At 38.2% G+C, this 72,089-nt stretch overlaps 5 protein-coding genes and 1 pseudogene across 6 annotated transcripts; 3 read left to right on the top strand and 3 right to left on the bottom strand.

Annotated features, from left to right (window-relative positions):
• Positions 1–1,893: 1,893 nt before the first annotated feature.
• LOC134656777 (uncharacterized) lies at positions 1,894–3,175 on the bottom strand (annotated as a pseudogene).
• Positions 3,176–14,453: 11,278 nt separating this feature from the next.
• Positions 14,454–26,417, top strand: LOC134657046 (phenoloxidase subunit 1-like). The gene is made up of 15 exons (XM_063512598.1): positions 14,454–14,521; positions 15,404–15,521; positions 17,412–17,604; positions 18,320–18,422; positions 18,876–18,996; positions 19,277–19,482; positions 20,214–20,342; positions 20,443–20,566; positions 21,174–21,338; positions 21,699–21,827; positions 23,911–24,089; positions 24,331–24,476; positions 24,870–24,952; positions 25,587–25,739; positions 26,190–26,417. The coding sequence occupies exons 2-15, from the start codon at positions 15,411–15,413 to the stop codon at positions 26,397–26,399; spliced, it is 2,052 nt and encodes a 683-aa protein (XP_063368668.1). The 5' UTR covers positions 14,454–14,521; positions 15,404–15,410; the 3' UTR covers positions 26,400–26,417.
• Positions 26,418–34,027: 7,610 nt separating this feature from the next.
• Positions 34,028–35,209, top strand: LOC134657036 (uncharacterized). The gene is made up of 3 exons (XM_063512589.1): positions 34,028–34,218; positions 34,376–34,633; positions 35,075–35,209. Exons 1-3 carry the CDS (start codon positions 34,201–34,203, stop codon positions 35,198–35,200), a joined length of 402 nt encoding a protein of 133 aa, XP_063368659.1. The 5' UTR covers positions 34,028–34,200; the 3' UTR covers positions 35,201–35,209.
• Positions 35,210–45,534: 10,325 nt separating this feature from the next.
• Positions 45,535–56,272, bottom strand: LOC134657222 (phenoloxidase subunit 1-like). Its single transcript, XM_063512789.1, has 14 exons — positions 56,129–56,272; positions 55,404–55,596; positions 55,102–55,204; positions 54,282–54,402; positions 53,775–53,980; positions 53,189–53,317; positions 52,582–52,705; positions 52,002–52,166; positions 51,408–51,536; positions 49,247–49,425; positions 47,277–47,422; positions 47,034–47,116; positions 46,577–46,729; positions 45,535–45,817 (listed from the first exon to the last, which is right to left on the bottom strand). The coding sequence occupies exons 1-14, from the start codon at positions 56,237–56,239 to the stop codon at positions 45,608–45,610; spliced, it is 2,052 nt and encodes a 683-aa protein (XP_063368859.1). The 5' UTR covers positions 56,240–56,272; the 3' UTR covers positions 45,535–45,607.
• Positions 56,273–60,302: 4,030 nt separating this feature from the next.
• On the bottom strand, positions 60,303–62,945 carry LOC134657270 (dynein light chain 2, cytoplasmic). Of its 2 annotated transcripts, none has more exons than XM_063512848.1 (3): positions 62,795–62,945; positions 61,605–61,728; positions 60,303–60,903 (listed from the first exon to the last, which is right to left on the bottom strand). In XM_063512848.1, exons 2-3 carry the CDS (start codon positions 61,710–61,712, stop codon positions 60,742–60,744), a joined length of 270 nt encoding a protein of 89 aa, XP_063368918.1. In that variant the 5' UTR covers positions 61,713–61,728; positions 62,795–62,945; the 3' UTR covers positions 60,303–60,741. The 2 variants fall into 2 exon arrangements, with proteins under 2 accessions (XP_063368918.1, XP_063368917.1); XM_063512847.1 differs by lacking the exon at positions 62,795–62,945 and adding an exon at positions 62,412–62,550.
• A 267-nt stretch (positions 62,946–63,212) lies between these two features.
• LOC134657087 (serine/arginine-rich splicing factor 1B) lies at positions 63,213–68,659 on the top strand. Its single transcript, XM_063512640.1, has 5 exons — positions 63,213–63,520; positions 66,195–66,408; positions 67,445–67,591; positions 68,118–68,194; positions 68,497–68,659. The coding sequence occupies exons 1-5, from the start codon at positions 63,342–63,344 to the stop codon at positions 68,657–68,659; spliced, it is 780 nt and encodes a 259-aa protein (XP_063368710.1). The 5' UTR covers positions 63,213–63,341.
• Positions 68,660–72,089: the final 3,430 nt, after the last annotated feature.

Here is a 72,089-nt window from a genome sequence, read left to right as displayed (position 1 = left end):
CGGGGGTGTGGGGGGACGAGGTGAGCGAATCCCGTGCCGTGATTGGTCCGTTCAAAGACACGGACCAATCACGGCACGGGATTGACTCGAAGATGGAGTAAAACTACCGTATAAGTGGCAGAGGGGGTAGCGTTACTATGCTCAGTCTAGAGGATTCCTAGTCTATGGACGGACACGACCTGATCGAAAAACTGTTACATGTAATGTCATTGAGTTTTTCTTTATTGATTTAAATGCCATCTAGTGAGTTTCGCTCTAACTAGTATTAATATAACTCGAGTACTAACAGTGATGTGCTTAGGGGTTTCAAGTAATTAACGCTAACGCTAGATGGCGTTAACCTTAATTATACATAGTGCATTTTGCACTATACTTCGTTTTTTTAGCATTAGAAATAAGGTAAACAATCTTGATGTGTCTTTTAATTGAAAAACACATTTTAAAAATAAGTTACGGCAAATATGTAAATATTATGAATCTAATACGATCATTTATATTCTTCTGCTTTCATAAGTAATAGTTTTTGATTTTTAAAAAGCGTTTTTCAATTAAAACACATGTCAAGATCGCTTACCTTCTTGCAAGTTCTTTCTAATGCTAAAAAAAACGAACTATAGTCATTGAGTTTTCACTTCTGCCGCCCTCCCTGAGTGCAACCCGTTGTTTTTTTTTTTGTACCTATCGATGTTGTTTTATTTTGCCGAAGGATATCTTGAAAAACGTTTCATTTTACCCTTTTTTTGACGCTGTAACTAAAACCATTGAGAAATATAAGTAAAGAAAGAGTGGGAACTCCATACATCAGTTTCCCTACAAAACTAAAAGCAACTGCTATTTTGTCGATAAAAAAACATAGACCCTGCCCCTGACTTTGCTTGCACACGACCCATTAGTCCGATCCGAGCTTAGATTAGATCAGTTTTAAGCTAGCGTCTGCCAAAAATATTTTATGATTGAAATAGATATAACAAATTATTATTTTACTTGTGAACTATCATTAAGTTATTATCATTGAGACTTCGAAATTTACCACTGAACTGACAAATGCGGTCCGCCCGAAACACCGTTACGAAGATAATGAAATAAGGACGGCGAACTTATCTCTCTAAGGTATCTCTTCCAGTGTATAGGTTGTTTACATGGTAAATAATCCTTCGTAATATCTCAGAGGACAGGAAAGTAAGCAATGCCGTAACTACGTGGGTATCATGTAACCCACGTAGTTCTCAAACGCATTACTTGCCTAATATATTTATATTATATCACTTGTTATACGTCGGCCTGTTTGTCATGGCACTAATATACAAATACAAATACAAATACAAATAATTTATTGAGAAAAGTATAGTACAGTGGTTGCTCTTAAAGACTAATAATTTATAAAGACAAGTGATTTTAAATACCTGAACTAGGATTCCCTGTGTTTCAGGCAGCAAAGGACAATATTAATTATTTATTACTTATTCACTTAATTATAAACTATAGGTATGGTACACAATATAAGTCTTATTACCTAAACAAAAAGTGGATTCTTAAGTTCCATTAAATATCAGAGTACAGTAGGTAATCATTTTACGACTATTAGTAAGTTCTCTGTATCATCGTACGTCATCTTATTGGTGTTAAGTAAAATTGCTTGCTGGACATTTTTGGTCAGGTACAGCATACTATTTTCTGCATCAGCAGAATTATAAACGGGGCCAAAGTCAATATTGCGTAAATCATCTCCAAGTTTGTTTATATTTAAACAGCGGCGAACATGATGTTTGCAGGTTTCCACGTCGCATGCTTTAGACTCTGATACAGAGAAACTAACTAGGTCAGAAAATATGCTATTGTTCATAGGTAGTTAAACTAATGAAAGTGAATGAAGTGCTATAGAAGTATGTGAAAAGTTAGCGCTCCTAGGCGCCTTCATAATCTATAGAGTTTAAATACCTTTTTTCGGCCATTTTTCTAGCTGGGCAGTCGGCTTCGCCTGTTTGGTGGTTGCATGGTTTCTTGTAGTACGAGCATGTTGCACATTTTGGTGCTTCGTCCTTTTTTGTGCATTCCTTAAATGAGTGACCCGCTTCGCCGCAGTGGCCGCAGATGTGAGTCTCCATTTTGCAGGTCTTCGCTGCATGATTGTAAAGCTGACATTTGAAACAGCGCGTAACCAAGGTGAAATCCCTAACAGGGCACGATGACCAATTCACAAAAACTCTGTCGTTTGTAATTAAGGCCTTGCGTATCGCTCCAGAAACTTCAATTATATAATTACAGGTCTCGGCGTCCTTTTTTCCGGATTTGTGACTGAGCTTAGTGGAAGCCATAAATTTTTCGAGCGACCAATCTTGTAATTTATCGGCTAAGTTTTGATGGAATATGCACTTGAGGACTTCAGGTTCCTGCATGTCCGTGGGAACTCCAATGACTACAATTCTGGGCTTGCGTTTTTGTGGCTCGTCAACGGTGAGGTCATAAGCTGCGCCGATTGCTTGAGTTTTATTACGTCTTCTTTTGAGTCAGTGCTTATCACTACACCGCCGTTTTTGATCTTGCGCAACCCTCTCACGTGCAACTTCATTTCTTCGGGCCGGATAATCTTTTGAACGAGAGATTTTGTCTCCTCACTCGATTTCAACTTGTCAACCGGATAGATTGCGACTGAGCTAATGTTAGACGGTTGAACGTACCTCGTTCCATTTTTCTTCAGGGCGTCGGCAAACGATACAGGTCCCGAAACTTGTCGGCTGGATTCCTCAATTGACTCCTTTAGTTCTTGGATGCGTTGTACGAGGTCCATTTTTTCCTGATGCGCTTGGCGAGACTGATATGCTTGGACTGCGTGGCTTTTTAGGGATTGGTATTCAATAGCCATTTGTGAGGCTAAGTGGCTCACGTTGCGACACAAGTTGTTAATTCTGATCTTCTGGTCAGTGTTAAGTTTACCTTCTGCAGATGTAGAGCATACGTCGTGGAGGTTCAGTTCGATCTTTTTCAGCCAGGTCTGGATGTCACTCGTAGGAAATACCTTCGGGGGCTCTTCTTCCTGCGGCATGTTTGCTGGTGCGGGCCCGGGCGGGCCGGGCTGCGGCGTGGGCGTTGAGGGCGGGCTGCGGCGTGTTAGTCCACTCCGATTAAATGGACTATTCTCCGACATTTTTCGCTTACACTTGTTTACTACACTTATACATTATACTGTAGCCGTAGGTCGGGGTAGATGACTAATGACCCAGATAATGCACGATTGGAAATGCAGACAATCACGAAATTATGCACGTGAATAATTAATTATTTTAATAAACACGTCCGATCTCATTGACGGCTCTTGAGAGAAATATATAATAGGGTGACTGCTATAGTTATGCATAGTTAATTGGCTACTCTTAATAATAAGACTTCTTTTTGCTTGATTCATTCTGATTTGTTAGGAAAGGCCACTTGTAGTGGCCAATGTACAATGTAGTGGATAATAAATAACTATAGCAGAGACCTATTTTTTTTTCACATGCAAAATTAAAGAAAATAAATTCACCGCTCAAGGTTTGATAGAAACGTTCATTGCAATTGGAAACACTTTGATACCTAGCTTAGTTGTTAGATTAGTGTCCCGCGTTTGGGCAAAACTGCATTCGTATGTCTGTCCGGTTGTTCTCCTCTGCCGCATTTCCTAACAGATTCTCATGATATTTTGTGACCAGATTCGATTTTTAGATAGGATTTTATGGCAAATCCGATTTTTGAAGTGAAAACTTCTTTAGCGGCGCTGGGCAGTTTTTGAGGTGGGGAAAAAATTATAACTCGAGACAACGTAAGGCGATCACGTGACCGTAAGGGGCGTAAGGCGATCACGTGACCGTAAGGGGCGTAAGGTTTAGATGGCCACTCATAATTTAGATGGCATTTAAATCAATAAAGAAAAACTCAATGTTATTTGACATTTATGTTGCGGACTCCTTATCAAGACTCTTTACCTATGATGTGAGACTGTGACAAGGACAAACAATAATAGCGCTTTCTCTGCTACTCCTACTGAAAGATACATAAGACTATCCCGTTCTGTCAGTTATCCCCACCACTCATGCCCAATCCAGTTATACTAGATTCATGTCAAATAATTTGACGTTGTCATGGCAGTATGTAAATAAACATGTCAATTAAAAAGTGTGATCTTATTTGAGAATGATAATAATATATAATAAATAAATAGAATACCTCCTCTAAACGTATGTATCGTGTTACCGGGCGTCGGTAACATAGTGAGGTGAGTTTTCACTTCTATCGGCACTCCCGGAGTGCAACCGTTGTTGCTTGTTTTTTTTTTTTCAAAATGGCGGAGTTATAATATTTACCTATTCCGTTTTAAGCGACAGACTCGAGACGCAGATATACAAAGCCCCTAGTTTTTTTAAAGATAAGTAATATGATGGAATTGTTAATGCTTACGTAGTCTTTGTTGAAGCCCACATGGTCAAAAATACATTATATAAAGTTACGCATTACTTAGGTTCATGAATGCGAACGTCTCTAAATAGCCTTCTGTCTTCTATTTGCCAGAAGCCAGACTAAGCGAATTACCTTCCGGTATTTAGCCCTCGAAATGTTTACAGAACAACATTGCTTACATTCGACCCTTCAGTTACAAACAAACAGGCGGTATCCCTATTCCCAACGGGCCCATAAATAGTACCTATCAAAGAAAAGAAAATACATACTTCGTTACGAAGCGCCTTGAGACAATTTTTTATAGAAAATACCAACGGAAGTTTAATTAAAATAATGTTAATAATGTAGGTATCAAAATGATAACGTGACGTGACTTTTCTTCGCATTTGTCAAACCGATAGAAATACCAAATAGAAAAGCAGAAAAGCTACTTTTCAAATCGGGTTTGTCGATAAACGACTGATAAATCAACTTGTAATACATACTTGTAATACAAAAATAAGTCCTTTTCTAACAAAAGCTGTCAAAAAGTGACATCCGATGTATTACAAGTTACAATCTTTTGAGAAACGCGCCCCTACGCGCGCTTGCGCGTTAGAGAGTGAACCTTCTGTACCTAAGCCCGTACCATGAGTCACTGACAGTGCCAAAACTGACATTTACGCTATCGAGAACGTAATTTACTTTCTATACATCTCGTTTGCACTAATATGCGAGTACGAGCGAGATGTATAGAAAGTAAATTACGTTCTCGACGGCGTTTATGTCAATGCGAAACTGATGGTAGCCGTACTAGTACTAGTAGTACTATAATTTATTCTGTGCCTATGATAAACGAGGCAGAATACCGAAACATTCACGTATACTGGTTAGCCTGTAGTCCGTGTCTTGTTATTTTCGGAATGACATTCCAGTTCGTCCGCTCCCACATCAAAGGGACGAATTATATAGTTGCTCGCTGCGGTGCCGAACTTGTAACTACGTCGTACCCTCGCCCACTCAGTTAACTGTACATCTGTGGACCTTATGCCTGTTGTAATAAGGTCCACCGATGTACAGTTAGTGTTGCTGTTTGTACGTGTTACAGGGATGGGGTAGTTCTTTATATATTCACCAAGGCTTGTGTCAAAACGAGGGCATACGGGAAAGTTGTACACTCAGAAAAACTATTAGCTTAGCACCCCTGCATACAAATAGTTTTGCTGACGTAAGTTACCTAATTTTCATTTCTTGTTGTCTTGCTAACTTGTCAAAACCTTTCTATGTATTTAACGCAAACACATACATGAAATTTTACAGCGGTTTTACAAAAAAGTTGCTGTAGCAACCGATTTACGGGTCGAATGGTTGGCAGTTTATTATTTACGTAGGTACTTATTTCTTATCAAAATGAATATAAATGTACATACATACACTCAAAAGATTGAGCCAAAGGCCATCCAAATACCATTTTACATCCACTTGATTTATAAATAGGTATCATACCTACTCGTATTTAACACGCTTTTATTAGGTCGACCTGTATGTAACTAACATGTAATCGAATCTTGCAAGTTAAATTCCCGGTTTCCGATTGAGCTGAAATTTTGCATACACATGTAAGTCGGGTGACAATGCAATATTATGGTACCATCGAGCTGATCTGATGATGGAGACAGGAGGTGGCCATAGGAACTCTGTGATAAAACAACGCAACCTAATTGTGTTAAGCGTGTACCAAAAATTAAATTTTTGCCAAAAACTTATTTATACAGTGACTCAGAATTTGTACTACTTGTACTACAATATGAGAAGATACGGTCAATGTTTTCTTGCTGACATGAACACGAAATGCAAAACAAAAATTGGAAATATACAATATAGAGATGATATAACCAATACAAAAGCAAAACTACAATATACTTCAACGAATACTAACCACTCTCTACAGATTTCGATTTGTCAATATTCCGAACCAAATGTCTCTATAGACACAAAAATGTAACTGAGAAAAGACAAATACCAACATGTGTAATAAAATACTATGTATTTTATACCTACGTAATCTAGAAAACAGTATTCGAATGGTGTTATTCTACCAATAAAAAGCGGTACCTATGTACATAAAGAAGCTACCTAATATTGTACGAGGGCATACAACTAACCTTTCCACAATGTATTTGTAGGTACACTACACAGGGTACACTTAGGAGAACAAACCATTGATGCACTATACTAAGTGCTAGCAAACATCTTACAGTAGCAGAATTAAGTAAGCGGGCGATATGTTCAAAATTATCTGGACAAATTACTAAATTAAGAGCGTTTGAGATTGTTTTGGATGGCCCGCTTTTGCTAGTACTTACCTAACATGTGCGCAAGGAGAAGGCACTACTACACACTTTTAAAGTAAATCTTCGGTTTTTTTTAAGCATTAGAAAGAATTTCGCAGAAATGAGCATGTGGTTCCAAATCGGGCCCTTTTTGCGGTAAAATTTAGAAGTAAATTATAAGTATTGACCATGCTACATTAGATAATTCCATTATAATGAACAATTAAAGAGCCGAATTAAGATAAAAACTGTACGCTTGCTTTTGCATAGTTCTTTCTAATGCTGCAAAAAACTAAAAAAAAAATACTCAAAATTACCTACTTATTCTAATAATTAAGCCCCGAGCTGTTGTTCCCTGCCTCGCTCAAAACATTCCGAAATTTTGAAGTACAATCCCAACTGTACATCGGTGGACCTTATTATAAAAGGCATAAGGTCTACCGATGTACACTTTAGCAGTGTGGGCGATGGTACTTTACTAACGGAACTTTAAAATTACGTTCTTGATGCACGTCTATCTTATTAATTTATGACTTTCTGTACACTAGATCAGTAAAAACAGACTAAAACTTGATAAGTTCTGTTATATTTTATTAGTTAATTTTATATTAAAACCTAGCATAATTATGGTTTTTCATGTATAAATTCTCTTGTTTTCTAATTTCTTAACATTTTTGGCAGACGCAGCTTAGTTATATTTCCTTGCAAGCGAATGGTCCAAATATTTTAAAATTGCCTTTCCACGTTGTGATAGAAAATTAGTCGTGTCGCTTTTAATATTGACATTATATTAATTATATATTAATTATAAATAATTATTAATTATTACTTGTACATAGTCGTATAAGGTTTTCGAAATTGACTTTGTAACTTAGCTTCATTATTAAGTTGCGTATTTAATAGATCTGAAAACTCTAATAGACAGTGGGAAGTTAAAAAGGTTACCATTAACATATAGGTATTCGTAGTTTATAGGCTGAAGTGTCGCCATACCGTCTGGCAGAGGACGTGCTTGTTTGCCACCGTGATGGTATAAAAAAAACAACCAAATTACAGTGCGCGAATCAGATTCGGTTTCGTATGGAAAATTCCATGGAAGATAATCCATTTTCATTGCTCGCGACTGTATGATTGTATAAAAGAAAACCCTTTTAACTTTCCACAGTAGGTACCTATATTTTTTTTTACTTTATCTTCAAATCTCAAAACAAGCACAAATACGCATTTCAATATATTTAAAAAATCCAAATAAGTAAGCTTTGGTTTATCAATTTGATAATGTAATAGAATAATGTATTTTATTCAGTTATTTTTTAAATTTTAAATCGAAAGTCGAAAAATAAATGAAAATTTTATCTCAATATCTTGTTTTAATAATATTTAACCATTACCTTTTGCGTTTGCAGAATAAAACATATGTAGATATTTCTTGGAGGATACAACTAAACGGAGTAGCCATTAACAGGCTTTCCCCTCTGTCGAAAATAGGCGGCCAACGGTCATACACAATGTATGGACTGACGTTTATCTGACATGGCTATTTTTACGTTACGCATACATTTGACGTTCCCCTCCCCCGAAAAAATCGGCAGACTGTTTTGTACAGAAAATTACAGACATGGCGTCTCCGTTTGATTATATCCTCCAACAGATATTTATTTAAAATAGAACGGAGAATGGAGGAAGAGGAGGATTTATTATACAGGGTGCTTCCTGTAACAGGAGCAATAAAATTAAACTGTAGGCTGTAAGTACTCCTCCAACTGACCAACATTTGTTCATCAACTTTTAAAAATTATGAATTCTTTAGACTTCCTCTTTTTCATACAATAGTTATTTGTACAACAAGAGATCAAAGTTTGATATTTCTTCGAGTGCTTATTTTGAGTCCCGCGCAAGCGAAAGATTCTATAATCTTGAACGAATCGAATTTAGATCGAATCTTGATCGAATTTAGAATCTTGAGCGTAGTAAGGGACTCAAAAGCGCACGAGATGTAAATAACTTTGATCTCGTGTAGTACACAACATTTTTCACCTCAGCAGTGAGAACATATTAGAGAACCCGAAAAATGTATTCCTTCTTCATCACTTACCACTATTCACTCATGTTTTCTTAAGGTATACCAACAATTAAATTTTCACCTCAGCAGCTCGAACAAGGGTACTTTGCTACTTAAAAACAGTGAGCAAAATCGCATTTTGCTCACTGAGTGAGCAAAATCACATTTTGCTAATTTTGTCCCACGCAGTGACCAAAATGCGATTTTGCTCACTGTTTTTAAGTAGCAAAGTACCCTTGTTCGAGCTGCTGAGGTGAAAAATAAATATTGCCTTCAATGTACGCTGACATCAGTGTGTTTGACGTTGCTTGTCACGCTTTTGTTCTTTAAAGATAACAAAATTTGCAATACATTGCGTCTTAGAATAAACTTTAAAGTGTAATAAAAATCAAAACCTGAGTTATTTCCAAAACTTGCTGAACAAATGTTGGTCAGTTTGAGGAGTACAGCCTACAGTTTAATTTATTGCTCCTGTTACAGGAAGCACTCTGTATATCTCTTAGCGCCACTTGCACCATTCCACTAACCCAGTGTCAAATTGTACTGGTAACCATGGTAACTCCTGGTTCAACCGGTTAACCCCGGGTTAGTGGGATGGTGCAAGTGACGGTTAGTGTAAACCTATTAGAGAATACTCTATCATAAATAATAAATCAAAATTGCGTACTATTCGCTGACGATATTTCCGTGCTCACATCATGCCTAAATGACCAAAATCTTAACGAAAATCTAAAAAACATATTGACAAATATAACTCACTGGATGAACGATCATAACTTAGAAATAAATTTTTCAAAGACTAAGTTAATGCAATTTAGGCCCTACCAAAAAACCCCGTTACAAATAGACTTCTCATACAATAACATAAAACTAGAATGCGTTGATAGCTTTACACTTCTTGGCTTGGATATCGACTCCAATATAAATTGGAAAGCGCACGTAAAAAAGATTGCAAATAAAATGTCTAAATTCACCTATGCATTAAGAGAACTAAAAAAAACCACTGACCTAAAATCTGCCCTTGCAGCTTACTACGCGTATGCCTATTCATGGTTAAAATATTCTATCATCCTATGGGGGAATAGCACAGATGCAAACGAGTTGTTTATTCTCCAAAAAACATGCGTAAGAATATTAGCAAATATCTATTGCCCTGACAGTTGCCAACCCTACTTCATAAAATTTAAAATCCTAACCTTAACTTCAATTTATATCTTTGAAATTTGCAAATTTGTACGTAAATACCCCACTCTATTTAAAAAAATTGCTGACCAACCTAGACGATACGAATCGAGATATAAAAATAACCTTATACAGACAACAAACTCAAATCTGAAACTACATAGCACAAGCCCACAAAATATGGCCATAAAAATTTATAACAATTTACCTAACGAAATAAAAGACATCGAATTGGATTTTTTTTTTAATAAAACTTTAAAACAATACCACTTAATCAAAAAATGTCATTACAGCTTACAGGAGTATTTTAATGAAAATGAGTAAACAGCAAATAAATATTATGTACGCTGGTCTAACTTCCAAATACCTACTTGCGAGTAAATATAGCTGATCCATTTTACATAATCGTACTTGTTGTGTACCACGGTCTCGGTGAGAAAGAAAAATGTACATACCTACTTATTTGTATAATACTAGAATATTTACTATTCAACCACCCTGCAATTGATGAAATTATGCTCGAAACGACTAGTATTGTTTACATATCTACCTGATTGCTGTGCCCATCAGGGTTTCATGTGTCATTTGTGTACCTACCTATACTCTTAAGTACTTGGAAAACCTGAAATGTACATGTGAATTGCAATAAATAAATACAAATACAAATACAAATACAAATCATTGATGCCGACTGACCCTTCTATTGTGTGAATGATTAATGCGAAACATAGGCAGTTGCCTATGAGCAGGGTACGGGCACCAATAAACGTCCGTCAACTGTATAGTACACACACTGTAGTTACACGTGTATACGTGTAACGCTAGTAATTAATTTACGACCCCTAACATAATATGAGGCTGAGAGGTGACAGAAGAGGAAAACGAAGATAGATTTGGACCAAGCTTACTCTGCACAGACTACAATGATAGAATGTGGAGTGCCATATTGATCAGATTTCTAGAATAGTACAGTCAACTGCAGATATAGTTGACCCCTTCCCCATCAACTATCCCTGCAGCTGACTGTACATACCCCTACATGTATGTCTCTGTTTGACCCAATGGTTGACTGGTAGAGAATGTCTTTGTGCAATAGGTCCAGTCTAAATAAATAAATAGACTAACGGCCCGATTCTGATTTTGTAATAGACATCTATTAGATATCTTCTAGACATCGCCAAGATACGATAACGATATGTTTAAGATCTAACCTGTCAAATTTGACATTTCCGCGATTCTGGAGATACTCTTGAACGATTTCCACAAGATATTACTTAGAGATCTAATTCACATCTAATAGATATCTAACACGATCTATCGTAAAAGTGACATTGGTTGCCCGAATTGCGCTGCAAAAGAGAACTAAACTATAACGTATCTAGAATTAATCTAGTACGTGTCGTCTCTTGTGAATATCTTGAAGTTCGAATACGGCAGTATGACGTTTATAATGTTAGCTCCACACTTTGTCATGTCAAAGTTAGCTTAAACGGAGACATACGGAAATAAATAGGGTACGGGCACCAATAAACGTCTGTCTACTATACACGTGTACGACGCTATACTGACGCTAGTAATAAATTTACGACCCCTAATATAATACGGGACTGGGAAGTGACAGTAGAGTAAAATTAAGAGATTGAACTATTTACTAACGTATAGAACCGGCACACAGAACCAGTATTTTGCGCCATGAGTTGTTGTTGTTTTGACAACAAACCAGAAGCGGAGCGTGATTGTCGCGACCTAAACGCGTAAGCGCCAGGAATTTTACGGCATTTGCGAATTTTTCGACCTAAGCGAGCCAGGTGTTCAAAATGATCTTGACGCGACAGATTTCAGCATGTGAAGTTAATTTTGAACACCCCGCGCGCTTAGCAACTTCTCCTGCTGGCTGTACCATTATCCTGGTTTATCTACACACATATAATAAACCCTGTATAAATCAGATGCGATCAATAATTCATTATATTACGAGACATTAGTAGCGACACTAGCGACAGCTATAACCTGAACTGTCAGACCCTGGCCATGAATTATTTACTGCAAGCGTTACGCACTGTGTGATAAAGTCGCTCGCTTAGGTAATTATCACACTAAAAACGCCGAAGTATGTACTAGGAGCATCGCAGCGATTTGGCAGCGACAGAGTGAGTGTGCCACATTAAATGTCATTGTCATATTTTAGAGGAATTTAAAGTCTGACCATAAATATATGATCATCGTCAAGAGGGCGCTGTGATTCTCAATATAGTATTCTGACTGGTGACAGTTCAATATAGTATGGAAAAATTAGTTCCAGTGAAATTCTCAACATGGCGCGTGATCATATATTCGTCAGGCTTTAACGTTCATAGATATGCTCCAACACTATCGCTTTGCAAGCTAAGATGCACGTTAATTTGGGTACTAGTCCTATATCGCGGACTTTTAGTGGTTTTTGTACTCACCATAGATAAATAATGCAATTACAGACATAGACGCAACCAAAGACAATAAGCAGAAAGTACTGTATTTTGTTGACTTATATTCGTAATGTGATAAGGAGGTACATTTTACCATGCTGATCCTCCCTATTTCGTATACAGCTATAGACCACTTTGTCTAAATATAGCTAAGTTTTAATGTCAGATATATCGTATTGCTGTCAGAGTATTCCTCCATCGTTAGCAGCGACAGCACCCAGCCTGAAACAGTCCCTAGACATCAATTATTTACTGCCTAGGATTACACGCACTGTGTGATCTTGCTGCCCGTTTCACGCACAAAAACGCTAAAATTCTTGTAAGAGATGCATGATCAATAGCGCGCTAGATTAATGAATATTAGCCTAAAATAGTGTGATCTTTCTCATCCCAGCGCTTTCCTGCTAACCTATTGTAAGACCCTTGAAACGCTTGAAGTTTGCGACGCATTCGACTTTTCAATGTATATGCGAAGCTATGCATGTGCGAAGTTGATGGCGAGTTGGTGGTGGGGGAAATACACGTGCTAATAATGTGTACTTTTGTAGGACGACATTTTCATACTATTTGGCAACTGCCAACTGTCAAATAAGCTATATGTCCCACGCCCACCAGCCTGGCGCCACAGTCAAGCACGGTGCGAATAGGTAAGTCGAATGCTTGTCTTCAAATTAAAAACCCATAATTACATCACAAAGAAAAAGATAAAAATAAAATTAACCTAAATTAAAAATATAACAATATTACAAATTTTACTTCGCATATATGTACTTGTTTTATATTATAAACAAAAACCAGCGTTTCAAACGCGTAATGCGTAGCATTTCAAATGGCAACGGATACCAAGCTGATTTCCCTGGAGCACTTTATGGAAAAAGTAATTTTCACTTCTCGTTTAACATTACAATCGTTCAAATTTAAACTTTAACACAACCAAATAAGTCTGGATTCACCTCGGCCGATGACTTGCGGTTTTTTGTACATTCAGGTGAAGTGTGTTGAAGCAAATGGAGGGAAGTGTAGCGTTTATTATTTAATTTGGTAGAATTACGCTTTATTTGCTGACGAGTCAGATGTATGAATTCATTTCTTTGTGAGCTTTTATTATGTTGAATTTTTCAGTTCACTCTTAGGAATAATAGATTTGTCCAATATTTAAATAGGTACCGACAGCAACTTAGTATATTCTGAAGCGACCACGTCAAAAACGCATCTTAACCTCCTAAGGCCCAGCCATACAAATGCCAAACCCAAAATTTGCCACTGAAATTTGAACCGATAGTGCAGGGAATAGAGTTGATTTTTATTTGTTTGTAAATTAGACGAAACAAGGGAAATGCAACTCTGTTCCAATTGACTATGGTTTAAATTTCACCGAACTGATGAAGTTAGTAACCTAGCCGCTGTTAAGCTCTCATTAAAACGACCGCCGCCTTACATTAGGCATTAAATTAAGCTTCAAAGCATTTATTTTTAACAAAAAGACACCCTTTTAACAGAAAGTAAGGTAAATATCAAAATGATATTCGTAGGTACAAAAGTTCCAAAATAATTATAGATACCTAAACAACTAAAGTTCATATCAAAAAATGTTGTTATGCTCCCAAACATGATAAAATAACCACAGTTTCCCACATTCGGGAACCAAGATTATTTTGCGGGTCAACAATTATCAAACAAATTAACTCTCATACTAAATTTACAGACAAGATAGATATTACGCCATAATCGCCTGCATTAATAACTTTGTATATTTTGTTTGCGGTTACCAAATTATTTTACGGGCGGGCAAATATTAAAATAAGATCGTGACCCACAAATTCAATGATGAATTTAGACAGTGGCGCTTTTTTTACTGCATTTATAAGTTTGTATTGCAAATGTTAGGTAGGCACTTGTTACTTTGCAAATGTTAGGTTATAATGCACATAGCCTATGCACACGGTTTTTCAGCGGTATAAAAATGTGGCACTTGGCTGAAACGATACCATTTGGCCGTGTCACACGGCCGAAAACGGATTCCGTTATATTTTCACTTTATTTTAATTTTATTGCCGGTAAAAATAAGGGTAAGTGTTTCTAATTTAGTTTTTTCAACTGTAGTTGGCGGCTTTTTACTGCTGGACGCATTTGGTTTTCATTTACTGCTGTTATTTTTATATTGATTCATAACATTATTATGTTCCAATACTTACATAAATTTTATATTAGGATTTATTGATTTTTACATGTACCTTCTGAGTCTAATTAATTTAATTTTACATTGCACTGACTCGGTTATTTCATTGTAAACCATTCTAATTAGTCTCTCTTGGTCTCTCTGTATTGGTATTTAAATCAGAAATATAGTTTTTTCATCAGAGCTATAAAAAGTACCGCTATCCACCACTAGATATCGACATTACCATAGAGAAAAAAATGCTCACTCCATACATCAGTTCAGACTATTAATTTCAGTGTCTACATCTAGCATCGAGTAGCGGAACTATCAGTACTGCTACTTGACAATAGATGTAGCACCGACCGGAAAGTCTTATCTCAACAGCATAAGACTTTCCGGTCGGTGCTACATCTATTGTCAAGTAGCAGTACTGATAGTTCCGCTACTCGATGCTAGATGCTAATAGTCTTTTTGGTACTAAAACTGATATATGGAGTGAGCACTCTATGTATTTTTTCTCTATGACATTACTCAAGCAGCTTTGAAGCAACTTGTAATATTTATTGTTCTCGGTTTGTTTAAGCAGGTACGCCACGAGTGGCATTAATTAAATATAATTTTGGTTTAATTTATTTTTTGTATTGGATTAAACAATAACGAAGCAAGTTAAATCTATATTAATTAGTGAATTTTCTTTACAAAAGTTCCGCTACTCGCCACTAGATGTCGCTAGTCGTTACAGACACCCCTCAATCAGTTTTGGTGGATCTGACCATATTATTGTACTCAGCTACACCATGAGCGGCAACAAGCAGGACCTGCTGCTGTTCTTCGACCGGCCCACGGAGCCCTGCTTCATGCAGAAGGGCGACGACAATGCTGTCTTTCAGCTGCCTGAACACTACTACGTGAGTATTTTTACCATTTATTAATGAGATACTCTGCAGAATTTACCTATTCTGTAACTATAGAGAGACCTGTACGGTTACCATCAGCTTTTCACTGACATAAACGCCGTCGAGAACGTAATTTACTTTTTATACATCTCGCTCGTACTCGCATATTAGTGCAAACAAGATGTATAGAAAGTAAATTACGTTCTCGATAGCGTAAATGTCAGTTTTGACACTGTCAGTGACTCATGGTACGGGCTCTATTCTGTAGATTATGACGTGTCGTGGGCAATTCCAGATATTATAAAAAAATTACTCTATATATAAGGAGCGGTCAACCGTCTGAGGTTGTACAACTTCAAACTTCAACATTTATTCAGCAATTAGGCCACAAGGGCACTTTTACACGTCAACATTGAATTTACATACAAGCAAAAAAATAATAATAATACATCAACAATTATAAAATACAACTGCAACTACAAACTAACGTAATACAATTACTTAGAGATGTATAAGGTCTCTTAATGTCGAATTACTTACATAAAAAAAAACTATAATAATAATATTAAAATAAAAACAAAACAGATACATGGAAAATAAATCTAAACTTATATAGAGGTGTAAATGTCTCTAAGTGTCAGAACTAAAAGATAACATAGTTTAGCAAATTATCCTTAGAGATGTATAGTGTCTCCAAGAGTCAAAATCCTGTATGATTAACACATTCATTAAGGGAAAAGAAACATACGAGAACCGAATGAGGCGTCTCACTGCAATTAAATTAAAAAATAAAGTTACTAAATATATTCGTGGTATAAGCCAACCAAACTATTAAGTTAGATTTGTCAATAATTAGTAGGTACCTAATGTAAATTTTCCTAAATTATTAATTTCAAATAAGCTTTTTATTGTGATCGCTATTTAATTATGGTTGGCTTCTTTAGTATGACAATACGTCACACTTGATAAGAAGCCATAGATAATAGACCGCGGGCCAGGCGCCGTCTGTTATCACATCCCAGGCGATAACACGTAAAGTAGTTAAGAGTCATTTGTAATGAATCTAAGTGGATGTCAGCTGCCGCTCTTTTAGTGGGTTGAGGAGCGGCAGCCACAAAAACCCGTAAAAAAAACAACGGGTTGCACTCCGGGAGTGCCGATACAAGTGAAAACTCAATGACTAAGTAGTCCAAAATGTCTGCAGCACTATGTATAATTGACCCATCCTCCTTTCTATTGAAAAACTTTAGTTCCGAAATTGCTGGCCAGTGACCTTGTTTAAAATTCGAATAGAAATTGTACCTCGCATCAGTCGCATCTAAATATATTTGGTCATAATATTTTGAGTTTTATTCACCAGTACTAGAGTTCACTTTTATTAGCGATTTCATCAAGATGTAGCTTTATTGAGTTATATTTGAGTGATACAAAGTTAGAATATAACTGTAAGATCCTCGTATTTCAGCCCGTATAAGATTAGAAACTTTTTTATGTAGGTAATGTCATTGAGTTTTTCTTTATTGGTTTGGTTTAAATGCCATCTAAATGAGTGGCCATCTAAACCTTACGGTCACGTGATCGCCTTACGGTTACGTGAGCGCCTTACGCTGTCTCGAGTTTATCATTTTTTCCCCGCCTCAAAAGGTGCCCAGCGCCGCTAAAGAAGCTTTCACTTCAAAAATTAGCCAACTTTGTCAGATGATAATTTCAACGCTATATTATGAAAAGATCTTAAATCAGGATGCATTGACTATTTTATTTTTATTTAGGTACGTATTTGTATGGACACATAATGGACACCCTAATTTATTCAAATAAAAATAAATAAAACCTTTGGACTTTGGGCTTTGTGGGTAAGATAGTTTTTAATCAGTAAGTCGCAAATTCTTGCATTTTTTTCAGCCGGACAAATACAAAAGCGCTTCAGCTCAGCTGGAGAGCAAGTTCGGTGTGGACTCCAGGCGCTCCATCCCCGTCCGCAACATCGCGCTCCCGGACCTGACGCTGCCCATGCAGCTGCCATACAACGACCAGTTTTCGCTGTTCGTGCCCGCGCACCGCCAGCTCGCGGGGAAACTCATCGACATCTTCATGAGTAAGTCCCGTCTACTGCAGCTGCCCTACAACGACCAGTCCTCGCTGTTCGTGCCCGCGCACCGCCAGCTCGCGGGGAAACTCATCGACATCTTCATGAGTAAGTCCCGTCTACTGCAGCTGCCCTACAACGACCGGTTCTCGCTGTTCGTGCCCGCGCACCGCCAGCTCGCGGGGAAACTCATCAACATCTTCATGAGTAAGTCCCGTCTACTGCAGCTACCCTACAACGTCCAGTCCTCGCTGTTCGTGCCCGCGCACCGCCAGCTCGCGGGGAAACTCATCGACATCTTCATGAGTAAGTCCCGTCTACTGCAGCTGCCCTACAACGACCGGTTCTCGCTGTTCGTGCCCGCGCACCGCCAGCTCGCGGGGAAACTCATCGACATCTTCATGAGTAAGTCCCGTCTACTGCAGCTGCCCTACAACGACCGGTTCTCGCTGTTCGTGCCTGCGCACTGTCAGGTTCTTTCGTCGCTTCTAACTCTTGCGTGTATATACATACCTACTCCACTTACAGAAGCTCGGTAGAGCAGAAGGAAAGACACTCTTCCTTTCTGACTGTCTGGGCACAGTACGTGTTCAAATTTGAGAGGTAAGCTTCTTTTACGTGGTCAAGGATTTTTTGTGTCTGTAAACTAAACAAGCAGTCAGTAAATATGAGACAAAACGCCTGGTCACTTATTAGATGACTATAAATGAGTATATTTCCACAGACATGCGCGACGTGGCGGACTTACAGTCGGTGTGCGCGTACTGCCAACTACGAATCAACCCGTACATGTTCAACTACTGTCTCTCCGTCGCCATACTGCACAGGTACTTATATGGAGGATCCGCTCAAACATCGGAGCGACGTGCGAATCGGATCCCGTGTGCTAAATAAGCGCCACAGTGGTCACTATGGCGCTAATCTTATTTAGCACACTGGATGCGACTTGCGTCGTATTATTTTCCACCCTGCATGTGACCTAAATTGGACTCGGCGTGAACACTTCACACCAAAACACGAAAGGTGTGAAGTGTTCATGTGTGCCCATTACAGTCGACATACGCTTTTCTGCGTGATGAAGGATCAGCCATCTTGTAATTTGGAATATCTTCTACTACTCCAACAATCCACAAACGTTATTTAAAAAAAATCTTGTCCGCGTTAAATAATTTCTAGCTCAAAGATTGTCAAAGTATTATAAAGCACAAGTAAATATTATACTTATTCAGGTGTTTGGAAATTGTATGATTTGTTTAATGTAATAATTTGTTACATTCTAGGCCTGACACGAAGGGGCTGGACATCCCCACGTTCGCGGAGACATTCCCTGACAAGTTCGTGGACCCCAAGGTGTTCCGTAAGGCTCGGGAGACCACCAGCGTCGTACCTGAAGGCTCCAGGGTACGACAATCAGTCAATTATTAACTCTTGTCATAGAGAAATATAGTTTATCTATGCTCTTGTACAGTCAAATAATTTAATGGTCTTCTCCGAGACCACGGGGACAACACCGTCAACACCGAAACGTCGGAGGTAAATCTTAAAACTTAGATACGCGATTAAGTCCCGTTGTACAATTTAATAATGTAAAATTATTTAATGTCAGTACCATTTTGTACCTTGTCTAAATATAAAATGTCCGTCGTAGCTACTTCTGATTCGAGAGTTCTTTGCTCCACAGATGCCAATAGTTATCCCTCAAAACTACACGGCCGCTGATGCAGAGTCGGAGCAACGCGTGGCGTACTTCCGCGAGGACATCGGCATCAACCTGCACCACTGGCACTGGCACCTCGTCTACCCCTTCGAGGCTGCTGATAGAAGCATCGTCGACAAGGACAGACGAGGAGAACTGCTGTACTACATGCACCAGCAGATCGTCGCTAGGTATGTCTCTCTTTTTGGCACCTGGTCCATCATTCTCTGACATCTGGTCTGCCCCTTCGAGGCTGCAAATAGAAGAAATGTCGACATGTATAGAGGAGGAGAGCTTCTGTACTAGTTGCATCAGTAAATCATCGCAAGGTTTCTGCTATTAAGTACCTATACCTTTTCTAGTTCCTAACTAATCCTTAAGTACGTGCAATGTTTCCAAATAAAATTTTTCCTCTTAAAGGAAGCCATGTCAGATAGAAAAAAGAGTGTAACTTAAAATTTTCTTTAGTTTCTTATGAGTAAATTTAACAGTTTGATGGGTTATACTCAAATCGAGTGTTGATCCAGTAGAAGGTTAAGTTTAGGTCTTTGATCATGCAGTGCCATGTACAAATACAAAATACAAATACAAATACAAATGCATTTATTTCATTACTTTTTACATCAGTTCTTAGGTATAATATAAGGGTTAGGTAGGTAATTAGTCCATCTTAGGTATATGAAGGAAGTAGGTAAGTATTTATCTAAACATTGTGCAACAAATTGTGTAAGTAATGAAAAAGGTGCGGGTACAGCTTGCTGAATTTAAACCCGCCCTTGGTCAGCTAATTGGAATGGTATTAAGATTAAATAATTAATTAATTTTTTAATTTAATAATATAATAATTTAATTTCATGTTGTCAAATGGTGTAAAGAAATTGAAAAGACATCACAAGTTTATCTTGAATGGTTTCTTTTTCAGATACAACATTGAGCGCCTATGCAACAACTTACCGAGGGTGACTCGATACAACGACTTCCGGGCTCCCATCGAAGAAGGGTACTTCCCAAAACTGGACTCACAGGTCGCCTCCCGGGCTTGGCCTCCCAGGTAACCAATCACATCATAGTACCTACCAGACCAGACAGCTGCGCATTAATTACCTAATAATTTTATTATTGGCTTAAACTGTATGCAATATTGATTCCAGATTTGCAAACAGCATCGTTAAAGACCTGGACCGTCCGGTGGACCAGATCCGTGTAGACGTGTCGACACTGGAAACCTGGCGCGACCGCATAGCCCAGGCCATCGAGGAGGGCGCTATTGACCTGGTATGTAGCTCGACAAGATCTAGACCCTCCGGTGGACCAGATCCGTTTGAAAGTATCCACACTGGAGACCTGGAAGAACCGCATCGTCCGACCCATCAAGGAAATGGCCAAGGAGCCATTGATACAACACAGCATTTCTAGTAGTTGACAAACATGTCAATGACCGGTTAGCCATTCGTCCTACACTTCTGAATCCTTCTCCCGTAGCTTTTTCCCGATTGCATCATAAACAAGATGGCTTATAAAGGCACCAGGTCTGCTATCAATTAAATGCGTCTATTATACCTAAATATAAGGCACACAAAGGTTTTTGGTCCTTTGGTCCAAGAAACTTGTTGGTTATTAAAAACATACCATCGCCCACATTGTTAACTGTACATTTATGTACTGTACTGCCTTTTGTAATAAGGTCCACCGATATACAGGTAGGAAAGTGGCTGTTTGTACAATGTGCCTATTTAGAACTAAGGATATCAGAAAAACATCGTCTAAACTATTCATGATGATATTAATGATTCCTTTACCCAAGTTTTTAGGATGTGGCTGTTGCTTTCATTTAGACGTATCCAATCCCATCATTAGAAAACTCCTAATTTCTCTTTCACAGCCAAGCGGCCGCAAGCTCCCTCTAGACGAGACGACCGGCATCGACATCCTGGGTAACCTGATGGAAGCGACTTCAATCAGCCTCAACCCTGCCAAATACGGAGACTTCCATAACATGGGACATGTCGTTATCTCGTACGCTCACGATCCTGACCATAGGCATCTTGTAAGTATAGCAAAACTTCTGAAGACTGCATTAGAACAGTGCAAGTTGTTAGAGTCGGTCTACGCTAAGTTTTCATAACCATTACCTATAGCGCTCCGATTTACATTACATAATATATCTTGTTAGTCTTGTTACTGTCAAATCCGTAGATGGGGTATTAGCGGGGAGTGGACGGACTCTGCTCTGCTTGTGGTGCAAGGAAAAGAAGGGAAAAGGCCAAAGGCCTAAAAAAAATCTAACCGGCATAAGGGAACGTTTCCTCGAAAGTTTGAAGACCCATGGCGTAAAGTCCATTTAGTGCGCGACAACAGGCTGAAGATAATAACGATTAAGAAACCTGATAATTTAAGCAATTTGCAGGAACAATTTGGCGTGATGGGAGACTCGTCGACAGCCATGCGGGACCCCGTGTTCTACCGCTGGCACGCCTATGTCGACGATGTCTTCAACCTGCACAAGACCAAGTTACCAGCGTACACCCCTCAGCAGGTAACATATATGACGACAAAAGATTGCACGAGTTATACTGCAATACTGTACTGTTAATGAAATGAAGAATTGATTGATTGATTAAGTAATTGAGTAAGAAAGTCAAATAATATTTTTTTCACCTCAGCAGCTCGAACAAGGGTACTTTGCTACTTAAAAACAGTGAGCAAAATCGCATTTTGCTCACTGAGTGAGACAAAATGAGCAAAATGCGATTTTGCTCACTCAGTGAGCAAAATACGTTTTTGCTCACTGTTTTTAAGTAGCAAAGTACCCTTGTTCGAGCTGCTGAGGTGAAAACTTAATTGTTGGTATATCTTAAGAAAACATGAGTGAATAGAGGTAAGTGATGAAGAAGGAATACATTTTTCGGGTTCTCTAATATGTTCTCACTGCTGAGGTGAAAAGTTTTGTGAACTACATGAGATCAAAGTTATTTACATCTCGTGCGCTTTTGAGTCCCTTACTACGCTCAAGATTCTAAATTAGATTCACTCGCTACGCTCGTGAATCTATTATAGAATCTTTCGCTTGCACGGGACTCAAAATAAGCACTCGAAGAAATATCAAACTTTGATCTCTTGTTGTACAAATAACTATTTGTGCGCGTTTATTTTTTATCCTATTACTATTACTTTATAAATTGTATAGTTAATGCTCTCTTGTTAAGTGTAAGTATATCTAGCATAATAATCTTATTCTCAAACTTGCTTTGCACTCCAGGGCCCCATGATACAGGCATTATAGAAAAAAAGATAATTTTTATAAGAACCTCGTACAATGCATACAATACACATACAAAAATTACATAATATCTACTAAATACATACCATTCTTACATAAATATAATATATACATACATTAACCATGTGAGATAGATAGGTACCTACTTAATTCTTCTTTGAACTATAATAATATTAATAATTTGAAATCTGCTCTCAAAATTCACACCAAGGAAACTTTTTAACCCTTCAACTGTGGAGAGTATAAGTAGTTGACATCAGAATTTCCGCTTTATCCTCGTACTGCTATAGTTTCGAAAATGCTCTACCCGGGGGAACTTTAGATAAAGATAAAATATAGTTTATTCAAGTAGGCATAATTACAATATAAATATAAATATAAAATATAAAATATATTTTATTCAGTAAACCAAACAGTTTTACAGTGTTCTAGTTGGTGTCTCTTTTTAAGTATCGAGATACTTGTGTCAAGAGACACCGCACTTCCATTATTATGAATTAGCTTTAGCTTTATTGGTACAATATATATATATATATATAAAAAATATGGAGTAATATCTTTCACTGGAAAATCTTCAAAAATTATTCTAAATCTGAGACTTAGAAAACTTTGAGGAATAAAGTAACAGATTTAAAGTACATTACAATTATTACGGATAATTTAGTATAAAAGAATTAAATTAACTTAACTAAATTAACCTAAATCTAATAATTTATTTTATTTAATAATTGTTGATTGTGACCACAATGTTGTTTGTGAGTATGAGTGCGTGCAAGTGTGTGTGTGTGTGTGTGTATGTGTGTGTACATGCGCGTTTGTGAGTGTACAATTATGTTAAATATATTTATGCCTACAAGTCATTTCCTGATAAAATATTTTCAATATCTATATAGCTTTTCTCGTTTAGCCAATTCATTATTTTAATTTTGCATTCTTTATATGATGAAGAGTTAATATCAATTTGATTGTGTATATGATTATATAGTTTTGCAGACTGAAACACGTATTGTCTCCTAGCGTACACACAATGCGCTTATGAACGTCAAATAAAGCTAGGTAGACCGGCTCCAACCCTACACCTCTGCCCCGAGAAGATTTAAATCCCCCCTCAATTGGAGGAGGGTATCCCAATATGGAACCGGCAACAAACTCGGCGGGACACATCTTTAAAAAAAAATTACATCTTATAATTAACATGCATTACGAGAAAATAAGGAAAAAGAAATACAATTTAAATTACTATAGAATTCATGCAATTATACACATAAGGTGTAATAGAAATTACTTAGATTTAGATTTACTTTCACTCACTATAATCCTAATCATTATTTGCTCCCAGTTGGACTTCCCATCCATCCGCGTTTCCTCAATCAGCGTCCAAGGCCCCGCCGGCGCCAACACGTTCGCCACCCAGTGGGAGCAGAGCACCGTGGAACTGTCCCGGGGCCTGGACTTCCAGCCAAGAGGCAGCATGCCAGCTCGCTTCACCCATCTGCAACATGAGGACTACATGTACAAGTTAGTATATAACATGTCAAGAAGTATAAGCAAACCCCCGGAAGCCCGGAACTGTCCCTACCGACCGGTTTTAATGGACAGCATTCTAAAACGTTTCATTTACTGAGGGCTTTGTCTGTAGACACAAAAGTTAGTATGTAACACGTATCCATACAGTGGTATCAGGCGACACTGAAATTCACAATATTATTCACATCAGATTGAGTAGGCATGAAAAGTAAATATGATTTCTATTTTGCAGCATCGAGGTGAACAACACCAGCGGGCAGGCCATGATGGGCACCGTCCGCATCTTCATGGCTCCGGTGGGAGACGAGAGCGGGCAACCGCTGCCGTTTGAGGACCAGAGGCGCATGATGATAGAACTCGACAAGTTCTCTACGCCATGTCAGTTCACATTCAGTTTTCATCCAATTTTCTGGTAGCTGTGATCTTGTGTTAAAAACGTTTAAGTCTGCTTTTACACTGTTTTAAGCAGTCTATCATGTTCATAAAATTATGTAAAAAAAAAATCAGTTCATAAATTTATAAATAACAAATTCAGTAACTACAAAGTTCCATAATTCACCCTTGCGATTAGATTAGAGTTAGACCAAGAAAAATATGCAGTGATTTTGATAGCCCACGCAGTGCAAGTGTTATGTTCCGTCATAATTTCATAGAAGTTTGACGTTTAAAATAACACTTGCACTGCGTGGGTTATCTAAATCGCTGCAGACTTTTCTTGGTCTAACTCTAAGTATTACTTACCTACTATAATATGTTTATTTAATGTGACAGTGCGCCCTGGCAGTAACATGATCAAACGCAACAGCAAGGACTCGTCGGTCACCATCCCCTACGAGCGCACCTTCCGTAGCCAGGTAGGATACGATCTGTCTGGTGATTATAGCGACCCACCCTGGCTTCGCACGGGTTAACAAATTATATACCTAAACCTTCCTCAAGAATCACTCTATTGATAGGTAAAAACCGCAAGAAAAACCGTTCAGTAGTTTTAGAGTTAATCGCGAACAAACATACAAATACACAAACAGCGAGACGCGGCGGGGGACTTTGTTTTATGAGGTGCAGTCATTTAGTGATTTTGTGAATGTGGATAATGAATTATTCCTAATTGCGATTTAATTTAAGGAACCCTTCAAGTCTGAGGCGAGTCCGGTGTTCGCCTATCAATAGAGTGATTCTTGAGGAAGGTTTGGTGTATAATTTGTTAATCCATGGGAGGCCGGGGCGGGTCGCTAAAGTCTATTTTTTTATTCGGTAGACTAAAATGACATTTCATAGTACGAAATGACACATGATGTTCATACTATGAAATGTCATTTTAGTCTACCGAATAAAAAAATAGACTTTAATACTGCATAAAATTAAGGGTCTTAAAAGACGCAAATACCTCCCCAATAATGATACATGGATGTACCGTGGGCTAACATTAAGACAGCTCGTCATACGGCTGTGTTCTTTGGGGTAAACCAATCTACATTATAACTGCAGGACTCTCGCCGCGGCGAGCCGGGCACCGCTGAAGCGGCCGAGTTCGACTTCTGCGGCTGCGGCTGGCCGCACCACATGCTGCTGCCCAAGGGCACCGCCCAGGGGTACCCCTGCGTGCTGTTCGTGACGGTCACCAACTGGAATGAGGACCGGGTAAGACGAAAAGCTCTGTTCTTCTTCTTTCTTGTCTAAGTTCCTTAAACAATGATGCAGTAAGCAGTGGTGATGATTGCCCTGACCGTCGCGTCGATCAGATCAAATTCCGAGTAGAAGTACGGTCATACGGGGTCAGACATAGGTTAGGTACCTAACTTAATTAAAATACAAATGGAAAAGCAAGTTAAAATGTACACGTCTTTTATTGACGTCAGTGTAAAGATTCTTCATTTTCTCTTGACCCTCATTTGTGAAATTACACTACTCATACCATTGTTCCCTTCGTTCCGTATTCGATTCGTTGTAGGTATATCGAACTAGGTACATATCTGGTGAACTCCCTATCATAATATGCATAGGTACCTATTAAATGTACAATCAAACCGCATTTAACGACTTTTGGGGGGGTATAAATGATTTACAGGACCCTTCTTCCTTTCTTCGCAGGTGGAGCAAGACCTAGTAGGGTCCTGCAACGACGCAGCGTCGTACTGCGGCATCCGCGACCGCAAGTACCCGGACAAGCGCGCCATGGGCTTCCCCTTCGACCGCCCCAACCCCGCCAGCTCACTCTCTGACTTCCTGCAGCCCAACATGGCCGTGCAGCAGTGCAGGATCAAGTTCACGGATGCTACAAGAATTAGGGCTCAGAATTAGATTTTAAGAAAGAAGTCTCTGTTAGAAAGAATGTGTAAGATAAGGTGAATGTGGTGAAAACCCAAGAACACCAAAGATTTCTGTTTTGGAAGACCGTTATATGACAAGAACTTTACTATACGTACTACGCTCTAACACAGACAGAAAGGAAGAGCTTCGCTTTTGCTGCTCTACTCACCTTCTTACATGTGTACAAGCGCAAAAATTAGAAGCGACGAAAGAGCTTGTAGACGATTTTACTTGATAGACGGTCTTCACCACATTGACTTTAACCTTTCTTCTAAGACCGCCTTTACCCCCACGAACATCCTTCTTTACAACGTATAAGAATAGATCGCAAATACCACCAAGATGTTGTACGAACATTGAACACCGAATTGCCTTTACTGTCTACAGCCCAACTGAATGTCACTGGGGTAGGGCTCAGTCAAAGTTAGATCTTACTGTCCCCTACCCCTCACAGGTTTTCTGCAGCTATGGAATTACCTTGGTTCTGCAACTTCTGCATCAAAATCGACTTTGCTTTATGAACATTGGACACCGATTACTTATAATAATTATTAGAATTCCATTTTATGTTTTTAAATTATATATTATAATAGTTTATTTTTGTTGACTTGCTTAAAAAATTTAGAACTCTGGTAAATAAACAAAGGTAACACTGAACATTTTTAGAATGATTAAGAAAATCTAGTAACAGAAGGATGCAGTTGGTTTTTGAAAATATACTTACCTAAGATGTTATTAGTTATAGGTATTTCTAATTAACACATTATTTTATATTCTAGAAACTCTCACATATTATCTAATTACATATAATATAAACATTGTCAATGTACGATGATATCGTTCTCATTATAAATATTTAGAGTAGATAACTAAAAAAAACAACGGGTTGCACTCCGGGAGTGCCGGCAGAAGTGAAAACTCAATGACATCGTAACAGTTTTTCGATCAGGTCACGTGTCCGTCTTACGAATTTTCAATCTGTCGGTCACGTGACCTGTCAGCGAGTTTAACATTTTCTCCCCATCACAAAAAGTGCACAGCGCCGCTAAAGTTTTCACTTCAAAAACAAAAATAGTTATTAAAGTACCACCGATACTAATACTTGATAGATTTTTTAAATGCAAGTCAATAAAAACTTAGTTTGGTAGTTTTTCTAATTCTCGTAATAATTAGTTAAGTTAGTTTTAGCAAACGGGTTTAATTATAGCTATTACATAAGTACATACTGTATTATATTAGTTACAACAACAATTCTGAGTAAATGTAGCCTCTTACAAAATACCTGTATTTTTTTGTTCCTGCCTAAAATCCTTCCTTTAAAAAAATATCTATTTAAATATTTTTTTGATCTTAGCTAAATAAATTGCTACACTTGAATGAGATACAATTTTTCGTTTTTTTTTTAAATGTCTAATATTATTTATTTATTTATTCAAAATTCAGTTTTTTTAAGGTACCTATATAAGTATACCATTAACGAAATTTGCTGAATAAAGTATTACATTATTAAAATTTATTCAATATGAATCAGTCTTCAATTTGACACATGTCACGGATAAATCAAAGAACATCATTCTATTTTTAATTGTATGGCGACGATGCATATCGTAGGTAAATAATTTAAGACTAGTTATTATTATTTTCAAAATAATAAAATTACGTTTATCTCACTAATAATGGTATGAAACAGTGGCTTGATGTGTCGGTGGATCGATCCGGATCATCCTGTATTACATTACAGCTGACTTAACTCATTACTTAATCAGAAACGTACTTAATAACAATCATCTTGGTATTTATCAATTAACTTATGTTCCTGCACAGTTACATACATTGTAAAGGCAATAAACAAGTGCGAGTCGGACTCGCCCATGAAGGGTTCCGTATTTAGGCGATTTATGACGTATAAAAAAAAACTACTTACTAGATCTCGTTCAAACCAATTTTCGGTGGAAGTTTACATGGTAATGTACATCATATATTTTTTTTAGTTTTATCATTCTCTTATTTTAGAAGTTACAGGGGGGGGGGGGGACACACATTTTACCACTTTGGAAGTGTCTCTCGCGCAAACTATTCAGTTTAGAAAAAAATGATATTAGAAACCTCAATATCATTTTTGAAGACCTATCCATAGATACCCCACACGTATGGGTTTGATGAAAAAAAAAATTTTGAGTTTCAGTTCGAAGTATGGGGAACCCCAAAAATGTATTGTTTTTTTTCTATTTTTGTGTGAAAATCTTAATGCGGTTCACAGAATACATCTACTTACCAAGTTTCAACAGTATAGTTCTTATAGTTTCGGAGAAAAGTGGCTGTGACATACGGACGGACAGGCAGACGGACAGACGGACAGACGGACAGACAGACAGACATGACGAATCTATAAAGGTTCCGTTTTTTGCCATTTGGCTACGGAACCCTAAAAACTTGTAAATTTACATGAATGATTTCATTCTGTATAAGGACTAAATACTATCAAGAGCGATAAAAATGGGTCGTTTTATTTAAAACAGGGCTCCGTCCGCGTTTGTCGATTGACGATTGTCATCTTGGCTAGGTCCTCTCGGAATATTTTATAAGGGAAATTAAGTAACGACAAATAATTGGTTTGAACAATAAATACAATAATATTTAACGTTATGAAGAGATGGCGCTTTAGTGCAACCTTTAAGACAAGACTCCTTTTTAACCGACGAAAAAAACGGAGGATGTTCTCAAGTCAGCGCGTATAAATATATTTTTTTAATGTATGATCACGCATAACTTTTAGGGTATACCTTAAAGGGTATACCCCGAAGTTGGTCCCATATAAATTTGGAAAATCCAACCTTAAGGTTAGGAAAATAGGGGTGATTGATTTTTCACTCACCGATTGTAACGTATGACCACGCATAACTTTTTACAGAGTAGTCCGTTTTTTTTTTTCATTCATGTGTCGCGCTCTTAACAATGCGTTAAAACTAAAAATGGAAAAATAAAAACTTTTTACAAAAAAAATAAAACCGACTTCAAAAAGGATGAAATAAAATATTATCCTTTTTGAAGTCTGTGCGTTACCAACTGATATGTTTGAAGTCGGTGCCAAGCCAAGTAGTAACAATACCAGTCAAAAATAATCAGCTTTATGGCTATAAATCCCATTTTTGACTGGTTTTATTTCATCCTTTTTGAAGTCGGTTTTATTTTTTTTGTAAAAAGTTTTAATATATGATCTCAACTGTTTTTTGTTTTATATATTTAACATTTCATACATGTTTGTAATGTGCATGGAAACCTCTCGGTTGTGAACAGATCAGAAAAAAATGTTTTCGAAAAAAAATGCAAAATGATGACGACAATTGCCTGTCGCCTGTTGTTTACCTCTGTGACCTCTGTCTTCGTGTTAGTGAGGGTGTTAAGTGAAATGACCTTTTTTTGCTTGATTAAAGCATGAAACTTGGCACAGTTGTTCCTTATATCAAAATAAGCCGATTAAGATCGGTAGCCCGAGGGAGCCCCCGCTTAAGCCCGAGAGGGGGGGGGGTCAAGTAGCGCCCCGCCCGGCTTCATTCTAAAAATTCTAACAGGCCCCGTTTAGCTAATAGGTCATATTTGGTATCAATTTCGGATAAATAAATAACGTAGAATTCATTTCTGGTATAAAAAATTGCAATTTGTTGAAAAAAATAATAAAAAAACACAAAAAATCTAATTTTTCAAGTGTAATTTTTGTTTTTTATTTATTGTCAAAATTAAACTGCTTGGTTTTTCTACATACAAAAAATATGACAATAAAGCCTATTTAATGCAGATTTTAAAAACATAACTTTTACTAAACTTTATTAAAAGAAAATTGCATAAAAAAAACTTATATCGTCTCGCGCCGGTGAATATCTTTTTACCGACATCGGCATCGATATAGACAACATCCGAAGTGCACACTCTGGAGACCGATTAAATGTATTGTTTATTGTTGTAGATTCTATTATAAAGATAGAAAAGCGTACAATTTTTTTTAATGTGTCGTTCAGTGAAAAAGGGACCTTAAAAAAATTATCACAGCCAGCCTCGTGTTTGTATAGAAGCATACTCGTATTTAGTTAGTGCCAACCACTCCATGGACTCCATGGTCCCTGTTCTCAATTAATAAGAAGTAAACTGTAAGTATTCTTTAATATACTTGCTTATTACATTATACCACACTTTAATTTTGCGTCTTGTGTATTAATACAGTTCCTTCCCCCGACACATGAATGGGTACATTTCGTCATTCACGTATATATGTCAGTTTCAACCATATTCTGGCCACAGTAGGGTTGTCAGAACAGTTTGGAAACATTCGTCTGCTCCTTGCTTTCATTCCCAAGAAGACGGACTGAGCAAGTTTAAAGAGGAACTAAAGTCTGACCCCAAACATATAATCCTATCCTGAAAGGCTGCTTCTATTTCAGTAGTCGATTCATGTAAAGAATTATTTCGGGCATTTTTTAATTATTTAGCAACGGCTTTATCTGTAAGTATCACTTTACTTTGCTTTACAAGGTTATTTCACCTATCATCATATAAAGGTATAATAAAGTTTTGGCGAATGCTATTTATTTACTGATATTGCTCCATCCTGTAGGAGCTTGAATCCTTGTATCGGCCAGGCTAAAAAGGGTCCATGCTTAGATCTCACTTTTATACACCTTATATTAAATGGGGAACCCGGGTTCAAATTCTAGAAGGCATTTATTTGTCTGTTTATCGTGAATACTTGTTCCTGAATTACCTATGGATGTTTTGAGTGTATGTATCAAATATATATGATATATATCATGTAGTACCCACATCACAAGTCTTATTGAGCTTACAGTATTACAAGGTCGATCGAGAGAATGCTTGGAATACGAGCACGACTCCTGGTTTTTCAGGGCCCGATAGAAATAAATTAGAGTTTAATTTACCATGACGGTAAGCTTCACTTATAACCATCTTTTAGTGAAACTCATTTCTTTACCACTAGGTAAATCATTTTGAGACACTGTGTTGACAAAACTTCGAAGAGTTAAAAGTCCTTATTTATGCCATCGCGAAATTGTGTAGAGAAACATGTCACAAGTAATGTTCCTCGTGAGATTCCGAATACTCCAAGAACCATGAAAAGTCCGATTCATTTAATATGATGGCCCTAGTTGCAGATGCTGTAAAACAGTCATTGCAAGGTATTGATACGCACAGTAGACACGAACGTAGTCATAGCAGCTAGACTAGATTCATGCGTACGAATATTTCCCCAACTACAGGAATTGTGGGCTCACGTTGACACAGTGGAAAACACAATTATATCACATGACACACCATTTCATCCAGGTCAGGGAATTATATTTTAAGCTAATAAAATTATCTATTCTATAAGCTAAGTAAACTATATTTTATTTACCCTAAAAGAGCGGAAGTCTTACCCCTGTTTCGAGCATTCAGTGGAAAGGGGAGAAAAAGTGAATTCGAAGCATGGAATCTGTTCAGAGTTCATCCAAACCACTACAAGGATTCAAGCTCTTACAAGATGGAGCAATAGCAGTGGCTAAAAGCATTCCCCTAAAATACTAAAATGTTATTATATAATCGGTAATAAGTGCAATATTGAAGAAGGCAAGTTATACCGGGATATTGAAATGAAGAGTTGTATAATGTTATACCTGTTCTATGAGATTAAGTCACTGCTAAATTATTTTATTATTAAATTCCATAATGTATACCTACTTCTAACAAAAGGGAGCCATATAAATGCCCTATTACGCGCAGTGTACCGAGGGGTTGATGTTTAGGTTCAGACGTTAGTTCGTCGTCAAACTTGCTCAGTCCGTCAGACTTCTTGGCAATGGAAGCAAGAAGCAGACGACGGGTTCCACACTGGTCTGACACCTGCTTTGGTCAGAATATGGTTGAAACTGACCAGAAGTAAATGCAAACAGGAATAAAAAACGCGATGCAACTACATGAATGATGAAATGTACGCATTTATGTGTCTGGGGAAGGAACTGTATTACGACACAAGACGCAAAATTAAAGTGTGGTAGGGTAATTCGCCAGTAACTGGCCACTTTTAGTAACTGGCCACCCAAAACCAAAAATTCTGTTTAGGCTAGCCAGTGGCCAGTTATTGAAAGCTGGCCAGTTTTTGGAACATTATACTAAAATGAATTCTGTTTATAGGTGAATAGAATTCATTTTTAGTTTAGAGCGGCTAGTTATTAAAGCGGCCAGTTACTGGCAAATTATTCTATAATGTAATAAGTAAGTAGATTAAATAATACTTACAGTTTACTTCTTATTCATTGAAAACAGGGACCATGGAGTCCATGGAGTGGTTGAAATTAACTATGCTTCTATACAAAAGAGAGGCTCTATGAAAAAATTTTCCAAGGTCCCTTTTTTCACTGAACGACACATTTCTTTTCTAATCAAATATTATGTACGGCTTTCTATCTTTAATATATGATCTACAATAATAAACAACACATTTAGTCGGTCTCCAGAGTGTGTACTTCGGATGTTGTCTATATCGATGCCTATGTCGGTAACAAGATATTCACCGGCGCGGGACGATATATGTTTTTTTAATGCAATTTCTTTTTCATAAAGGTAAAAGTTATGTTTTTAAAATCTACATTAAATAGTCTTTATCGTCATATTTTTTGTATGTAGAAAAACCAAGCAGTTTAATTTTGACAATAAATAAAAAACAAAAATTATACTTGAAAAATTAGATTTTTTGTGTTTTTTTATTATTTTTTTCAACAAATTGCAATTTTTTATACCAGAAATGAATTCTACGTTATTGATTTATCCGAAATTGATACCAAATATGACCTTTTAGCTAAACGGGGCCTATTAGAATTTTTAGAATGAAGCCGGGCGGGGCGCTACTTGACCCCCCCCCCCCTCTCGGGCTTAAGCGGGGGGTCCCTCGGGCTACCGATCTTAATCGGCTTATTTTGATATAAGGAACAACTGTGCCAAGTTTCATGCTTTAATCAAGCAAAAAAAGGTTCGACCTTTTTTTGTTACTTAAAACCTTAACTATGTACTATTTGTGTTTCCATGTACATTTATTCTGAGGTTGTGCAATAAAGAGGATTTGTATTGTATTGTATAATTCTGTCACGATCCTTGTCATACCTACCCTACCCGAGGTTAAATTTTCATTAAAATAATCCATTTTCATTACTCTCGAGTGTATTTACTAGTAATTGCAAGGTAAAATCAGCATATATTCAAAAGGATGCGTGAATCGTACGCTTGGCTGCTACACATTATCGCTATGCTTAAATTGCTTAACTAGTGGTTCTCCGTGGCTGCACTCGATATGCAGCAGATTTTTAGTATAGATCGAAAAATAAGTAATTAACAATCATTATCATCATCTTCTTGTCATCTTGGCTAATACTCCTCCTGAAATACTCCATTAACTGTCTTCTTCTCCCCATATCTCTTGGGGTCGGCCCTCCTAGTGCGTAAACGCCACTCGGTCGATGTCCTTTGCCATTCTTAGGTTGTTCTATTTCCATGTAACAAAGAATAGGTACTTACAATGAGACAAAATAACTGGTCCGCTGATTTATTTATAGAGGTTTCACTGAAGGTATACAGACAAACATTGCTATTTTACCATTAGTACGGATAACAAGGAGTGGCGGATATAATTATGTATGCGGAAGTTCTTTACCAATACATTGCTAAATATGTGTTGAAATGTTGATTAAACACAAATTAGACCATTGTGCGTCTGTCTGTCCGTGTTGCGCCTCCTCACAAATTTACAATGAAGTCCTTAATATTAGTAAGTTAATTCGTTATTAGGCTAATTATAAATATTTGAAAAGTACCTAACAATAATGCAGATCATTCTAAAAAAGTGTCATAAATGAAAAGTTTTAAGGAGGAGAACATTATTATCAAAATAATAACATTTTTTTTAACTTGCCTAAACTTTTCAGTTAGTCCTCCTCATCGCGTCAATCCACGCATTCACCATCCCCAACCCCAAAACCCCAGTCAAAGCCCAAGCTCTCGAAGACCACAAGATCAACAAGCGGTTCATCTCCGCCTTGCTGATGAGCATGATGGATGACGATGACTACTTCGATGACGATCTGCCGTCCATCATTGGGAGGAGACGACCTTCGAGGAGACACCTGCAGCTTGCGCAGATGATGAGGCAGTTGGCTGGGCCACGAGGATTGACAAGAGGACAGGTATGCTGATGATATTTATTAACCAATCCGATCCGATCCCATTCGATCTTCTAATACGGCAACACTATGCAGGTACTGGACAGTGTTGCCAAATTAAGAAATCAACTTCTTACCCTTATTTTGTTGGATAAAAATCACAACCTATTGATGGACTTGTTTCTACTTATATTTCGTTTTACCTTACCTGAATAAAAACAACTGTCTTTATTACCTATATAATTTCGACAGATCAAAAAGTGAAATTTAATGTAGTGGATCCACTGGTGATGATCAAAATGGGTATATCGGCAATTTGTATATGTAGTATTTGAAGTTCCTATGAGGCTTCCCACATGAAATGGCCTCCATTTCTCATGTTCATTGGGGAAGTTTGCGAATACTTTCTCAGCTATTGAAATTTTCAAATGTCTATTATTAATAATTAATTTCAATTCATTTCAGATGCAGAATATGCAGAATAACCTTCAGAATCTGCAACTGTTGCAGAACATGCAGCAGATGATGCAGTTACAGAACCAGCTGGGGCAGAACCCGCAGGGGCAGAACACGCAGGGGCAAAATTCGTAGGGGCAAAACTTGTAGTTATACCAACAGCTCGGCCAGCGTTTTAAAAGCGATTGATAGATTAATAATTATAAGGCGTCAAATTTTACTGAATAATTAAAATAACGAACTATCTATTCAAACAACAAATCAGACGCACATTACCCATTATGCCGAAGTGTCATTATCTGGTGCTGGTATTATGTGGTCGGCAAATATTGATATTTTGCTCTTACGAATAGTTGTGTTATAGCGCGGCACTCTTAGTTGCCAGATAGAAGTATTGTATTTTTAAGCAATTTGTTCTCAAAGTATACGTATTACGTATTGAATACGTATTTTATTTTATTCAACTTACGAATAAATCAATGCATATTAAATAATTATTTTTAATTCTGACTTCTGACTGATACTTGGTAAGATCTTATTTAAGGTTAAGTATTGTTTCAAGTTTTTATTGTTTAACCTTTGTTTTACTCAGCATTTTCTTACTCTTAATTACTAATAGAATATTTTATAAGTGTTTTTAAACTTATTAATTATTTCTGCACTAAAAACATCACACACGCTTGCCGTTTTTGATGTCCTTTACGTATGTTTTTATAATGTGAATTTGTTTCTTTTCCATAATAAAATATTAAAAATGAACACTAGATGCTTTATTTAGTGTGCGATAAATTATTAAAACTATCTATTCACAATAAACATAAAATAGCGGATTGTTAATATAACTAATCAATTATTGTAAATCCGTTAAATACATCAAGTGTAAAATTACTTCCACTATACTCATTAGTGTGAATAACAAGGAGTTATGTGTACAGAAGCTCTTTACCAATAGACTATAAAATATACTTATAATATGTTGAAATAATATTAGAACAAGAACTAATTACGCCATTATGCGCTCGTCCGTCCGCGCCGCGACTCGAACCGATCAACAATGAACTCCTCAATAGTGGTAAGTTATTTTAGTGGTTTTATACTTAAGGGTATACACATTATACACATTAAAATATTTAAACTGGGTAGGTACTTATAACGCTAATTTATTTAGTTGTATTCTCTGTATTATCTTCTCTATTTAGTCTATATTTCAATAATTGTTCAAAACGTGAAAGATTTGAATGCTAAAGTCATGCAATATTGTACATTTTACAATTAATGTCAATAATATATATTTCATCGGACTATTAAGTGACGAAATATAATAAAATCAACCGTGAGTCTATCGTGTATTGAATTATTAATTGAACTTTCTTGTCTTTCTTTATAGCCAAGATGACAACAATCGTAAAACATGTGCCTACTTAATTAGTTATTGACGTACAATGCCTCAAGGGCCTACTTTACATTTAAGCTAGTTATTAATTTAGTTTAGTAGTACCACCGTATATATTAGTATAACCCGTGGAGCGCCCCAGTATTACCGTAGTATGGAATGCCTATACTAACTACTATCACATGTGAGACAATAGGGTAGGGCGCTCCACAGGTAAAAAAAAGTAACATAATCCTCATGCTGACTCCTTTCAATTAAGTATTTTTAAATCTTGCCTAACCCTTTTCAGTTAGTCCTCCTTGTCGCGTCAACCCACGCATTCACCATCCCTAACCCCAAACCCCCGATCCAAAGCCAAGCTCTCGAAGGCCACAAGATCAACAAGCGGTTCCTCCCAGCTCTTATGTGGAGTATGATGAATAATAATGACTACTTTGATGACTCGCTGCTGTCCGTCAATGGGAGGAGACGACGGCCTTCGAGGAGAACTATTCAACTTGCACAGATGATGAGGCAGTTGGCAGGTCCGCGTGGATTGACGAGAAGACAGGTGATATAACAATATATAGTTGGTCAAATCAATTTGTCAGTAAATAAGAACAAATAAAACTATACCAATCCTTTTCTTTTGGGTGCTAGTACTAGTGTAAGATAAATATACAGTAGAATCCGTTTAGTACGACTTCGCATATAACAACCAACCGCTTATAGCGACGTAAGTATAGGCACTTGTTTGGTTTTAGTATGAGCTACTATGAAAGTACAACCGTTTATTACGACTCCGCTTATAACGACCGATCGCTTTTAACGACGGAAATTGACTCAAAATCCGTCCGTCAAGTCCGGTTACAACGACGAGCGACGTAGTTTTTACAAATAAATAGTTGGTAAGAAGCTTACTCCGTCCCATGCACCTAACTCCCCTCCCCATTTTGCCTATACGCAGCAAGATGAAATAGTCATATGACTTTTCGTAATCTTGAAAACTAAATAAAACCCAATTTCCATTATTCAATTGAGCTTAAACTTCACATACATAATTATGTACCTAATTTGGGTGGGTACAATGCAATATTTTGGTAGGTACCTTCGAGCTGATCTATGGACACAGGAAATGGCCATAGGAACTTTGTGATAAAACAACGTCAGCTGGATTAGATCCCCAAGAATTACGGCTTTTTATTTTACGGGATTCGAGTAATTTGCGGATGACGAGTGAGTTGACTACGCGTACCTACCTTGAAAAGTAGCTTCTTCTAAACACACAAGTCTCTCTGTTGTAATACTAACGTAAACAAATATTTTAAAGGAAATGTTTTCTTTTTCTTTGATTGTCGCATAAGTAAGTATTAATACATACAAAATGACATACATAATTATTTTGATTAAAAAAATACATTAAAATTGGCAGTTCGTTTTGTACGACGTCCGGTTAGTACGACGTAATGTCAGCGGTCCCTTGGGCGTCGTTATAACCGGACTCTACTGTAGTATGATTCTCTCTGTCTATGTTTGAAATGAGACAGTCCTTTGACAAACTAAGCTATTGTTGTTTCAAGAATGCTTTTCACATGAAAAGATTGGAAAAGTCTAAATTCCTCACGTCCTGTAACTAAAATAAATAACTTAGCGCTTGTGTCCTTTACGGCTACCAGAGAGCTTGTCACTGACCTATGACAACCTAGTTGGTAAGGCTATTGGTGATCTAGTTATTTTCCAAATAATTATAAGACGTATCATATGTCGTGTAAATGCAATTTTTTTCTTTACAGAACAAATGTTTTTTAAATCTAAAAATGCAAGATTTTCTGTGCAACGAGGCGTAAAAATTAAGTTGCGCCCAAGTTACCAAGAGCAAATTAAATAAAATACCAATTACTAATGATTTATTTTAATTAATTGCAGTTGGAGCTTATGCAGCAGAACCTCCAGAATCTGCAGCTATTGCAGAACATGCAGCAGATGATGCAGTTACAAAACCAGCTGGGGCAGAACCCGCAGGGGCAAAACCCGCAGGACCAGAACTCGTAGGGGCAAAACTCGCATGGGCAGTACTCGCAGGGGCAAAACCCGCAGGAGCAAAACTCGTAGGGGAAAACTCGTAGAGGCACAACGGGCAGTAGCAAATAAAAGTTGGGGCAGCTGCTCGGCTACCATTCTAAAATAATCAGGGAATGAAAATTGTTCTAGGTACTTTACTTATGTTTACTCTAATAAAATATTGTAAATTAAATCTATGAAGGTTTTATTTCGTGTTTGAAAATGTATTAACACAAGATTGGAATTAAGTAGCAGAAGGTTACGTAATATTATATAGTTAACCAGTTAAACTCATCAATTTAGTGGTAGGTATATTAATTCCACTCTTAATATATTTATTTCAGATTAATCTTGAAATACAGCATACAAAGATTACGAAGCAAGTTTTTAATATAACACAGGAGTGGGCCCTTTCGATGACGAAGGCTGGCAATGTCATTATTCATGTCAAATTTCTACGAAAACACACTTTGACCACGCTAACTTTGCACAAACTTGGCAGTATGAATGCATACATCCCTATTAGTTCCATACTTGGCATAGCACTTGAGCATCATTTCATATTTTATCATCGATTTATTCCCGTTTCAGTTTAATGGATATTGTAAAACTCCTTGCGTGTCAAGCTTCATATTTTCAGCCGGATGGGATTGTAAATATTTCAAATTTCAAGCTGATATTATTTCTTACAAAGTATTCTTAAAACCAGCCAAGTGCGAGCCTGACTCGCGCCTGGAGGTTTCCGTGCCATCACAGATTTTTAAATGTTTTACGCCTCACGCTTGACCACTTTATTGTAAGTATATATGCAGTCTATATTTTTATTATAATATTACATTAGATAGAATCAGATCAAGTTAAGTTGTCAACGATTTTAATAACCCAGAGTGGCCCAGACAAGAGTAAAAACTACTTATAATATGTTACTTAGTTTATCCTAATCCTATCGTAATAATAACTTATTTACAATTCTGGTACTTTAGGAGCACTATATTTTATCTATGTGCCGATGTCCGCTGGCAGCCAAAAAGGACGGCTAGCATGAACTAAGTAATACGGATTATCTCTATTGGGGTACGGAATCCTAATCAACAAAGGTTTCATAAATACACGATAATTGTCAAGGTTTTCTTATAATATGCCAATTACAATAAATTATTGCAATATTTGAGTGGGTTTATTTTTTGCATTAGTGCCGAATTGCGCAGTATTTTAGTTGAGAACAGAGTGGAAAGAGCTTCTAACATAATGAAATTACTTTTAGTAAGTTTCTTAAGATTAACTTGCGTTTAACTTGTAGGAAAATTAATATTTTTCTTAATGCTAGAGTTATTTATATCTAAGTGTTACAAATGTCGATATTTGAAATAAGATAGATATTTGTGCGTTGCGCTTGTAAACATGGTGAACGGTTGTCGAATGTCGATTGAGACAAAGAAATTACCTAGGTATATGTATTTTAGTAAGGTGCGGAGTCGGTGAAAAGGTGCGCTGATTCTCATAAACACACGTACATACCTAATACCGCAATATGGTAGCCGTTGGAACTAATTGTGTTCCATAAGATTTAACGTAGAAAATCCACAAAATGAGGATACCATCAAGCAAGACTGAATTTATTCCTGAATCAGTGAGCTCCGTTTTAGACCCGGTCGTCACTTCCCATCAATCAATCAAGCATTGTTTATCGTGTAATTTAAAAAAATCCTGCTTCTCCAGATCTTCCTCGCAGCAGCGTATGCCGCGCCGTCCCAACCCGGCCACGAGTCTCTAGCCGTGTCTCACCACGGCCCTGAAGAATACATCAACTACGAGCCCATCGGCTACGAGCAGCCCAACTACGACCGCTACAGCTACGGCTACGGGAACCCCGAGTACGTCGGCTACGGCGGGCTGATCGAGCAACCCGTCCCCTACGACATCGGACGGCAGGGCATCGGCTTCGACAAGAGGACCGCCTTCGCGTACGGCTTCAGGATGCCCTTGACTTATGACATCTTGAAGGTACTCAGGAGGTATCCGGACAAAGAGGTGCATAGCGTCAAGGTGTAATTTCATTTTCATGTTTAATCTAAAATAACTAGCAGTTTTGATGCTAAATCACATCAATAATAAAATATTAATAAATGTATTTAATACTGAAAGACATGATTACATAGTTCTTTCAAAATTGTTGTTACTAATAATTAAAAAAAAAACTTGAACATAAATTTGATTTTACAGTGTTGTTACTATTGTCACTAGACTTTATTATTCTCTTTCAAATATTGAATCAATAAAATATTTTTCAATTTGTTATATAAGTTTTGTTTATTTCTACTTCTTTCTTATTTAATAGTTCAAATTATTTCTATTATTGTACAATAGATAATACAATTCTTTTATTAATAGAAATAAATTTTTGTATGATGTATGATAGCATGTTCGCCTGCGTTAGAAACGTTTATCATTAGGTAATGACCGGTTATCGATTAAGCCAGTGCAATAATTAACGCTCAGTAAAGCGCAGTTCCGACGATTATTCAGTATTTTAACATTTTTAACCTTGATACTAACTTCAGTCGAACAAAGTGAAGTAACCCACTGAGCCGGGAAATGGTTTTTAACTGTCAAACTAAATATTAGTTTTCATCTTGAAAGTAAATTTGACCCACTTCCCGATTTCCGATTGAGCTGAAATTTTGCATACATAATGTAAATCGGATGACATGGACCTGCCGGCCTAGCTTCGCCATCGAATCGCTTTGTTTCTCTCTATCACTCTTCCATATTAGTGCGACAGTGACAGTTGCGTTTCGTTCGCTACGTAGTGTTAGCGATTGGCAAGTTGTCTACGGGGCCCGGGGCTGATCTGATGATGGAGACAGGAGGTGGCCATAAGAACTCTGTGATAAAACAACGCAACCTAATTAATATGTTTTGGGTTGTTAGAGTTGTCTCGATGAGTATTAGTTGTCTTTGTGTCTCACTCCGCGATTTCGTCGCTTTGCTACAGGTAGCTAAAAGTACATCCGTTCGGCCCTAATTTTGGGGAAAGCCATAAGCCGCGCGTGGCGCTGTCGCCACCTAGCGGCCATATCTGTGCTGGTCGTAACAGACGCGTTTTGTTAGAGAGTGAGTCTTCTGTACTTAGTACTATTATTTATTCTGTGCCTTTGGATAGAAAAATACAGACAGCGAAAAAGCTTGTACAAAAAATGAATATTTTGCCATAATGTTTTATACATATGTAGGTAGGTACTAATTATTTTGTTTTCTTTGCTATGGTGTTTATACATTTATATTGTGTGTTTTTGCAGCTGTCAAATAAATTATAATTATAATATTTATTATATCTACCATTGAAGAGAAAATATATGCAAATAAATAAAAATAGGTATGGTCATATTAATAACTCGGTATTAATCGGCCATCTTCTTACAATTAAATTAAAAAACGATTACCAAATTAGCTGTCAACCTCTCACAACATAACCGCCAGCGGATTTTCCAAGTTAATTGATATTTTAATTAGATAAATAAGATAGCAACATCATAATGACAGATTTGTCATTTTTGCTTTTACTCGCGCCATGGCTGCACCTGCACAGGTATGTTTTAATTTTATATTTTCTAAACTAATTCTCAGACGAGGTAATTGAAGCTTTATTGTATTGAAATAAAGCAGAATGTCCTGTGTAATGAGTCATTTGTTAAATCTGTTCAAGTGATTAAAAATCCACATTAACGATACCTCAAACAACCCGTTTTGTAATGATGGGCTTAATTGGTTGTGTAAAACAATAATACCGAAAAATTACTAGCATATCTTGACAAACTGAGTGTATTTTAAATAAAGGAAAAACAAATAGAAAACACTCTTGTAATTGTTTTTTTTTTTTCATTTCATTTATTTCAAATAATGTGGGGCAGTTAACAGACGTCACAGTATAACATTAAATTAGACTGAGTCTAACTTTTATTTATATTCCAAATACATACAAATAATTTACTTATCTGTCTCCAGATCATTCTAATCATCGTTTGCGCAGTAATTCTCGCAGACTGTAAATTGCGAGGGAAATTCAGCATCATACAGAAGAAAACTCAAGAAGTAAACTCAGACGCAGATGCACAACACCAAGTGCTTGAAAAGATGAAGGCAAGTGATGCTAATCGTGTTGTTACAGGTGTGAAGGCTCATGATTCAGATGCGATCTTTTTTCCAAGTGATGATGATACGAGACTATATCTTGATGTGAATAAAATTGTCAGTGACACCCTAAGTGCTATGGATAAGAATAAGCACAGTGATGTTGTCAAGACTGACACTCCTTTGTTGCCGAAAGTAGTGCCTGCTGTTGAAGCGAAAGAAGTATTTACTAATCCAATCCTAACAGAGGAAGATACACACAAAACTATGAATGATAAAGATAATAGACAAACAAGCCCAAGACCAATTCAAGATCCTAAAGAAACGAAAGCGAATGTTATTCATGAAAATATAACTACTAACGGTAATATAACAACAGTTGAGAATATGGAAAATGATACAACACATTCCAATGAAACCAAGCCAGACTTGTCTAGTAGATTTGGAGATACTGGTACCATGATACCTGGATACCAAACCTATCAACCGATACAAACAAGCCCCAATATATTTGGCAATATCCCACAATATGGTCCTAATAATGATCAAGTAAATATAATGAATCCCATTGTTACAAATGTTGGTGACAATTCGCAATATATTCCACAAAATACAAATGCAAATTATAATGGGAATTTACCACAGGGTACAAATATAGTTCCAATAACAGTTTCAAATACTTACATGATCAACGGCCAGCTATACGCCGCCTTGACCGTACCTAATAACATGAATGTGCCGAGTAGCATATATTTGATAAATCCACAACTGACACAGTCGGGATATCAGGTGAATAACTTGCCAGTGTATAATGTGGTGCAAGGTGATGGATTTAATGTGAACAATGTTCAGTTTGCGACAATAAATTGAATATTTTGATTGTTCTTTTGTTTATTTTTTGTTGGCTTTAAAAATTTTTTTATTGATTGTGAAAGTTTTGGATAAAATTTCGGTTTGTAAGTAAGTAAGTAAAATTAAAGGAACTTTTTGGACTCTATAATAAATAAAAAATAAATTAATTAATTAATTACTAAATAAATAAATTATAAATCTGGTGACACCATATTGAACAACAACATATAAAACATCGACCAAAGTAAGAACATAAAATATTTAAAAAAATAATAATAATAATAATAGAGCTGTTTAAATAAAATGGGTAAGAAAAAAAACAAAAGTATTTATTAAGAGGCTAGATTTACTCAGTCTTGTAGTTGTAACTATATATATACAGTATGTACATTATGCAATAGCTATCATAAAACCCGTTTGCTAAAACTAACTTAACTAAAATGCAAATAAGAAAAACTACCCAAGTATTTATTAACTTATAACTTGTAAACCTTACAGTAATGAATGATCTAATCACAGCAAAATAGTATTTGTACTTATAAGTTCACTTAATGTCCTAAGTATGTAAACAAGTCAACAATAATTATGAGGTCACAAAAATTAAATATAACTTTATAAAATAAGATATAAAGATTAAGATACACATTATTAAATTGTACAACGGGACGAAGGAGAAGACGTCTTTTCCGAGACCACGGGGACAACGCCGTCCTCGAAATGTCGGAGGTAAATCTTAAAACTTAGATACGCGATTAAGTCCCGTTGTACAATTTAATAAGATATAAAGAATAACAAAAACTTACATCTAATAAAAGCATGGTTGCTACTAATAAGCAACGAAATCGAAGATAATGTTACCAGTAAAAATGTACCTAACTTAAAAATATTCTATATCGGTGTCCAATATCATAAACCAAAGTCGATTGCGATTTGCCCTAACCCTAACTTAGGTATCTACTTTTGGCGACCCTATTCAGTGAAAAGCAATTCTGTGTCGCAAGTGCAGCATAGCAATAACAACACATACTAGGTATAATACCTTGATGAATCTTTGAAAAATGAATTTTTGAAAAGTCTGTCTGACCCTAGTTATTGTTTACAATATTTTTCACCTCAGCAGCTCGAACAAGGGTACTTTGATTCTTAAAAACAGTGAGCAAAATGCGATTTTGCTCACTGAGTGAGACAAAATGACATTCAAGTGACCTTTATAGTCAAATGTCATTTCAACATGCGGGGTCTAATAAAAGTTCGAAATACTTGGGTTCTATTATCTCTGTCCCTTTCACACTGTTAGCAAAAAGAAACAGACAAAAAAAAGTTAAAACGACATTCAACTTCAACAGTATATTCACGGTTTATAATAGACCCCCGAAAAACTTCAGACCGCATCGTTCCAAACCACGTACGAGTATGAATTCTTAATAATTAATAAATAAAAATATAGTTTAAGATTTCATAAAAACTGATAAAATACTATATTTTAGGTATTTTATTGTACAATTAAAATAACGAACTCAAAAAATACACAGATCATCACGCAAAATTAATTATCTTACTTTTAAGAATTTCTACCATAGTTGACAAATAGTACGTATCCGCAATTCGGACCGTATCTTACAAAGATTTTTTTTGTTGTCAAAGTTGGCGATTGAAGTGTCAGTTAATGTTTGTTATTTCTATATTATTTTACTGGAATTTATTATTACGTTTTATTTTCGTGTTCCATTGCGGTAATTAAACTTAATTGTTTGTAGGTATATCTTAAGAAAACATGAGTGCAGGTATTAAGTGATGAAGAAGGATTACATTTTTCAAGTTGTCTAATAGGTATGTTCTCACTGCGCTGAGGTGAAAAATGTTGTGTACTACACGAGATCAAAGTTATTTACATCTCGTGCGCTTTTGAGTCCCTTACTACGCTCAAGATTCTATTATTATAGAATCTTTCGCTTGCACGGGACTCAAAATAAGCACTCGAAGAAATATCAAACTTTGATCACTTGTTGTACAAATAAATATTGCTATAACAAGTTTTTGAAGCCATTTTGGTGATGTTCGTTGATGATGACGATGTTGTATTGAATAAAGTTGTTAGGATTAGGGCAATGTTTGTAAACTAAGATCTACCGCGTCCCTCTGACTCTAGTAGCATCCGTGAACTTGATCCTGCACTGCTGCACGGCCATGTTGGGCTGCAGGAAGTCGGAGAGTGAGCTGGCGGGGTTGGGGCGGTCGAAGGGGAAGCCCATGGCGCGCTTGTCCGGGTACTTGCGGTCGCGGATGCCGCAGTACGACGCTGCGTCGTTGCAGGACCCCACTAGGTCTTGTTCCACCTAAAACAATAATAATATGAGTACAAGGAAAAGTTACAAAGGCATATATCCTTGCAAGATTATTTAAAGGTGGCCCTAATCACGTCCGATAAAATATTACTAGTAGTTCGCCCCGAACTGAGAACTCGCGGTTCGCCAAAATGTTAGATCATTATTTTAAAATTGTAAATTTAAAAACTATATTATAAATGTGTAAGCCGAGCAGTTTCATTTGATACCAAAGTCGACCATACTTTCTTGCAAAAAACATGACCAGAATAGCAAGACCCCTCACAAATAGCTTTTTAGCCTTCTAAGCTCTTCTAGCTCAATAACCCCTTGATCGAGCCTGCTCATAATTTAATGACTAAAATATAATGCCCTCGACTACACGTTTACCAAATGTCATTTAAAATAGAACAAATTTACTTAAGTTATTGTGTATCAAACTATCCTCTGATAGTTCAGCTTAAAAACATCGAAATGCCGGGACGTGCCCCTAGCCAGCCGTGTGTTCCAAGTTGAATGTAAGAACTTCACTTCGCTTCGCTCGCTCGTTCGACTATAAGGGAAATTGGGAGGTTTAATAATTTTCGGATGACGTTAACACATTCCAATCAGATTTTCTTACCATGATCAACTGATATCTCCAAATATTTTCGGGTCCATGTTCCAGTCTCCTGGGTAGCAGCATTGCTGCCAGCCGCAGCCGCAGAAGTTGATCTACCTGTTCGGAGCCACGTTGCTCTGGATTCATGATTAAACATAATTCCTCCTTACCCGGTCCTCGTTCCAGTTGGTGACCGTCACGAACAGCACGCAGGGGTACCCCTGGGCGGTGCCCTTGGGCAGCAGCATGTGGTGCGGCCAGCCGCAGCCGCAGAAGTCGAACTCGGCCGCCTGGTCGGTGCCGGGCTGGCCGGGGCGCGCGTCCTGGATTCAAAATTAAACATGTAGTTTTCCAAGCCAATGATGTCATTAACAAATAGAGCTGAATAAGAGTCTAAGCAAACTCTGCACCAATTTGGCAAGCAACAGAGTGCCACCATAAACGTCAAATTCCTATAAAAATAAAATGTTAAGTGTCTCCTAAACAACGTCTTAATTTAAACGTTATTAAATAGAAATGGACCGAAGATAGAACCCTGCGGTACTCCTAGTTATAAGATGAGTGTTTCATAATCTACGCAATCGAATGCTTTCGACAGGACATAAATATCTTAATAATGGTTGTTACCTGGCTACGGAAAGTGCGCTCGTAGGGGATGGTGACCGAGGAGTCTTTGCTGTTGTGCTTGATGGTGTTGTTCCCGGGGCGCACTAGAAAATTCAAATGTTTTTAAAAAGTGGTAAGTATCCAGATTTATCCTCTTATTCTTTTTAAATCTACTTTTAAATGGTTCACTTGGACGACTTATGGTTAAGTTTTTAAAACATCTTTCGTTGCATTAAGGCTAAGGTGTAGACACTGTAGACTTACAGCCAACGGAGAATTTGTCAAGTTCCACCATTCCGCGCCTCTGGTCCTCGAAGGGCAGAGGTTGTCCGCTCTCGTCCTGTACGGGGGCTATGAAGATGCGGACGGTGCCCATCAGCGACTGGCCGCTGGTGTTGTTCACTTCGATGCTGCGGATAAAATAAAATTATGCTGAAGCTAGAATTTCGAGTTTTAAATAATATATTTAGATAGTCTGTCGTGTGGCTAGATGTTGTAGCAATCATTTTATGAAATGATGGATTAGCTAGATACATCGAAAAAAAGTAAAAACTAAACTAACCATGTCATGATGTGATCAAATTCTATGATCTGGCCACGACACACATAATACATATAGGATTAGAACCTAAGGCGTGCAAGTGCAGCTAGCTCATATTTTGGTTAAGCTGGTTTAGAACCATCGGACCGATGCTCCAAAAGGCCTCTACACGACCAACCCGCTACTGTTACTGTATGGACATATTTGTGACGTTATCTATGAAAAGGGACCTTATTGTCGATGGCGCTTACGCGATTATTGACGACGCTCCGATATAAATACAATGCCACGCGACGCTGTGCGGCGTAAGCGCCATCGACAATAAGGTCACTTTTCATAGATAATACCCAAATTTATCCTCGTCATTATCAAATCAAAATCAAATCAAATATCATTTATTATCAGGCAACTAAGGCCCATAGATACATTTACAAACTAACATACATACAATAATGAAAATCTTACAAGCTAAAAAATATTTTTTCTACTCCAGCACTTAAATGTGTCAATTAAATGACTGACAGTGATATCTAAAGCAATGTCATTTGAATGCTTTGTCTATAGGCTCATAAGATGACTGCTAGCAGTCATCTTATGAGTATAATACAACTGCTTTATTTTTTTTAAAGATACAAGTTCCGATCATCTTGATTGAAAGAGGTATGTTTTCATTTACAATAATAACTCTTTTTTTTTTTAATAATAACTCAATTTTTTTAAATAATAACTCTTTTTTTTAATAATAACTCTTTTTTTTTAATAATAACTTTTTTTTTTTTTTTTTTTTTTTTTTTTTTTTCTTTTTTGCTGCAGCTGTCATAGAAAAAGTAATGTATGCAACAGCTCATAATTGGTTCTTAAAATTCTCGGGTCTTTTTTTACAAAACTCGACTACGTCTCGTTTTGTAACTTCGACCCTTGAATTTTAAGAACCCTTATTATATCACTGTTGCATAAACTACTATTATTTCGGCGACACGGTGGTTTTCTGTTGTGTCATTATCATAAATTGCCCTGGCCGGTTTTGACCATAGCAATCATATTTCTGCTGGTTATGTGTGAGCAAATTTTGTGAGCTCTCAGCGGCTAACAGCCTTTTTAGGGTTCCGTAGCCAAATGGCAAAAAACGGAACCCTTATAGATTCGTCATGTCTGTCTGTCTGTCTGTCTGTCTGTCTGTCCGTCTGTCCGTCTGTCCGTCTGTCTGTCCGTCCGTATGTCACAGCCACTTTTCTCCGAAACTATAAGAACTATACTGTTGAAACTTGGTAAGTAGATGTATTCTGTGAACCGCATTAAGATTTTCACACAAAAATAGAAAAAAAACAATAAATTTTTGGGGTTCCCCATACTTCGAACTGAAACTCAAAATTTTTTTTTCATCAAACCCATACGTGTGGGGTATCTATGGATAGGTCTTCAAAAATGATATTGAGGTTTCTAATATAATTTTTTTCTAAACTGAATAGTTTGCGCGAGAGACACTTCCAAAGTGGTAAAATGTGTGTGTCCCCCCCCCCCTGTAACTTCTAAAATAAGAGAATGATAAAACTAAAAAAAATATATGATGTACATTACCATGTAAACTTCCACCGAAAATTATCGTTATTATATTCGTATTAGTCATAAATCGCCTAAATACGGAACCCTTCATGGGCGAGTCCGACTCGCACTTGGCCGCTTTTTTACTAACTTGTAGACAAAGTCCTCATGCTGCAGATGGGTGAAGCGAGCTGGCATGCTGCCTCTTGGCTGGAAGTCCAGGCCCCGGGACAGTTCCACGGTGCTCTGCTCCCACTGGGTGGCGAACGTGTTGGCGCCGGCGGGGCCTTGGACGCTGATTGAGGAAACGCGGATGGATGGGAAGTCCAGCTGAAAGAAGATAATAATTAGGCCCCCATTTTCTCATAATCAACATTTCATGTCTTAGTCAAACCACTTCAAGAACCTCCTTATTACACTTTACTACTTGCGCAGTTAGGTATAGTGCAGCCGTTAATGGAATTTGGCCGCGTAGCCAACATCCAATCGCTTACGCTCCGTAGCGATCGAAACGCAACTGTCACTGTCGCACTAATATGGAAGAGTGATAGAGAAACACAAAGCGTTTCATTGTCGAAGCGATAGCGATTGCCACTTTGGCTAGACCGGGAGATCAGCTAACTGAAATCATGAAAGTTACCTATTCTCTCCCTCCTCGTATGACAGTGCCGTAACTACCTATTGGGAGTACAAAGGGTATAGCCGGGTAAGCATGGCCAAACTGCCCTTAGCGAAAAAAACAATTTCCTTTTACTGGATTATTAACCTATATATAAGTAGTGCTTTCACCAAATATTAAGCCTCAAATGCTTCAGATTTAAAAAAAAATGCAAAAATAGAAAAATCATTTTTATTTTATTACAGCTAAAGTACTAATCCGATTTCTTTGTAATTTGGGTATGTTGTATATACAATTAAGGTCGCTTTCTGAAAAAAATAATATTGAATTATCTCTTAAAATAATAGTAAAAAATTGAGATGAAAATTTTCAGAAAAATAAAAAAAATACATGCGAGATAGCGACAGTTATCAAATTTACATATTTCATGTAGAATTTAATAATGTTTAACATATATTTTTTTCAAAAATTAAAATCGGGATTAACAGTGTTAAAAACTCGAATTTGTAACATCCCATAATACCTTCTCTTCATACAAAATAACTTGTACGTTATACTAGAAAGTTATATTCCCAACGCAATTTGAATTTAGAACGCGACTTCTTTTGTTGAGCGCGGACCTTAAACTCCGTGGCTGTATGCGGCTAGGGCGAACGGCATTCAGAGATTAAAAAAGCGCGGGAACAGGAAAATAGGCACGAATTTTATACAGAGCGTTAACGATTGAAAAATGTCTGTTCCTTTGATGAATAAAATACGTCATATTCTAAATTCAAATTCGTAAAGACTGCGTTCACAATATACTTCATTCGTTTATGACTACTTAGCTTTGCTTGTATGAAGAGAGAGTATTATGGGATGTTACAAATTCGAGTTTTTCACACTGTTAATCCCGATTTTAATTTTTGAAAAAAATATATGTTAAACATTATTAAATTCTACATAAAATATGTAAATTTGATAACTGTCGCTATCATGCACGTATTTTTTTTATTTTTCTGAAAATTTTCATCTCAATTATTTACTATTATTTTAAGAGATAATTCAATATATTTTTTTTTTCAGAAAGCGACCTTAATTGTATATACAACATACCCAAATTACAAAGAAATCGAATTATTACTTTGGCTGTAATACACTAAAAATGATTTTTCTTTTTTTGCATTTTTTTTTAATCTGTGGCATTTGAGGCTTAATATTTGGTGAAAGCACTACTTATATATAGGTTAATAATCCAGTAAAAGGAAATTGTTTTTTTCGCTAAGGGCAGTTTGGCCATGCTTACCCGGCTATACCCTTTGATGTGAAAGTTACGGAAAGTTACATCTGTAATTGCGGATCAACCTAATGATGATAACTATATATAAACTTTAAATAAATGTCATATACTAAGAAAAAGTGACCAAGGCCTCCAGTGCCCCAGGCTGGAATCGAACCAGCGTCCTCTGCTATCGCGGCAGGTGCCTGTGCCAGTATATGAAATTTATTTAAAGTTTATAATTTATATAGTAGTGTGTCTACTTGAAATAGAAACAAATTAAAATATCTTCTGAAAATAATTTAATTTGTTCTAGTACATAACGATATATGTTGAAGATATGGTCGTCACAGACCCTACTAGTGATGACAGCGATGGTAATCAAGTAATCATACTCGTAGTTACATGTAGATATACATGATGATAGGTCCTTACCTGCTGCTTGCTGTAGGGCGTGAGCTTAGCCTTGTGCAGGTTAAAGATGTCATCGACGTAGGAATGCCAGCGGTAGAAGATCGGGTCACGCATGGCTGTCGCCGAGTCTCCCATCACGCCGAATTGTTCCTGTAACGTGAACCATCTGTCACTCCTTTTCTACGTCATAGTTATCATCTTCAGCGGCGGTAGCGCGGTCGCATTTTTGTCGCATGTCACCATGCCTGTCACGTTCTAACAAGTATGTAAGTGCGAAAGTGACGGGCAGAGTGACAGGCGATAAAAATGGAACCATGCTGAGCCCGCAGCCTGTTATCGGCACTGTTGATCAGCCTCTCTGTGAGGTGCCTATCTGCCAGCCATTACAATAATCACGTTGAAGTTTTATCGTTAAGTAAATGCTTAGTTAACTACGGATCGAGTGAAATTTCTTCGAAGATAGGAGGCTGGAAATTTGGCAACTCAATTTAGGACATGTAGTAAAAACATCGCGATATTATGATGAATAATTTTTATTTGAAGTCAACCGGAACTGAGCTGTGTATTTGGGCCTCAGATTACTTTTAGCTTGCTGGAAATAAACATTGTACTTACAAGATGTCTGTGGTCAGGGTCGTGAGCATACGAGATAAACACGTGTCCCATGTTATGGAGGTCTCCGTACTTGGCGGCGTTGCGGCTCAGAGCTGACGCTTCCATTAGGTTTCCTAGGATGTCTATACCGGTCTGTTCGTCTAAGGGGAGCTTGCGGCCGCTTGGCTGAAACACGAAAACATTCAAATCATGAATACAGAAAGCTGGAGCCGGGTAGGCCCTTAAACTACGTCCAAAGAGAGGTATGGGTTGTGAATGTCATCTCGCTTTGTATGGTAGGGTAGGGCACAGCACAGCAGATGTCATCGAGATCTAGAGCAGAGCCCAACTGGGGAAGTATCTCCACCTTACAGAAAACCGTAGTCAAATAACACTAGACTAGACCCTACTCATAGTGTTCCTGCCGGTGAGTAAGGTTGCCAGAGCTCAACGAGGGTGGGGGGTGGTTAGGGTCGGCAACGCTCATGTAACACCTTTGGAGTTAGGCTACGGTGACCGGTTACCATCAGGCGGGCCGCATGCTTGTTTGCTACCGACGTAGTATAAAAAAAATGTCTTTGTCAAAAGAGTTAACACTGACCAGATCAATAGCGCCCTCCTCGATCGCCTGTATGAAGCGGTCGCGCCAGGTTTCCAGCTGGGACACGTCTGCGCGGATCTGGTCCACCGGCCGGTCCAGGTCTTTGATGGTGCTGCCAGAAAACCTGTACACAATCTTAATTAACATCTAAGAACATTGATTTGAATTAATTAAGGATGACTCACGTTAGACCGGGCTGTGTCCGGGCCGGAGCTTCTTATGCTTTACTATGTTTATTTTTATTTCACGGTTGTACAGAGTAACCAAAAGCTAACTTTGTCACTTTGGTGCTCTACCACCACTTAATCGAAACATTCTTCTATAAATCTTTAAATTCGAAGAAAGTAGTATAACTTTTCCATTGACTGAAACTACTAAAAACCAGAATGATGTTAGCAAGTATACTAAATTACGAATTAAACATTTAGGTACTTCTATATTTTGTGAATTGTTAAGCAACTTTCGGTAAATCTGTAAAAAATATTAGAGCCAGGCGACCTGCGAGTCCAGGCCTGCGAAGTGTCCTTCGTCGATGGCAGCCCTGAAGCCTGCGGTTGGTTAAAATGGTCACCCGTCTGGTTAGTGGTTACTGGATGTGGTTGGTTACCTGGGTGGCCAGGCGCGAGACGCGACCTGCGAGTCCAGTTTAGGGAAGTATCCTTCTTCGATTGGGGCCCGGAAATCCCTGTAGCGCTGCACCCTTTGTAGGTTGTTGCAGAGACGCTCAAAGTTGTATCTAGAAAATTGGCAGTTAATTAGAAAGTAGACCTAAACTCAGATTTTAGATTGATAGACAGGGCCCCGTAGACATGTTAATCGCTAACGCTCCGTAGCGAACGAAATGCAACTGTCACTGTCACACTAATATGGAAGAGTGATAGAGAGACACAAAGCGATTCGATAGCGAAGCGATAGCGATGGGCACCTTGGCTAGGCCGCAGGGACTGGATCATTATGAAGTCGAATGGTATGGAAAATGGGACATTTTACAGTATGTAGGTATTTTTAAGTTACTTATATGTCATATTTTTTACAAGCATTAGCGACCGAGGCCTCCAGTGCACCGACATGAACCGTCTATTAGTTTTTAGTTTGGCGACAATCTGCTTAAAATTTTCTCACAACCAGCCTCAAGAAGACCAAAAGGCAGAAGATAATGTGAAGGGTCACGTACCAAATTATGCAAGACATACCTAGCGATGACCTGCTGATGCATGTAGTAGAATAATTCGCCTCTTCTGTCCTTGTTGACGATGTTTCTGTCGGCTGCCTCGAAGGGGTAGACGAGATGCCAGTGCCAGTGGTGCAGGTTGATGCCAATGTCCTCGCGGAAGTATGCCACGCGCTGCTCGGGTTCAGCATCAGCGGCCGTGTAGTTTTGTGGGATAACTACTGGCATCTGTAGAGATTTGTATTATACAAATATTAGGTAAAGTTATCGTTATTAATCCGACATGTGTCTCCAAGAAGAGACTCAATAATTACAGATAAGTACCTAAATAGGTATTCTTGAACATGAAAATGAATTTATTAATTAGGTACCTAACTCATTAACACCCCATATCTATACCTTGAAGACTAATTAGAATTCAATGGTAATGTTAAGGTTAAATGGTAAGGTATGCAATATGCACGAATGGATTCAAAGGTAGACTGGCTCATAAGGGGACTATAGCTTCCCAATCTGCAGCGTTACGTACCCTGGAGCCATCAGGCACGACGCTGGTGGTCTCGCGAGCCTTCCGGAACACCTTGGGGTCCACGAACTTGTCGGGGAAGGTCTCCGCGAATGTGGGGATGTTCAGCCCCTTGGTGTCTGGCCTGGAATACAACAAAACTAAGTATTATCATCAAACTCATCAATTACTCTTAAAATTATATTAATGTCATTAAAATATATACCAGGTAAAGCGCGAATTCCAGTTTCAGTTAAAAAGGCATTTCACGTCACTTCTGGGTAAGATTAACTCAGGACTGGGTCGAATGACGTACGGTCTTCCTTATTTAATTGACATTGTTTATGAATAAATATCTTAAACGACATATCTTGCACTTATTCAAAGAGGGGTCTACTTTATGCTTAGCAGTGAGAGTGAGCGACAAAAGACTAAAGATGGTAATGATTACGTTGATGACACTGGATTTTCTTACCATCAAAAGGCCTGTCCAATCTGCTCACAGTTATAACATTAAGTGTGGCGTCTGGAAAAGACTTTAAAGAGATTTATAATTTTGTACCGCCAAAAGGTACTCGTACGGTTCATTAATTAACTCGGATAAGATTTTTATACAATTTACCCTTTTCTCGAATTCGAAACTATAGATAAGGGGTCACCAAATGGCGTACCGCGGTCCGCATCCGGACCGCCGACCTATTTTTTCATTTTTTATTTGATAATATCAAGGAGAAACGGACCGCGATGGTCATTTTATTTAAAAACCGGACCGGAGTCCCCTGAAGAAATATTGGTGACCTCTGCTATAGATAGGTACGTAATCGTTTCCTAAATCTATATTTACCTGTGCAGTATGGCCACAGAGAGGCAGTAGTTGAACATGTACGGGTTGATGCGCAGCTGACAGTACGAGCACACCGACTGCAAGTCGGAGACATCACGCATGTCTGTGGAGAGACAGTTATTTAATTATACAAGTTCCAGAATGATACTTCTGAGAAGCGAAGGCCTTTGATTAAAGCGTACCTAAAGTTAAATTTAGTTTTTGCTGAGTGACAGAGATGGCGGAAAGTGTACTGAAAAAAGGTAAAAGTAACCCTTAAAAGAGTAGGTCGTTGTAGGGAAGTCGCAGTAGATGGGACTTACTCATGAAGATGTCGATGAGTTTCCCCGCGAGCTGGCGGTGCGCGGGCACGAACAGCGAGAACTGGTCGTTGTAGGGCAGCTGCATGGGCAGCGTCAGGTCCGGGAGCGCGATGTTGCGGACGGGGATGGAGCGCCCGGAGCCCGAGCCGAACTTGCTCTCCAGCTGAGTTGATGCGCTCTTGTATTTGTCCGGCTAGAAAAGAAAGCGTTGCACATTTTCATGAGGCACCGGAAAAATATCAGAAAAAATATTTTGTAACAATTTGTTGTTGGTTGCTTTTCTTTTTTTTTATTTGATGTCAATGCCATGTATGTCGCGGGTAGTATGAAAAAGCTCGGGACACACTTATCCCACGTTATGCAATGCATTATCACATCTGCACCCTAAAATTTGTATGCTTAGAAACATCTTGTCATACGCAACGCAACGCATGGCAAGTATGTTTCTAAGCATACAACTTTCAGGGTTCAGATTGGCATAATGCATTGCATACGTTGCGTACGTTGGATAAGTGTGTCCCTGCCTTAAAAAAAATATCTGTTTCTCTAAACGACTGCTCTAATGAAACATTTTATTGCCAAGTACCAGATGCTGAATTCCAGTCTAAAAATGCTCAAGTTCATGTTATTTTAGCTTATCGTTTTAAAATGAGAGCTTTAACTTCGATTTGGAAGTGATTTTTTCGCGGAATATTCGTAATCAGACTTAAAATTTATATACTCACGTAGTAGTTGTCTGGGAGTTGGAAGACGGAATTGTTGTCGCCCTTCTGCATGAAGCAGGGCTCCGTGGGCCGGTCGAAGAACAGCAGCAGGTCCTGCTTGTTGCCGCTCATGGTGCTGCTGAAACAAGAAAAACAAAATTAATAAGAGTCGACAATTTTTGTAACGAGTAGCGACATCTAGCGTTGAGTAGCGGAACTTTTGAAACTTTAAGAAAAACTCACTAGAATAGATTTAAATAAAAAAACAACTGTGTTTTAAAAGTATTCGAACTAATATGTATTCAAATTTAATTAATAACATCTAAGTACCAAAATAATATTCTTTTGGTACTGTACAAAAATTACTTTAAAATGTTTTTATAAACTTTAATAAAGTTAGAAACGATAGAAAATTATTAGATAAAGCACAAACAGGGGGATATCTTCAATAAATTACCTCATGTAATATTTGTTATATTTGTAATAACACAAAAATTGAAACATCTAATTCAAAAAACTCACCCTTGTTTTTATCGGTAAATAAAATGAAGAAAATACGTTAAAATGAAGAAATTAAAAGTTTACGGAACCTGTTTTCAGCCGTGTTCCACGGCCAAATGGTACCGACTGTACAGAGAGCACCATTTTATACCACTGAAACAACCGTGTGCACACCATACACTAGCAAAACGATCACAAAGTAGCAAGTGCAAATGCAAAATTACACATGCAGCTCAGCGTGGCGCTAGTATCTATGCTTTCTATTAACTTTGTACTTCGCATTATTAGTACCTCATTTTCCCACATACAAAAATAAGGTTAGTAACCGCACATGTTATACAAAGTTATTAATGCAGCTGATGATGGCGCTGCAATCTATGCTGTCTATAGGAATTAGTATGGCGGAGTGTTAGTTTGATAACTATCCGCACGCAAAATTAAAGTGGTACTAGTATGTAGGAGACTGTGGTTTATTTATCAGTATGGTTGGTTGATAATTATTGACAATGTATTTAGGTAGTTATCCTATGTTGCGGTTTTCGACAGTTTAAATTCGACATTCTACTTACCTAAGGATGATTTGCCCCACTGCATATAATTAACTTTTGAAGGCCGTTTATCATATATCCAAAAATATCACACGCCAACATCATTATTATAGCTTAACCGCGAATAATGCTTTCACGTCTTCCATACCTACTATTCCATGCTAATATTATAAATGAGGAGTCTCTTCAAAACAGCTTATTTCTCTATGAACATCATACAAAAATAAGCCCCTTTGAAAACACACTCCTCCAGTGGCGTAGCTAGAGGATATGGCGCCCGGGGCAGGCACCAAATTTGCGCCCCCCCCCCCCCCCTCAAACGAAATGAACTAACGAAAGGGTTACTTTTTACTTATTAAGTTCACTCTTGATTTAGACAAATAAGTGTTTTTTTATTCCATCGGTGGCTAACAAGCTTACGAGTCACCTGATGGTAAGCGGTCACCGCATCCTGTGGACGTCTACACTCCAGGGGCGTTACATGCGCGTTGCCGACCATTTTAAAACTTAATATACACTTCTTTTTTGGAGATCTCCTTAGACTTGAAGATTCAATATCGCTTGTAAGTTTGGGATCGTAGACTATTCATAGCGCGCCTTTGGACTGATTTGAAGGGTCCAAGGTGGCATCTAGGTGCTCCTGCCCAAAGGTGACAGCAGTACTCGTTATATGGGATCTGTCCATGGTCGTACGCAGCATTTTTTAAGGGGTGGAGCAGAAGTAGGGGAGGCTGGGGAAGTTGTAATAGGGTACGGTTGAAACAGAGATTCTTAGCTTATGGTCAGAGACCAGGGTGGGACAACTGCCCCACCTTGCCCCACGCGTGGGTACGCCTATGGATCTGTCTGCCCCAGAGTAAAGTATCGCCTCCCTTTATATAGCACACCGAGTTTTTTGGATACGAGCGCAGCCTACCCAGCAAGGTGGCTACGAAATTATTGGACGTCACTGATGGAGAACACCGAGGCTCCCAATACTCCCTGACATGGGAAGGGTTGTGCCTTAAAAAATGAGGTTTTCTTAGTGGTAAACGGGCAAAATTGAGCCTTGGTGGGATTGAATTGGACTAAATTCTCCCGATCCCATCCCACACCGAAACTCTGGATAGAATGCTCTCAATACCTGACACAGGTTTTTCACGGCATTCTAGTATCACAGAATGAGCGATGGTGGCAAGGCATGTGTTATACAGGTTGGTCCAAACCTTGCCGTCCAAAAATATTTTTTAGATTCCTCACGCTGTGGGCTATCAGAATTTTTAGGTATGTTAGCCGACTTTTCGTAGTTTTCGAATTATGATTTTTATTTTTATTACTTTTAACTTTTGTTGAGAAATTCCGTAACACGTAGTAACTATTGAACTTTTTTGAATATATTTTTTTGTAACATAATCCTTCACAAACGGCGCAGTTGCTAAAAAAAATCAGCATCCTCACTTGGTTGAGTTGGGAAAAATAGAAAAACTTTTACGTTCAAGCATGTCAAGCTTAGGTGTTGCCCTTACCTAAATAAATAAAAAATACAAGCGATTTCAAGGACTTTTGGTTAGGTATTTTAGAAACTGCTAGACCCTACGTATTTTTAAAAGGTCAAAAAAGTGATACTTAATAGTCGTAATTTGTCAGAGTCGCCGGTCAAAGGAACTGAGGTGGAAAGCTTCCAAATGAGTAATTCATTACAAAAATCCTCTTTTGTTATTTCTACTATTATTTTATGGGGTCACTTCCCCATCGCTATTTCATGTTATCAGTGCAAATGCCACGAACAATTATTAGAAGGCATAAAAGTAACGTAAAGCTTCACCCCGGAATTTCTTAACAAAAGTTAAAAGTTAAACTCGAAAACTACGAAAAATCGGCTAACATACATGGGGTATATTCTGATAACCAACGACGAGGATTCTAAACCATATCAGACCAACCCCTAAGTCGCGAAAAAAAATTTTGACTGTTTCCTACATTTTGGCTGGTCCATTTTCTATCGGAGGTCTTTTGCCCATTTTGGCGCCCCCCCCCCCCTTGGACGGCGCCCGGGGCACGTGCCCCCCCCAGCCCCCCCCCCCCCTAGTTACGCCACTGCACTCCTCAAATATGAAAGTAACTGTGTCTTTTACCTTTTCACAACTACTATATAAATAGGTTACTTTGTCTTTAAATTACCTATATAATGTTATCAACCAACTAGTGGCGCTATAGAGGCCATCAGAAAGTAGACCTGTACCTGTGTATGGTAGCTTTTCAGAATATCCTCCTGTTTGAAAGTCGGTTAAAAACTGCTAAGGTGCATATTTACATTGACACTTTAGTGATGACGTCAAGGGTTTGCGCGTTGCTGTTTTTTAGGGTTCCGTACCCAAAGGGTAAAACGGGACCCTATTACTGAGACTCCGCTGTCCGTCCGTCCGTTTGTCACCAGGCTGTATCTCACGAACCGTGATTGAATATTTATTTTATTCTGTTTTTAGTATTTGTTGTTATAGCGGCAACAGAAATACATCATCTGTGAAAATTTCAACTGTCTAGCTATCACGGTTCGTGAGATACAGCCTGGTGACAGACGGACGGACAGCGGAGTCTTAGTAATAGGGTCCCGTTTTTACCCTTTGGGTACGGAACCCTAAAAAGGTGCCATTGATCCCTCTTAGCAGGGAAGAAAAGAGCCACTTTGATCCCTTTTAGCAGAAAGCAGAAACGCTTCTTCGAATAGGTGATGTAAAAAATAGTGTCACATGGTAGCAAAATGATTTCCTCCTGAATCCCTCACTACGATCGGAATTCTATTTTAGAATCCCTTGCCAGCTCGAGATTCTTAAGACTCCTTCGCTTCGTTCAGAATTCAATGTACGCCCTCGCCGTAAATGTCATTTTGCTCCCTTGTGACAATCTATTTCTATTACAAAGTGGTGTCATAATAGCATGCCCAGAACCAAAAGTCCAAAAGCTTACGATCACTAAGTGTTATCACTGTTATCAGCAATCAAATTTAGGTTCATTCGTTATTAGAATGGAATAGGAACCCTAAGGACTGTTCAAGGATATAAAATACTAGCTTTTAACCAAGCCCTAGCCCAATTGGAATTCTAGACGCCTAATTCCTAGTTTTGGCTCTAAATGCCCTAAGCGTTTATTCAAAATAAAACATGCTGTGGTTTGTAAGAAAGTTTAATAATAGAAGTAGTGAAAATATCTCCAGTGAATATATCAACAAAGAAAGTAAACAATAGATTTAGTTAGGTACTAACATATGACTTTCACACTAAAGTCTAGGAATAATTAACTAAAATTTTCTTTAATATAAATATACACTAGAAGTGAATGTTTACCACAAGTCAATATTGAATCTTAAGTTAAGCTAAACACAGTACATTTACACAGTGCCTCGCGGGGTGATGGAGCCCGACCGGCCCATACAAGCTCACACACTCCGGCCCGCGCGTCCCGCCTCGCTAACTACTGACATGCACCCGATGGTAGGAATGTAAGCGACCCCCGCTGTCCCCGAGTGGACCCGGAGGCGAGGCACGCTGGCCCGGTAATACTGCATCCTAACAACAAAAAATTTAGAGCGAAGTGTGCGGAGGTGGTTTAACCACTCTTGAACAGGAGGATGGCGACCTGGCCGAGGTAGAAATAGATGAAGTGGCGGGTCTCGTGCGTCACGTACGAGCCGAAGTTGCGCCCCACGATGCAGTGCCACGTCGGGTTGTATTTCTTGTCGAATTCCTTCTTGATGAATGCAGCAATATCCTGGAATCAGAAAAAAAAGTTTATTTAGTACACAAAGGAAGATAAAGCATTTTCAAGCTAAATTTAAATAGATTTCATCATCATATCAGCCTTTTATCGCCCACTGCTGAGCATAGGCCTCTCTTCGAGTACACCACTTATCCCGGTCCTGAGCCAATCTCATCCAGAAATGACCCGCAATCTTCCGAATATCGTCCACCCAACGAGCCAACGGACGCCAGGCTTATATACCTATAGGCATCACATTGGTTCTCAATACAGATTACTTTATAGCAGTAGCCCCTCAGTTTCAATCAATATGAAGTTACATTAAGCTGCATCCACACCGCAGTTAACTTTTGTTGCTCCACTAAAGTTAATTGTGAATGCACCTTTATGCTTGCAAAATGCACTGATAAAATTAATCAAAATTATTAAATTTTTTGAACTCTAACCACTAGGGAGTAGGGTTAATCATCATGATTAAGAAATATGACAGCAACCTGGAGACATTTTTTATTTATAAGATTATTTTAAATTTTATAATACATGTAGTTTTGTTTTATTGTTTAGTTTATTGTTATAATAAATATATTTTATTAAGTACCTATTGTAAATGAAAATGATTAACAAATAATTACTTATTTTCACATGAGAACCTCTAACCACTAACCACAAATGAGGAAACTTGTTATCTGTGGGAACAATTAAAATATAGGTACCTTTTCAATGTTGAACTTTTCAAGCGCTTGCGTCGCACAGTCCACCGCATCCTGCTGCATCTCCTCACTCATGTCAGCATTCTTGATCACCGCCTTGCGGTCACACATCTTGTCAGTTGTATGTCTGGAAGGTTTGAAAACTTTAAAATTTCACTTGTCGCACTACACTAAGTTTCGGTCTGGTAATCCGGGATGAAAATTAAATATTTTTTTTTATCAGGCAAGCAGCGGCTGATGTCTGTGTCGCGCGCGCTCTGATGATGTTCTGAGAGAATCAGGTGTGCAGCCCAGGTAAGTGCTAATTCATGACCTTGCCCTTTAGTTACGGTACATTTGCACGAGGCCACTTGGCGAGTTCCAAGACGTTATTGGCGTGTGTCAATACTGGCAATCCGATAAATTGACGTGCGTTTGATGGATTGTCTCATTCACATACTACATGATTGCTGGTGAAATCGCTCGCCAAATTGCCTAGTGTAAACGCGCCATTACGATATCGCTGGAACAGAATAGGAGAGAAATAAATAGGATTATCTATTTCAAACGCGTGGATGGACAATGTCAATAGACCTGGAGCAAAGGTTATCGGCTAGCCTTCTAACATTCAATCAATACATTTTCCACATGAGTACAGGACTGTTTATGTTCAATAACAGCTATAAATAACTTTTAACTAAAGGTCAGGCGCGAAACCCGGGATTCTGGATCCAGCGCGCCTTTTACAAAATATGCTAAGTACGCGCGCCGAATAACTTCCAAATACGACACATATTTGCGGACCCTCGCTTTCCCTTCTAATCAAATTACCTGTACTGTGTTTCTGACTCGGCCTTAGGTGGTTTTCTTGTGCTAATTCGAACGGAAGCACTAGCAGTAAGGCCCGTCATCAATAAGAAAACGCGAAAATTGCCACCGCTTAACTAATTTGCAAACATGTTACTCGGCATTATACGGAAAAGATAATGAAAAACTACGACGTAGAAAGATATTTCTATGGAAACATGAGAATTAAATCAATAAAGCGACTTTATTGCACCTTTTTTGCGAACGAAGGTGAAAACATGTTCATCCGCATTCAGACTTTCATGCACCATTTTGTGAATACGGCAAACTATACGAAAATTTCACAATTAACGAATCTCCAATCCCTAATTAAAGTAAATAAATAATATAAATAATGAATTACTTACATTTGCTTCAGAAAAACGAATGAAATATCACGCAAAGATTTTGGTACCGGAGATTCTATGCCTACTCTCTAGAGGATTCTTTCACAGGCTTCTTTCAGGCAAAGATCTCTTGTTGTGTGCGGCAGAGGGCGTTCTAAATTCAAAGACAATTCGAAAAATGAAAAATGGTTGCGTTCTTTTCTCAAGGTTTCTCAACTTTGTAACCGGCTAGTACTAGAGTTTTATTATAAAAAGTGAATAAATATGGGCGATATTTTCGTAAAACAACTTCACAAAGTATTTGAGCCAAAATAAGTAAAATGAAAATAAACAATATTTTTATAAGTTCATTAAGTTGGATTCAGTTATTTCTGATCAAACCTCTTTTGAACCATAGACAATAGGACGAAAACAAACATTTCCCTTTCCTCTGGAAATAACTCATTGACGCTTGACGCCATTTTGATTTGTCAAATTTGCCGATCAAGCCGAAGTAGCGTTACGCCGGAAAGTTAATATAAATTATTTCGTTATTTACTGCAGAAATCTTATTTAAAAAGCCATAATCATGTCCGGTGGAAGCGGCGGCAACAGAAATGAGTGCAGAATATACGTCGGAAACCTACCCCCGGACATAAGGACAAAGGACATTCAAGATCTCTTTTACAAATTCGGCAAAGTTACATTCGTTGATTTGAAAAATAGAAAAGGTCCTCCATTCGCATTCGTGGAATTCGAAGATCCGAGGTAAGTCCTGCTATATTTAGCTTGTGTCAGTTGGTGAAATTGTTTGTGCCCCACATACTTGAAGCCCGCAACTTGGACAGCCTTAATAATGTAGGTATTGTAGGTATCAAGCATAGCATACCTATCTACTGTCGTACATAGGTATATTTAGTTTGTACTAATGTAGGGTAATACCTATAGTGTATTAGTGTGGGTATTAGTAATGGATGATTTATTCATACGTCACTACTGTAACAACGCCAGCTCCAAGGGTAAACAAATTAATATCATTATCTGTATTTAAATCAATGTACTTATCATTATTATCGTTTCACCAAGTTTTGGGGCCTCGTAATGGTTGTTTACACATCGCCACCTAATTGAATTGCTAATGTTAATGATTCTGTCAGGTTTTGCACCTACATGCATCGCTGATAACTTTTTACTAGAGATGCCCCGAATAGTAGTTTTAGCCGAATACCGAATATTCGGCCACTCTCGGCCGAATACCGAATATTCGGCATAACATGCGAACATTTTGAGTCACAATTATTATGAACGTTAGCTAAGATATATTATATTTTTGTTGAACAGCATTAACCTGTCATATCCCAAGGGCTCAAATAGGAGCCGTAAATAAATTTTCCAGATTTCCCACGATATTCAAAATTTCAACTCCCACGGGTCAAATGTGAGCCATACTGGGAGACAACGACAAAATTAGTTTTCGGGTCGCGGGATCGGACAAGTTAATTAATAGAGTCAAACAAAACAGACTCATGATAAAAATAACATGTTTGTTAATCAACAAATGCTCAGAAATGGGTCTTCGTATTTAACAACTTTCCAAGAACACATTCTAAATATTCCTACATAGTTTTTGGTCATTTTTATTGTGCAATTTTTCTTTTTACACGACTGCCCAAACAAAAAGAGTGTATTGTTTTCAGCGTTCATGTTTGTATGTATATATTTATTTATTAAGTAGGTGCAACAGATATTCGGTATTCGGCCGAATAGTAGGCAACATTCGGCCGAATACCGAATATTCGGCAAAGTGGCCGAATACCGAATATTCGGCAAAGTGGCCGAATACCGAATATTCGGCAAAGTGGCCGAATACCGAATATTCGGCAAAGTGGCCGAATAGGCCGAATACCGAATAGTTGCCGAATATTCGTGGCATCTCTACTTTTTACTGTAGGTATTAAAAAAAAATCCGAGGTAAGTCCTACTTTAGATAGAAATCAACTTTATAGGTAACAGGCAATGACACTCTTCAGAAAAATCATCAAATTGTATGTACTTTACTCTCTGTGTACTGAGAAATAATATTGAAATAATGAGAAGCTAATATCATAATTGATGTGGTAATAAAATGGTAAAACAGTAAAACATGAATACCTAACCACTTAGCATTAACAGTGTTTCATAACATATTTGCTTTTAAATGCTAGGTAAAACAACCTTGAAGCACGCACGGGTTCAACTAGCAATACTGCTATTCACTTGTCCTTAAAGTCTATTTTTTTATTCGGTAGACTGAAATGACAGTTAATAGTATGAAATGACATTTCATGTTCATACTATTAACTGTCATTTCAGTCTACGGAATAAAAAAATAGACTTTAGTTTATGTATGAAAACAAGGTTCATGGTACCAATGCCATAGTAATTATTGTTAATTAAAATAGCTACATGGCCATGAATTAGGGTGGTCAACTTGCAGATGCAGACCCTATAAACATTTTATTAATTCCGTACATGGCGGGAAGAAGTTGGTATCTCAAGATATTTTATTGAAGAAATTTGAACTTAAAATATAATAAGTTTCAAATTTCTTCCCATTTTTTCCCGCTGTGTACGGAATTATCCATTTGCATTAAGCCAGTGCCATAGAGACCATTTGTACATAATTTCTAGGTTAATAAGCAAATAATACTGAACTTATTAGGTTTGGCGTTGGTTAAACACATTGTGTAAATGTAATTAGTTATATCAGTACATTTGTGGCTGTTGATAACATTTTGCTGATAATGGCTCTGTTATTTGTAATTTGTGTCACATGAAGAAAAGTTATTTAAACTATTTGTTTTGTATGAGGAAAATATGTAAAGATAATGCATATAATGAACAAATTTAACTTGTCACTAAAAAGTTTTATTATAGATTGTTCTTTGCATAATTGAATAGATTTGTGTTGTTAAGAATCATATTGTAAGACTTGTGTTAATAAAGAAACATAGTTAGTCCTGTCAGTCTGGGTCCCATTAATCATTAGTTGCATTGATGTACGAGTAGGTATGCTCGGTTTACTCTCCCAAATCCACATTTTTATATCTTAAATATTTAGTATGACTTGAAGTCTCTAAACATTCATTTTTGGCCTAGGCCTAAATCCATTTATTATTGAGTTTGCACATTTTCTTCTTCTAATCAATTCCCAGCTATTTATTCTCTAGCTAATAAAATAAGAAATAGTCGATCAAATCATTTGCATCTTAGCACTTTCCAAAAAATGCTTGGCAACATTTAGGGTCGGTCGCACCAAATCGTTTGTCATTGTTAAAGAGTTTGCTAAATTTTATCATATGCATAGTTTCATAGTAAACTACTGCGGCGCGCCGGGTGACTTCGATCATCTGTCAAATGTGGTCGGTGCAACTTGTCCTTAGTGAATCTGTGGTCGTGACAGAGACGCGGAGGACGCGGTGCGCGCGCGCGACGGCTACGACTACGACGGGTACCGGCTGCGCGTGGAGTTCCCGCGCGGCGGCGGCGGCGGGCGCGGGCCGCGCGGCGCGGGGGGGGCGGAGCGCTTCCCGCGCGGCGCCGGCCGCGGCCCGCCCGCGCGCCGCTCCGAGTACCGAGTGCTCGTCACCGGCCTGCCGCCCTCTGGCTCGTGGCAGGTTAGTGACTAGATATGCACCGGATATCCGGTTACTATCCGGTATCCGGCCTATCCGGCAGTTATTTTAGTATCCGGCCGGATACCGGATAGTGACCTACTATCCGGCCGGATACCGGATAGTAAAATTAACACATTTTGGGATAAAAAATGGAATCTAAAAAACAGTCATGGTCATAATGCTAACGACACAGTAGAAAGAAATGAATACGTAACCAATGTCACACAATACATTTATTTGTTTACACAAAAATACGCGCGCGCACTTGTAACTACAAACGAACTTACTACGTAATGACATGATAAAACCCGTTACGATCCTAGAAATGTGTCCGCGCGAACGTTCACTACGAAACGTCGAAACCTGCACGATGCGCACCTGCAAAACTCAAAATATAGGTATAGTTCCGCCGGCCGAATATCCGTCAGCCGGATAACGGATATCCGGCCAGTGTCCAGGCCGGATATCCGGTATCCGGCCAAACAACTATCCGTTACATCTCTATTAGTGACCACTCGCCGAGTTCCGTCGTGGTGGTGCTGTTCTGGTGTTGGCCGTGGTCCGCCCGCGCGTCGATCTGAATACAGAGTACTCGTTGCTCGACTCTCGCCTTCAGGGTCTTGGCAGTTGTAGAATAACACCAAGATAATTCTGCAACGATTTTTATAGCACAGACGTGCGAGTGTTATTTAAACGTCATCATTTCATAGGAGTTTCTATAAACTCTTTTGGTTTGTACAGTCACCAGCAGAGGTTGCTAAGCGGGCGAGGTGTTCAAAATTACCTTGAGATACTCTTGTTTTCTTAACAATAAAGTCGCGTCAAGATCATCTTGAACACCTCGCCCGCTTAGCAACTATTGCTGCTGACTGTGTTGGATTAAACTGACACTTGTATTCCTTGGTTACAATCGTGGGAGGACCAGTATACCAGTTGTGTGTTGAATTTTCTTGAACTGGTGACAATTTAAAGAAAATGTTTTTGTAATAAATAAAAGCTTGTATTACATATAATTAGATAATTAATTTTGTGATAGGATCTGAAAGACCACATGCGCGAGGCCGGCGACGTATGCTTCGCGGACACGTTCAAAGACGGCACCGGGGTGGTGGAGTTCCTGCGCCACGAGGACATGAAGTATGCCGTTAAGAAGTTAGATGACTCCAGGTTTAGGAGCCATGAGGTGAGTGTCGTTGTTCACCGTTTCGTTGCGTGTTCTATTTTCAAATACTTTTGGCTGTGGCAGCGAACAATTATTTCATGACACTATAGGTGTGCCTTACGCCATAGAATATGATGGCACGCCTATCGTGTCATACGAATCGGTTAATTAAATTAAAAAAAATAGTAATAAAAACTTCTAAAAATATGACTTATGAATGGCATAGACTAGGAACCCTCTAGACGGAGTTTAGAGCAATTATTTCATGAAACCGATGCTGCCAAAAATACGGGGGTGCGGGGGGACGAGGTGAGCGAATCCCGTGCCGTGATTGGTCCGTTCAAAGACACTGACCAATCACGGCACGGGATTCTGACACTTTGACTCGAAGATGGAGTAAAACTACCGTATATAGTGGCAGAGGGGGTAGCGTTACTATGTTCAGTCTAGAGGATGTCTTGTCTGTGAGAATGGTCTGGTTTCATTTGCACCACGCAGAGCTGTGTCTTAGTGTTATTGTGTTTAGAAAAAAATGTTACTGTTTTAGGGCGAGGTTTCGTATATTCGAGTGAAGGAAGACTACGGCGGCGGAGGCGCCGACCGCTACAGTGGTGATCGGGACAGGTATGTGTTGCTAAAACTCGTACAGATCAATTCTAATATTTGTAGTCGATTTTGACTCGGAAGAGGTAACGTATATTCTATTGATTTATTAGTTGACAAGGAAATTCATTCGAGTTCTACGAACGCGATAGGGAGTGCAATGGTATTTTGATATTTTACATTGTAATCTCATTGCAAACTAGTGCCTACGTCAAATCATGGGATTAGTTGTCAAGCGGACCCCAGGCTCCCATGAGCCGTGGCAAAGTGCCAGGATAACGCGAAGAAGAAGAATCTCATTGTAATAGTTGTAATCCCCCCAGGTCCCGGTCGTACTCGCCCCGGCGGCGCGGCTCGCCCACGTACTCGCCGGTGCGGCGCTCGTACTCGCGGTCGCGCAGCCGCGACCGCTCGCCGCCGCCGCGCCGCGCCGAGCGCGACCGCGACCGCTCCGACCCGCCCCGCGAGCGCGACCGCGACTACTGAACCAGAACACTACAGGTCCGTGCTACTCACTTACTTATATCATAGAGAAAAAAATACATAGAGTGCTCACTCCATACATCAGTTCAGACTATTAATTTCAGTGTCTACATCTAGCATCGAGTAGCGGAACTATCAGTACTGCTACTTGACAATAGATGTAGCACCGACCGGAAAATCTTATCTCAACAGCATAAGACTTTCCGGTCGGTGCTACATCTATTGTCAAGTAGCAGTACTGATAGTTCCGCTACTCGATGCTAGATGCTAATAGTCTTTTTGGTATTAAAACTGATGTATGGAGTGAGCACTCTATGTATTTTTTTCTCTATGCTTATATCCAGGGATCGGATACCGGTATTTTTTGTATGGGAACGGAAACGGTATTTTTTCGTTCTTTGCTAATTACTTCATTTCTAATTGGGCAATCTAATAATACGAAGTCGTACGTAACCTAAAAACACAACTGAGTCCTACATTTCGAGTATAAAACTAGCAAAAAGCAGAGCTTTGTAAGGGCTCGCGGAGTTTTCCTACCTAAACGTACCGGACCGCGACTTTGATCCAGTCCGAGTCTTGTTCCATGATCGATCGAGTGCGAATACGTCCGTTAAGAACGCAGCTATAAGTGAGAGCAAGAAAGAAATATACTAACCGGACCCCGGTTGCTGTCCGGTACGCCTGTCTGTTACAGCTTTTACTTTGTCCATTAAAAACGTCTCCAGACGACAAAATCAAATTGCCGATGATATTGGCATGTAATATACAATTTCATATGCGCTTATTATTACATCCTACACTGTCGCCCAGTACTTTTTTTTTAGGAAGCTTTCCTACATAATATTAGGTCAGCGAGCCAATGTCCTTGAATTTAATTTTTACGTCCACACCACACAATTGAGCGAATAACTATCCCGTCTGGACACCTACTGGCGGTACATAAACACACACACACACACACACAGTTCCACTAGGTACAGCCAGGGTTCAGCATCCGCTCTATCTTGGGTACTGCTCTTCTAAGTGCTCATTAAGACGTGTCAGATGACCAAAAAAGCGTGTGCCTATATTGCACCAAACCTATCTAGGGTACTAATCTCCTAAGTGCTCATCAAGACGAGTCAAATGACCAAAACAGCATGTGTCTATGTTGCAACAAACCTGAGTTCTACTAGGTACCGCCAGGGTTCAGCATCAGCTCATCATGACGAGTCAGATGTCCAAAACAGCGTGTGTCTATGTTGCACCAAACCTGAGTTCCAATAAGTACAGCCAGGGTTCAGCATCAGCTTTATCTTGGGTACTACTCTCCTAAGTGCTCATCGATACAAGTCGGATGATCAAAACAGCCTATGTTGCAACAAACCTGAGTTCCACTAGGTACTGCCAGGGTTCAGCATCAGCTCTATCTTGGGTACTGCTCTCCCAAGTGCTCATCATGACGAGTCGGATGTCCAAAACATCGTGTGTCTATGTTGCAGCATCAAACCTGAGTTCCACTAGGTACAGCCAAGGTTCAGCATCAGCTTTATCTTGGGTACTACTCTCCTAAGTGCTCATCATGACGAGTCGGATGTCCAAAACAGCGTGTGTCTATGTTGCACCAAACCTGAGTTCCAAAAGTACAGCCAGGGTTCAGCATCAGCTTTATCTTGGGTACTACTCTCCTGTGCTCATCGATACGAGTCGGATGACCAAAACAGCGTGTGCCTATGTTGCAACAAACCTGAGTTCCACTAGGTACTGCCAGGGTTCAGCATCAGCTCTATCTTGGGTGCTGCTCTCCCAAGTGCTCATCATGACGAGTCGGATGTCCAAAACAGCGTGTGTCTATGTTGCACCAAACCTGAGTTCCAATAAGTACAGCCAGGGTTCAGTATCAGCTTTATCTTGGGTAGTGCTCTCCCAAGTGCTCATCATGACGAGTCGGATGTCCAAAAATCGTGTGCTATGTTGCATCAAACCTGAGTTCCACTAGGTACAGCCAAGGTTCAGTATCAGCTCTATCTTGGGTACTGCTCTTCCAAGTGCTCATCAAGACGTGTCAATTGACTAAGACAGCGTGTGCCTATGTTGCACCAAACCTAGGTTTCACTAGGAACTGCCAGAATTCTGGGTCATTTTGTTGAACTGCACGCCGACGTTGCAATTGGCGTGCAGTCGACGTTGCAGTCGTGTATCGCTGTTATTGTTCAGCCCTATGTCACTGAAGTTTGTATTAATATGATCTTTATTTATAATTTTAGCAGTTCCAAGCAATAGTAACACTAAAGGCGCCATTCATTAATTACGTAAGACAAATTTTGCCAGTTTTTGATCCCCTTCCCTATGTAAGAAATAATAAGAATAGGTTGACCCCCTCCCCCTCCCACTCCTATATTACCAATATAACCATATATTACGTAAGAATCTAAAGGAAAAAATGAGTACACGTTTGGTTTGATTTAGTGTTTATTTTTCAAAAAAAAAATTTTTTTAAATGTTTATTTGTACGTACGTTTGTACAGGACAAAGGTACTTGAGCTCGTTTAAGCCTCCTCTAACCTAACCTCTGTAACTCTGCACCGTGTTTGATAGCATAAACGTCATAATTTCATAGAAATTAAAAAAAATCGCTCCTTTGTGATCTTACTTACGTAAGAACTATAAAAACCCCCTCCCTCCCCCTAGTAAGAAAAAAATTGAAAAAATAAGATATGTTCGACCCCCCTCCACCCCAAAATCGTCTTACGTAATAAATGAATGGCGCCAAAACTGTTTCTCGAACTGAAAATACCCGATTTATGTTTGCTGACACAACATGACTGATCAGTTCATCAGCGTCACAAAACATACGAGTAAATTGACCTCCTCAGTGAATATACAGCAAGATTGATTGTTCTAGTAGGTATTCACAGAAACTTAATTGCTAAATTGGGAATCAAACCAAGCGAAGCGAGGAGGGTCTGAATCCAAAATGTTAACCCACTTTTGTATTCATCGTTGTTAATGGCGTAAGCGCCATCGACATTATTGAAATTGAAAACACCACATAGGTATCGTTGTCTGAGTACCCACAACACATAATCCTTCTGGAGCTTTTCTGGGGCTTAGTCAATTTGTATAACAACGTCCAATATTTATTTATTTATTTACTACTAACGCCATCTGTTAGAGAAATAAATAATTAACATTAGCACGAAGGTTAATTCATTATTTTGCCAACAGATGGCGCTAGTAGTAATACAAAGTGTTATTACAATATTTAATTTTTTTAGGTTTATAAAATGATATTTTTATGTTTGATAACACATCTAGACATGAATTTAAATTACTATGTTAAATTTCAAACCTAACAGTGCATTAGTTTTTCCGTAAAGTGTACCACAAGAATGCATAGTTTGTCGAATAGTGATAGGGCTCGCTTCGCTCGCCCTAATAATTCGAAAAATAT

Source organism: Cydia amplana, chromosome 19 (genome assembly GCF_948474715.1).
Source record: "Cydia amplana chromosome 19, ilCydAmpl1.1, whole genome shotgun sequence".
Taxonomy (NCBI): Eukaryota; Metazoa; Arthropoda; class Insecta; order Lepidoptera; family Tortricidae; genus Cydia; species Cydia amplana.
This window is presented reverse-complemented; position numbering and strand designations above follow the sequence as displayed.

Excerpts from the sequence above, each read along its gene's own strand:
- LOC134657046 (XM_063512598.1), top strand. The coding sequence starts at position 15,411 with ATGAGCGGCAACAAGCAGGACCTGCTGCTGTTCTTCGACCGGCCCACG. Across the intron at positions 24,090-24,330 it reads CATGAGGACTACATGTACAA|CATCGAGGTGAACAACACCA; the intron begins GTTAGTATATAA and ends TCTATTTTGCAG. Across the intron at positions 24,953-25,586 it reads AGCGCACCTTCCGTAGCCAG|GACTCTCGCCGCGGCGAGCC; the intron begins GTAGGATACGAT and ends TTATAACTGCAG.
- LOC134657036 (XM_063512589.1), top strand. Across the intron at positions 34,634-35,074 it reads GAGGATTGACAAGAGGACAG|ATGCAGAATATGCAGAATAA; the intron begins GTATGCTGATGA and ends AATTCATTTCAG.
- LOC134657222 (XM_063512789.1), bottom strand. The coding sequence starts at position 56,239 with ATGAGCGGCAACAAGCAGGACCTGCTGCTGTTCTTCGACCGGCCCACG. Across the intron at positions 55,205-55,403 it reads ACTCATCGACATCTTCATGA|ACATGCGTGATGTCTCCGAC; the intron begins GTAAGTCCCATC and ends GTCTCTCCACAG. Across the intron at positions 51,537-52,001 it reads ACCCTGACCACAGACATCTT|GAACAATTCGGCGTGATGGG; the intron begins GTAAGTACAATG and ends TTCACGTTACAG.
- LOC134657270 (XM_063512847.1), bottom strand. The coding sequence starts at position 62,491 with ATGACGGGCCTTACTGCTAGTGCTTCCGTTCGAATTAGCACAAGAAAA. Across the intron at positions 61,729-62,411 it reads GAGTCAGAAACACAGTACAG|ACATACAACTGACAAGATGT; the intron begins GTAATTTGATTA and ends CAAACCTTCCAG. Across the intron at positions 60,904-61,604 it reads AAAAGTTCAACATTGAAAAG|GATATTGCTGCATTCATCAA; the intron begins GTACCTATATTT and ends TTCTGATTCCAG.
- LOC134657087 (XM_063512640.1), top strand. The coding sequence starts at position 63,342 with ATGTCCGGTGGAAGCGGCGGCAACAGAAATGAGTGCAGAATATACGTC. Across the intron at positions 66,409-67,444 it reads CGCCCTCTGGCTCGTGGCAG|GATCTGAAAGACCACATGCG; the intron begins GTTAGTGACTAG and ends ATTTTGTGATAG. Across the intron at positions 67,592-68,117 it reads CCAGGTTTAGGAGCCATGAG|GGCGAGGTTTCGTATATTCG; the intron begins GTGAGTGTCGTT and ends TTACTGTTTTAG.